Raw genomic sequence first — 70943 nt, 5'->3', positions numbered from 1 at the left:
GATGCGCATGCGCAGGTTTTGTGGGATGCGCATGCGCAGGTTTTTTGGGATGCGCATGCGCAGGTTTTTTGGGATGCGCATGGCTAGTCGAGCAAAAACACGTGCGAGAGGATGCATCCCGCAGGCTAGTCGAGTAAAAACACGTGCGAGGTTTTGTGGGATGCGCATGCGCAGGTTTTGTGGGATGCGCATGCGCAGGTTTTTTGGGATGCGCATGGCTAGTCGAGCAAAAACACGTGCGAGAGGATGCATCCCGCAGGCTAGTCGAGTAAAAACACGTGCGAGAGGATGAATCCCGAAGGCTAGTCGAGTAAAAACACGTGCGAGAGGATGCATCCCGCAGGCTAGTCGAGCAAAAACACGTGCGAGAGGATGCATCCCGCAGGCTGGTCGAGCAAAAACACGTGCGAGAGGATGCATCCCGCAGGCTAGTCGAGTAAAAACACGTGCGAGAGGATGCATCCTGCAGGCTAGTCGAGTAAAAACACGTGCGAGAGGATGCATCCCGCAGGCTAGTCGAGTAAAAACACGTGCGAGAGGATGCATCCCGCAGGCTAGTCGGGTAAAAACACGTGCGAGAGGATGCATCCCGCAGGCTAGTCGAGTAAAAACACGTGCGAGGTTTTGTGGGATGCGCATGCGTAGGTTTTGTGGGATGCGCATGCGCAGGTTTTGTGGGATGCGCATGCGCAGGTTTTTTGGGATGCGCATGGCTAGTCGAGCAAAAACACGTGCGAGAGGATGCATCCCGCAGGCTAGTCGAGTAAAAACACGTGCGAGAGGATGCATCCTGCAGGCTAGACGAGTAAAAACACGTGCGAGGTTTTGTGGGATGCGCATGCGCAGGTTTTGTGGGATGCGCGTGCGCAGGTTTTTTGGGATGCGCATGGCTAGTCGAGCAAAAACACGTGCGAGAGGATGCATCCCGCAGGGTAGTCGAGAAAAACACGTGCGAGAGGATGCATCCCGCAGGCTAGTCGAGCAAAAACACGTGCGAGAGGATGCATCCCGCAGGCAAGTCGAGTAAAAACACGTGCGAGAGGATGCATCCCGCAGGCTAGTCGAGTAAAAACACGTGCGAGGTTTTGTGGGATGCGCATGCGCAGGTTTTGTGGGATGCGCATGCGCAGGTTTTTTGGGATGCGCATGGCTAGTCGAGCAAAAACACGTGCGAGAGGATGCATCCCGCAGGGTAGTCGAGTAAAAACACGTGCGAGAGGATGCATCCCGCAGGCTAGTCGAGCAAAAACACGTGCGAGAGGATGCATCCCGCAGGCTAGTCGAGTAAAAACACGTGCGAGGTTTTGTGGGATGCGCATGCGCAGGTTTTTTGGGATGCGCATGGCTAGTCGAGCAAAAACACGTGCGAGAGGATGCATCCCGCAGGCTAGTCGAGTAAAAACACGTGCGAGAGGATGCATCCTGCAGGCTAGGCGAGTAAAAACACGTGCGAGGTTTTGTGGGATACGCATGCGCAGGTTTTGTGGGATGCGCGTGCGCAGGTTTTTTGGGATGCGCATGGCTAGTCGAGCAAAAACACGTGCGAGAGGATGCATCCCGCAGGGTAGTCGAGTAAGAACACGTGCGAGAGGATGCATCCCGCAGGCTAGTCGAGTAAAAACACGTGCGAGGTTTTGTGGGATGCGCATGCGCAGGTTTTGTGGGATGCGCATGCGCAGGTTTTGTGGGATGCGCATGCGCAGGTTTTTTGGGATGCGCATGGCTAGTCGAGCAAAAACACGTGCGAGAGGATGCATCCCGCAGGGTAGTCGAGTAAAAACACGTGCGAGAGGATGCATCCCGCAGGCTAGTCGAGCAAAAACACGTGCGAGAGGATGCATCCCGCAGGCTAGTCGAGTAAAAACACGTGCGAGAGGATGCATCCCGCAGGCTAGTCGAGTAAAAACACGTGCGAGGTTTTGTGGGATGCGCATGCGCAGGTTTTGTGGGATGCGCATGCGCAGGTTTTTTGGGATGCGCATGGCTAGTCGAGCAAAAACACGTGCGAGAGGATGCATCCCGCAGGGTAGTCGAGTAAAAACACGTGCGAGAGGATGCATCCCGCAGGCTAGTCGAGCAAAAACACGTGCGAGAGGATGCATCCCGCAGGCTAGTCGAGTAAAAACACGTGCGAGAGGATGCATCCCGCAGGCTAGTCGAGCACAAACACGTGCGAGAGGATGCATCCCGCAGGCTAGTCGAGCAAAAACACGTGCGAGAGGATGCATCCCGCAGGGTAGTCGAGTAAAAACACGTGCGAGAGGATGCATCCCGCAGGCTAGTCGAGCAAAAACACGTGCGAGAGGATGCATCCCGCAGGCAAGTCGAGTAAAAACACGTGCGAGAGGATGCATCCCGCAGGCTAGTCGAGTAAAAACACGTGCGAGGTTTTGTGGGATGCGCATGCGCAGGTTTTTTGGGATGCGCATGCGCAGGTTTTGTGGGAGGCGCATGCGCAGGTTTTTTGGGATGCGCATGCGCAGGTTTTTTGGGATGCGCATGGCTAGTCGAGCAAAAACACGTGCGAGAGGATGCATCCCGCAGGCTAGTCGAGTAAAAACACGTGCGAGAGGATGCATCCCGCAGGGTAGTCGAGTAAAAACACGTGCGAGAGGATGCATCCCGCAGGCTAGTCGAGCAAAAACACGTGCGAGAGGATGCATCCCGCAGGCAAGTCGAGTAAAAACACGTGCGAGAGGATGCATCCCGCAGGCTAGTCGAGTAAAAACACGTGCGAGGTTTTGTGGGATGCGCATGCGCAGGTTTTTTGGGATGCGCATGGCTAGTCGAGCAAAAACACGTGCGAGAGGATGCATCCCGCAGGCTAGTCGAGTAAAAACACGTGCGAGAGGATGAATCCCGAAGGCTAGTCGAGTAAAAACACGTGCGAGAGGATGCATCCCGCAGGCTAGTCGAGCAAAAACACGTGCGAGAGGATGCATCCCGCAGGCTGGTCGAGCAAAAACACGTGCGAGAGGATGCATCCCGCAGTCTAGTCGAGTAAAAACACGTGCGAGAGGATGCATCCTGCAGGCTAGTCGAGTAAAAACACGTGCGAGAGGATGCATCCCGCAGGCTAGTCGAGTAAAAACACGTGCGAGAGGATGCATCCCGCAGGCTAGTCGGGTAAAAACACGTGCGAGAGGATGCATCCCGCAGGCTAGTCGAGTAAAAACACGTGCGAGGTTTTGTGGGATGCGCATGCGCAGGTTTTGTGGGATGCGCATGCGCAGGTTTTGTGGGATGCGCATGCGCAGGTTTTTTGGGATGCGCATGGCTAGTCGAGCAAAAACACGTGCGAGAGGATGCATCCCGCAGGCTAGTCGAGTAAAAACACGTGCGAGAGGATGCATCCTGCAGGCTAGACGAGTAAAAACACGTGCGAGGTTTTGTGGGATGCGCATGCGCAGGTTTTGTGGGATGCGCGTGCGCAGGTTTTTTGGGATGCGCATGGCTAGTCGAGCAAAAACACGTGCGAGAGGATGCATCCCGCAGGGTAGTCGAGAAAAACACGTGCGAGAGGATGCATCCCGCAGGCTAGTCGAGCAAAAACACGTGCGAGAGGATGCATCCCGCAGGCAAGTCGAGTAAAAACACGTGCGAGAGGATGCATCCCGCAGGCTAGTCGAGTAAAAACACGTGCGAGGTTTTGTGGGATGCGCATGCGCAGGTTTTGTGGGATGCGCATGCGCAGGTTTTTTGGGATGCGCATGGCTAGTCGAGCAAAAACACGTGCGAGAGGATGCATCCCGCAGGGTAGTCGAGTAAGAACACGTGCGAGAGGATGCACCCCGCAGGCTAGTCGAGCAAAAACACGTGCGAGAGGATGCATCCCGCAGGCTAGTCGAGTAAAAACACGTGCGAGAGGATGCATCCCGCAGGCTAGTCGAGTAAAAACACGTGCGAGAGGATGCATCCCGCAGGCTAGTCGAGTAAAAACACGTGCGAGGTTTTGTGGGATGCGCATGCGCAGGTTTTGTGGGATGCGCATGCGCAGGTTTTGTGGGATGCGCATGCGCAGGTTTTTTCTGATGCGCATGGCTAGTCGAGCAAAAACACGTGCGAGAGGATGCATCCCGCAGGGTAGTCGAGTAAAAACACGTGCGAGAGGATGCATCCCGCAGGCTAGTCGAGCAAAAACACGTGCGAGAGGATGCATCCCGCAGGCTAGTCGAGTAAAAACACGTGCGAGAGGATGCATCCCGCAGGCTAGTCGAGTAAAAACACGTGCGAGGTTTTGTGGGATGCGCATGCACAGGTTTTTTGGGATGCGCATGGCTAGTCGAGCAAAAACACGTGCGAGAGGATGCATCCCGCAGGCTAGTCGAGTAAAAACACGTGCGAGGTTTTGTGGGATGCGCATGCGCAGGTTTTTTGGGATGCGCATGGCTAGTCGAGCAAAAACACGTGCGAGAGGATGCATCCCGCAGGCTAGTCGAGTAAAAACACGTGCGAGAGGATGCATCCTGCAGGCTAGGCGAGTAAAAACACGTGCGAGGTTTTGTGGGATACGCATGCGCAGGTTTTGTGGGATGCGCGTGCGCAGGTTTTTTGGGATGCGCATGGCTAGTCGAGCAAAAACACGTGCGAGAGGATGCATCCCGCAGGGTAGTCGAGTAAGAACACGTGCGAGAGGATGCATCCCGCAGGCTAGTCGAGTAAAAACACGTGCGAGGTTTTGTGGGATGCGCATGCGCAGGTTTTGTGGGATGCGCATGCGCAGGTTTTGTGGGATGCGCATGCGCAGGTTTTTTGGGATGCGCATGGCTAGTCGAGCAAAAACACGTGCGAGAGGATGCATCCCGCAGGGTAGTCGAGTAAAAACACGTGCGAGAGGATGCATCCCGCAGGCTAGTCGAGCAAAAACACGTGCGAGAGGATGCATCCCGCAGGCTAGTCGAGTAAAAACACGTGCGAGAGGATGCATCCCGCAGGCTAGTCGAGTAAAAACACGTGCGAGGTTTTGTGGGATGCGCATGCGCAGGTTTTGTGGGATGCGCATGCGCAGGTTTTTTGGGATGCGCATGGCTAGTCGAGCAAAAACACGTGCGAGAGGATGCATCCCGCAGGGTAGTCGAGTAAAAACACGTGCGAGAGGATGCATCCCGCAGGCTAGTCGAGCAAAAACACGTGCGAGAGGATGCATCCCGCAGGCTAGTCGAGTAAAAACACGTGCGAGAGGATGCATCCCGCAGGCTAGTCGAGCACAAACACGTGCGAGAGGATGCATCCCGCAGGCTAGTCGAGCAAAAACACGTGCGAGAGGATGCATCCCGCAGGGTAGTCGAGTAAAAACACGTGCGAGAGGATGCATCCCGCAGGCTAGTCGAGCAAAAACACGTGCGAGAGGATGCATCCCGCAGGCAAGTCGAGTAAAAACACGTGCGAGAGGATGCATCCCGCAGGCTAGTCGAGTAAAAACACGTGCGAGGTTTTGTGGGATGCGCATGCGCAGGTTTTTTGGGATGCGCATGCGCAGGTTTTGTGGGATGCGCATGCGCAGGTTTTGTGGGATGCGCATGCGCAGGTTTTTTGGGATGCGCATGGCTAGTCGAGCAAAAACACGTGCGAGAGGATGCATCCCGCAGGCTAGTCGAGTAAAAACACGTGCGAGAGGATGCATCCTGCAGGCTAGACGAGTAAAAACACGTGCGAGGTTTTGTGGGATGCGCATGCGCAGGTTTTGTGGGATGCGCGTGCGCAGGTTTTTTGGGATGCGCATGGCTAGTCGAGCAAAAACACGTGCGAGAGGATGCATCCCGCAGGGTAGTCGAGAAAAACACGTGCGAGAGGATGCATCCCGCAGGCTAGTCGAGCAAAAACACGTGCGAGAGGATGCATCCCGCAGGCAAGTCGAGTAAAAACACGTGCGAGAGGATGCATCCCGCAGGCTAGTCGAGTAAAAACACGTGCGAGGTTTTGTGGGATGCGCATGCGCAGGTTTTGTGGGATGCGCATGCGCAGGTTTTTTGGGATGCGCATGGCTAGTCGAGCAAAAACACGTGCGAGAGGATGCATCCCGCAGGGTAGTCGAGTAAGAACACGTGCGAGAGGATGCACCCCGCAGGCTAGTCGAGCAAAAACACGTGCGAGAGGATGCATCCCGCAGGCTAGTCGAGTAAAAACACGTGCGAGAGGATGCATCCCGCAGGCTAGTCGAGTAAAAACACGTGCGAGAGGATGCATCCCGCAGGCTAGTCGAGTAAAAACACGTGCGAGGTTTTGTGGGATGCGCATGCGCAGGTTTTGTGGGATGCGCATGCGCAGGTTTTGTGGGATGCGCATGCGCAGGTTTTTTCTGATGCGCATGGCTAGTCGAGCAAAAACACGTGCGAGAGGATGCATCCCGCAGGGTAGTCGAGTAAAAACACGTGCGAGAGGATGCATCCCGCAGGCTAGTCGAGCAAAAACACGTGCGAGAGGATGCATCCCGCAGGCTAGTCGAGTAAAAACACGTGCGAGAGGATGCATCCCGCAGGCTAGTCGAGTAAAAACACGTGCGAGGTTTTGTGGGATGCGCATGCGCAGGTTTTTTGGGATGCGCATGGCTAGTCGAGCAAAAACACGTGCGAGAGGATGCATCCCGCAGGCTAGTCGAGTAAAAACACGTGCGAGAGGATGCATCCTGCAGGCTAGACGAGTAAAAACACGTGCGAGGTTTTGTGGGATGCGCATGCGCAGGTTTTGTGGGATGCGCGTGCGCAGGTTTTTTGGGATGCGCATGGCTAGTCGAGCAAAAACACGTGCGAGAGGATGCATCCCGCAGGGTAGTCGAGAAAAACACGTGCGAGAGGATGCATCCCGCAGGCTAGTCGAGCAAAAACACGTGCGAGAGGATGCATCCCGCAGGCAAGTCGAGTAAAAACACGTGCGAGAGGATGCATCCCGCAGGCTAGTCGAGTAAAAACACGTGCGAGGTTTTGTGGGATGCGCATGCGCAGGTTTTGTGGGATGCGCATGCGCAGGTTTTTTGGGATGCGCATGGCTAGTCGAGCAAAAACACGTGCGAGAGGATGCATCCCGCAGGGTAGTCGAGTAAGAACACGTGCGAGAGGATGCATCCCGCAGGCTAGTCGAGCAAAAACACGTGCGAGAGGATGCATCCCGCAGGCTAGTCGAGTAAAAACACGTGCGAGAGGATGCATCCCGCAGGCTAGTCGAGTAAAAACACGTGCGAGAGGATGCATCCCGCAGGCTAGTCGAGTAAAAACACGTGCGAGGTTTTGTGGGATGCGCATGCGCAGGTTTTGTGGGATGCGCATGCGCAGGTTTTTTGGGATGCGCATGGCTAGTCGAGCAAAAACACGTGCGAGAGGATGCATCCCGCAGGGTAGTCGAGTAAAAACACGTGCGAGAGGATGCATCCCGCAGGCTAGTCGAGCAAAAACACGTGCGAGAGGATGCATCCCGCAGGCTAGTCGAGTAAAAACACGTGCGAGAGGATGCATCCCGCAGGCTAGTCGAGTAAAAACACGTGCGAGGTTTTGTGGGATGCGCATGCGCAGGTTTTGTGGGATGCGCATGCGCAGGTTTTTTGGGATGCGCATGGCTAGTCGAGCAAAAACACGTGCGAGAGGATGCATCCCGCAGGGTAGTCGAGTAAGAACACGTGCGAGAGGATGCATCCCGCAGGCTAGTCGAGCAAAAACACGTGCGAGAGGATGCATCCCGCAGGCTAGTCGAGTAAAAACACGTGCGAGAGGATGCATCCCGCAGGCTAGTCGAGTAAAAACACGTGCGAGAGGATGCATCCCGCAGGCTAGTCGAGTAAAAACACGTGCGAGGTTTTGTGGGATGCGCATGCGCAGGTTTTGTGGGATGCGCATGCGCAGGTTTTGTGGGATGCGCATGCGCAGGTTTTTTGGGATGCGCATGGCTAGTCGAGCAAAAACACGTGCGAGAGGATGCATCCCGCAGGCTAGTCGAGTAAAAACACGTGCGAGAGGATGCATCCTGCAGGCTAGACGAGTAAAAACACGTGCGAGGTTTTGTGGGATGCGCATGCGCAGGTTTTGTGGGATGCGCGTGCGCAGGTTTTTTGGGATGCGCATGGCTAGTCGAGCAAAAACACGTGCGAGAGGATGCATCCCGCAGGGTAGTCGAGAAAAACACGTGCGAGAGGATGCATCCCGCAGGCTAGTCGAGCAAAAACACGTGCGAGAGGATGCATCCCGCAGGCAAGTCGAGTAAAAACACGTGCTAGAGGATGCATCCCGCAGGCTAGTCGAGTAAAAACACGTGCGAGGTTTTGTGGGATGCGCATGCGCAGGTTTTGTGGGATGCGCATGCGCAGGTTTTTTGGGATGCGCATGGCTAGTCGAGCAAAAACACGTGCGAGAGGATGCATCCCGCAGGGTAGTCGAGTAAGAACACGTGCGAGAGGATGCACCCCGCAGGCTAGTCGAGCAAAAACACGTGCGAGAGGATGCATCCCGCAGGCTAGTCGAGTAAAAACACGTGCGAGAGGATGCATCCCGCAGGCTAGTCGAGTAAAAACACGTGCGAGAGGATGCATCCCGCAGGCTAGTCGAGTAAAAACACGTGCGAGGTTTTGTGGGATGCGCATGCGCAGGTTTTGTGGGATGCGCATGCGCAGGTTTTTTGGGATGCGCATGGCTAGTCGAGCAAAAACACGTGCGAGAGGATGCATCCCGCAGGGTAGTCGAGTAAAAACACGTGCGAGAGGATGCATCCCGCAGGCTAGTCGAGCAAAAACACGTGCGAGAGGATGCATCCCGCAGGCTAGTAGAGTAAAAACACGTGCGAGAGGATGCATCCCGCAGGCTAGTCGAGTAAAAACACGTGCGAGGTTTTGTGGGATGCGCATGCGCAGGTTTTTTGGGATGCGCATGGCTAGTCGAGCAAAAACACGTGCGAGAGGATGCATCCCGCAGGCTAGTCGAGTAAAAACACGTGCGAGAGGATGCATCCTGCAGGCTAGACGAGTAAAAACACGTGCGAGGTTTTGTGGGATGCGCATGCGCAGGTTTTGTGGGATGCGCGTGCGCAGGTTTTTTGGGATGCGCATGGCTAGTCGAGCAAAAACACGTGCGAGAGGATGCATCCCGCAGGGTAGTCGAGAAAAACACGTGCGAGAGGATGCATCCCGCAGGCTAGTCGAGCAAAAACACGTGCGAGAGGATGCATCCCGCAGGCTAGTCGAGTAAAAACACGTGCGAGAGGATGCATCCCGCAGGCTAGTCGAGTAAAAACACGTGCGAGGTTTTGTGGGATGCGCATGCGCAGGTTTTGTGGGATGCGCATGCGCAGGTTTTTTGGGATGCGCATGGCTAGTCGAGCAAAAACACGTGCGAGAGGATGCATCCCGCAGGGTAGTCGAGTAAGAACACGTGCGAGAGGATGCATCCCGCAGGCTAGTCGAGCAAAAACACGTGCGAGAGGATGCATCCCGCAGGCTAGTCGAGTAAAAACACGTGCGAGAGGATGCATCCCGCAGGCTAGTCGAGTAAAAACACGTGCGAGAGGATGCATCCCGCAGGCTAGTCGAGTAAAAACACGTGCGAGGTTTTGTGGGATGCGCATGCGCAGGTTTTGTGGGATGCGCATGCGCAGGTTTTGTGGGATGCGCATGCGCAGGTTTTTTGGGATGCGCATGGCTAGTCGAGCAAAAACACGTGCGAGAGGATGCATCCCGCAGGCTAGTCGAGTAAAAACACGTGCGAGAGGATGCATCCTGCAGGCTAGACGAGTAAAAACACGTGCGAGGTTTTGTGGGATGCGCATGCGCAGGTTTTGTGGGATGCGCGTGCGCAGGTTTTTTGGGATGCGCATGGCTAGTCGAGCAAAAACACGTGCGAGAGGATGCATCCCGCAGGGTAGTCGAGAAAAACACGTGCGAGAGGATGCATCCCGCAGGCTAGTCGAGCAAAAACACGTGCGAGAGGATGCATCCCGCAGGCAAGTCGAGTAAAAACACGTGCTAGAGGATGCATCCCGCAGGCTAGTCGAGTAAAAACACGTGCGAGGTTTTGTGGGATGCGCATGCGCAGGTTTTGTGGGATGCGCATGCGCAGGTTTTTTGGGATGCGCATGGCTAGTCGAGCAAAAACACGTGCGAGAGGATGCATCCCGCAGGGTAGTCGAGTAAGAACACGTGCGAGAGGATGCACCCCGCAGGCTAGTCGAGCAAAAACACGTGCGAGAGGATGCATCCCGCAGGCTAGTCGAGTAAAAACACGTGCGAGAGGATGCATCCCGCAGGCTAGTCGAGTAAAAACACGTGCGAGAGGATGCATCCCGCAGGCTAGTCGAGTAAAAACACGTGCGAGGTTTTGTGGGATGCGCATGCGCAGGTTTTGTGGGATGCGCATGCGCAGGTTTTTTGGGATGCGCATGGCTAGTCGAGCAAAAACACGTGCGAGAGGATGCATCCCGCAGGGTAGTCGAGTAAAAACACGTGCGAGAGGATGCATCCCGCAGGCTAGTCGAGCAAAAACACGTGCGAGAGGATGCATCCCGCAGGCTAGTAGAGTAAAAACACGTGCGAGAGGATGCATCCCGCAGGCTAGTCGAGTAAAAACACGTGCGAGGTTTTGTGGGATGCGCATGCGCAGGTTTTTTGGGATGCGCATGGCTAGTCGAGCAAAAACACGTGCGAGAGGATGCATCCCGCAGGCTAGTCGAGTAAAAACACGTGCGAGAGGATGCATCCTGCAGGCTAGACGAGTAAAAACACGTGCGAGGTTTTGTGGGATGCGCATGCGCAGGTTTTGTGGGATGCGCGTGCGCAGGTTTTTTGGGATGCGCATGGCTAGTCGAGCAAAAACACGTGCGAGAGGATGCATCCCGCAGGGTAGTCGAGAAAAACACGTGCGAGAGGATGCATCCCGCAGGCTAGTCGAGCAAAAACACGTGCGAGAGGATGCATCCCGCAGGCAAGTCGAGTAAAAACACGTGCGAGAGGATGCATCCCGCAGGCTAGTCGAGTAAAAACACGTGCGAGGTTTTGTGGGATGCGCATGCGCAGGTTTTGTGGGACGCGCATGCGCAGGTTTTTTGGGATGCGCATGGCTAGTCGAGCAAAAACACGTGCGAGAGGATGCATCCCGCAGGGTAGTCGAGTAAGAACACGTGCGAGAGGATGCATCCCGCAGGCTAGTCGAGCAAAAACACGTGCGAGAGGATGCATCCCGCAGGCAAGTCGAGTAAAAACACGTGCGAGAGGATGCATCCCGCAGGCTAGTCGAGTAAAAACACGTGCGAGGTTTTGTGGGATGCGCATGCGCAGGTTTTGTGGGATGCGCATGCGCAGGTTTTTTGGGATGCGCATGGCTAGTCGAGCAAAAACACGTGCGAGAGGATGCATCCCGCAGGGTAGTCGAGTAAGAACACGTGCGAGAGGATGCATCCCGCAGGCTAGTCGAGCAAAAACACGTGCGAGAGGATGCATCCCGCAGGCTAGTCGAGTAAAAACACGTGCGAGAGGATGCATCCCGCAGGCTAGTCGAGTAAAAACACGTGCGAGAGGATGCATCCCGCAGGCTAGTCGAGTAAAAACACGTGCGAGGTTTTGTGGGATGCGCATGCGCAGGTTTTGTGGGATGCGCATGCGCAGGTTTTGTGGGATGCGCGTGCGCAGGTTTTTTGGGATGCGCATGGCTAGTCGAGCAAAAACACGTGCGAGAGGATGCATCCCGCAGGGTAGTCGAGTAAAAACACGTGCGAGAGGATGAATCCCGAAGGCTAGTCGAGTAAAAACACGTGCGAGAGGATGCATCCCGCAGGCTAGTCGAGCAAAAACACGTGCGAGAGGATGCATCCCGCAGGCTGGTCGAGCAAAAACACGTGCGAGAGGATGCATCCCGCAGGGTAGTCGAGTAAGAACACGTGCGAGAGGATGCATCCCGCAGGCTAGTCGAGCAAAAACACGTGCGAGAGGATGCATCCCGCAGGCAAGTCGAGTAAAAACACGTGCGAGAGGATGCATCCCGCAGGCTAGTCGAGTAAAAACACGTGCGAGGTTTTGTGGGATGCGCATGCGCAGGTTTTGTGGGATGCGCATGCGCAGGTTTTTTGGGATGCGCATGGCTAGTCGAGCAAAAACACGTGCGAGAGGATGCATCCCGCAGGGTAGTCGAGTAAGAACACGTGCGAGAGGATGCATCCCGCAGGCTAGTCGAGCAAAAACACGTGCGAGAGGATGCATCCCGCAGGCTAGTCGAGTAAAAACACGTGCGAGAGGATGCATCCCGCAGGCTAGTCGAGTAAAAACACGTGCGAGAGGATGCATCCCGCAGGCTAGTCGAGTAAAAACACGTGCGAGGTTTTGTGGGATGCGCATGCGCAGGTTTTGTGGGATGCGCATGCGCAGGTTTTGTGGGATGCGCGTGCGCAGGTTTTTTGGGATGCGCATGGCTAGTCGAGCAAAAACACGTGCGAGAGGATGCATCCCGCAGGGTAGTCGAGTAAAAACACGTGCGAGAGGATGCATCCCGCAGGCTAGTCGAGCAAAAACACGTGCGAGAGGATGCATCCCGCAGGCTAGTCGAGTAAAAACACGTGCGAGGTTTTGTGGGATGCGCATGCGCAGGTTTTGTGGGATGCGCATGCGCAGGTTTTTTGGGATGCGCATGGCTAGTCGAGCAAAAACACGTGCGAGAGGATGCATCCCGCAGGGTAGTCAAGTAAAAACAAGTGCGAGGTTTTGTGGGATGCGCATGCGCAGGTTTTGTGGGATGCGCATGCGCAGGTTTTTTGGGATGCGCATGGCTAGTCGAGCAAAAACACGTGCGAGAGGATGCATCCCGCAGGCTAGTCGAGTAAAAACACGTGCGAGGTTTTGTGGGATGCGCATGCGCAGGTTTTGTGGGATGCGCATGCGCAGGTTTTGTGGGATGCGCATGCGCAGGTTTTTTGGGATGCGCATGCGCAGGTTTTTTGGGATGCGCATGGCTAGTCGAGCAAAAACACGTGCGAGAGGATGCATCCCGCAGGCAAGTCGAGTAAAAACACGTGCGAGAGGATGCATCCCGCAGGCTAGTCGAGTAAAAACACGTGCGAGGTTTTGTGGGATGCGCATGCGCAGGTTTTTTGGGATGCGCATGCGCAGGTTTTTTGGGATGCGCATGGCTAGTCGAGCAAAAACACGTGCGAGAGGATGCATCCCGCAGGCTAGTCGAGTAAAAACACGTGCGAGAGGATGAATCCCGAAGGCTAGTCGAGTAAAAACACGTGCGAGAGGATGCATCCCGCAGGCTAGTCGAGCAAAAACACGTGCGAGAGGATGCATCCCGCAGGCTGGTCGAGCAAAAACACGTGCGAGAGGATGCATCCCGCAGGCTAGTCGAGTAAAAACACGTGCGAGAGGATGCATCCTGCAGGCTAGTCGAGTAAAAACACGTGCGAGAGGATGCATCCCGCAGGCTAGTCGAGTAAAAACACGTGCGAGAGGATGCATCCTGCAGGCTAGACGAGTAAAAACACGTGCGAGGTTTTGTGGGATGCGCATGCGCAGGTTTTGTGGGATGCGCGTGCGCAGGTTTTTTGGGATGCGCATGGCTAGTCGAGCAAAAACACGTGCGAGAGGATGCATCCCGCAGGGTAGTCGAGAAAAACACGTGCGAGAGGATGCATCCCGCAGGCTAGTCGAGCAAAAACACGTGCGAGAGGATGCATCCCGCAGGCAAGTCGAGTAAAAACACGTGCGAGAGGATGCATCCCGCAGGCTAGTCGAGTAAAAACACGTGCGAGGTTTTGTGGGATGCGCATGCGCAGGTTTTGTGGGATGCGCATGCGCAGGTTTTTTGGGATGCGCATGGCTAGTCGAGCAAAAACACGTGCGAGAGGATGCATCCCGCAGGGTAGTCGAGTAAGAACACGTGCGAGAGGATGCATCCCGCAGGCTAGTCGAGCAAAAACACGTGCGAGAGGATGCATCCCGCAGGCTAGTCGAGTAAAAACACGTGCGAGAGGATGCATCCCGCAGGCTAGTCGAGTAAAAACACGTGCGAGAGGATGCATCCCGCATTCTAGTCGAGTAAAAACACGTGCGAGGTTTTGTGGGATGCGCATGCGCAGGTTTTGTGGGATGCGCATGCGCAGGTTTTGTGGGATGCGCATGCGCAGGTTTTTTGGGATGCGCATGGCTAGTCGAGCAAAAACACGTGCGAGAGGATGCATCCCGCAGGGTAGTCGAGTAAAAACACGTGCGAGAGGATGCATCCCGCAGGCTAGTCGAGCAAAAACACGTGCGAGAGGATGCATCCCGCAGGCTAGTCGAGTAAAAACACGTGCGAGGTTTTGTGGGATGCGCATGCGCAGGTTTTTTGGGATGCGCATGGCTAGTCGAGCAAAAACACGTGCGAGAGGATGCATCCCGCAGGCTAGTCGAGTAAAAACACGTGCGAGAGGATGCATCCTGCAGGCTAGACGAGTAAAAACACGTGCGAGGTTTTGTGGGATGCGCATGCGCAGGTTTTGTGGGATGCGCGTGCGCAGGTTTTTTGGGATGCGCATGGCTAGTCGAGCAAAAACACGTGCGAGAGGATGCATCCCGCAGGGTAGTCGAGTAAGAACACGTGCGAGAGGATGCATCCCGCAGGCTAGTCGAGCAAAAACACGTGCGAGAGGATGCATCCCGCAGGCTAGTCGAGTAAAAACACGTGCGAGAGGATGCATCCCGCAGGCTAGTCGAGTAAAAACACGTGCGAGAGGATGCATCCCGCAGGCTAGTCGAGTAAAAACACGTGCGAGGTTTTGTGGGATGCGCATGCGCAGGTTTTGTGGGATGCGCATGCGCAGGTTTTGTGGGATGCGCATGCGCAGGTTTTGTGGGATGCGCATGCGCAGGTTTTTTGGGATGCGCATGGCTAGTCGAGCAAAAACACGTGCGAGAGGATGCATCCCGCAGGGTAGTCGAGTAAAAACACGTGCGAGAGGATGCATCCCGCAGGCTAGTCGAGCAAAAACACGTGCGAGAGGATGCATCCCGCAGGCTAGTCGAGTAAAAACACGTGCGAGAGGATGCATCCCGCAGGCTAGTCGAGTAAAAACACGTGCGAGGTTTTGTGGGATGCGCATGCGCAGGTTTTGTGGGATGCGCATGCGCAGGTTTTTTGGGATGCGCATGGCTAGTCGAGCAAAAACACGTGCGAGAGGATGCATCCCGCAGGGTAGTCGAGTAAAAACACGTGCGAGAGGATGCATCCCGCAGGCTAGTCGAGCAAAAACACGTGCGAGAGGATGCATCCCGCAGGCTAGTCGAGTAAAAACACGTGCGAGAGGATGCATCCCGCAGGCTAGTCGAGTAAAAACACGTGCGAGAGGATGCATCCCGCAGGCTAGTCGAGTAAAAACACGTGCGAGGTTTTGTGGGATGCGCATGCGCAGGTTTTGTGGGATGCGCATGCGCAGGTTTTTTGGGATGCGCATGGCTAGTCGAGCAAAAACACGTGCGAGAGGATGCATCCCGCAGGGTAGTCGAGTAAAAACACGTGCGAGAGGATGCATCCCGCAGGCTAGTCGAGCAAAAACACGTGCGAGAGGATGCATCCCGCAGGCTAGTCGAGTAAAAACACGTGCGAGAGGATGCATCCCGCAGGCTAGTCGAGCACAAACACGTGCGAGAGGATGCATCCCGCAGGCTAGTCGAGCAAAAACACGTGCGAGAGGATGCATCCCGCAGGGTAGTCGAGTAAAAACACGTGCGAGAGGATGCATCCCGCAGGCTAGTCGAGCAAAAACACGTGCGAGAGGATGCATCCCGCAGGCAAGTCGAGTAAAAACACGTGCGAGAGGATGCATCCCGCAGGCTAGTCGAGTAAAAACACGTGCGAGGTTTTGTGGGATGCGCATGCGCAGGTTTTTTGGGATGCGCATGCGCAGGTTTTGTGGGAGGCGCATGCGCAGGTTTTTTGGGATGCGCATGCGCAGGTTTTTTGGGATGCGCATGGCTAGTCGAGCAAAAACTCGTGCGAGAGGATGCATCCCGCAGGCTAGTCGAGTAAAAACACGTGCGAGAGGATGCATCCCGCAGGGTAGTCGAGTAAAAACACGTGCGAGAGGATGCATCCCGCAGGCTAGTCGAGCAAAAACACGTGCGAGAGGATGCATCCCGCAGGCAAGTCGAGTAAAAACACGTGCGAGAGGATGCATCCCGCAGGCTAGTCGAGTAAAAACACGTGCGAGGTTTTGTGGGATGCGCATGCGCAGGTTTTTTGGGATGCGCATGCGCAGGTTTTTTGGGATGCGCATGGCTAGTCGAGCAAAAACACGTGCGAGAGGATGCATCCCGCAGGCTAGTCGAGTAAAAACACGTGCGAGAGGATGCATCCCGCAGGCTAGTCGAGCACAAACACGTGCGAGAGGATGCATCCCGCAGGCTAGTCGAGCAAAAACACGTGCGAGAGGATGCATCCCGCAGGGTAGTCGAGCACAAACACGTGCGAGAGGATGCATCCCGCAGGCTAGTCGAGCAAAAACACGTGCGAGAGGATGCATCCCGCAGGGTAGTCGAGTAAAAACACGTGCGAGAGGATGCATCCCGCAGGCTAGTCGAGTAAAAACACGTGCGAGGTTTTGTGGGATGCGCATGCGCAGGTTTTGTGGGATGCGCATGCGCAGGTTTTTTGGGATGCGCATGGCTAGTCGAGCAAAAACACGTGCGAGAGGATGCATCCCGCAGGGTAGTCGAGTAAGAACACGTGCGAGAGGATGCATCCCGCAGGCTAGTCGAGCAAAAACACGTGCGAGAGGATGCATCCCGCAGGCTAGTCGAGTAAAAACACGTGCGAGAGGATGCATCCCGCAGGCTAGTCGAGTAAAAACACGTGCGAGAGGATGCATCCCGCAGGCTAGTCGAGTAAAAACACGTGCGAGGTTTTGTGGGATGCGCATGCGCAGGTTTTGTGGGATGCGCATGCGCAGGTTTTTTGGGATGCGCATGGCTAGTCGAGCAAAAACACGTGCGAGAGGATGCATCCCGCAGGGTAGTCGAGTAAAAACACGTGCGAGAGGATGCATCCCGCAGGCTAGTCGAGCAAAAACACGTGCGAGAGGATGCATCCCGCAGGCTAGTCGAGTAAAAACACGTGCGAGAGGATGCATCCCGCAGGCTAGTCGAGTAAAAACACGTGCGAGAGGATGCATCCCGCAGGCTAGTCGAGTAAAAACACGTGCGAGGTTTTGTGGGATGCGCATGCGCAGGTTTTGTGGGATGCGCATGCGCAGGTTTTTTGGGATGCGCATGGCTAGTCGAGCAAAAACACGTGCGAGAGGATGCATCCCGCAGGGTAGTCGAGTAAAAACACGTGCGAGAGGATGCATCCCGCAGGCTAGTCGAGCAAAAACACGTGCGAGAGGATGCATCCCGCAGGCTAGTCGAGTAAAAACACGTGCGAGAGGATGCATCCCGCAGGCTAGTCGAGCACAAACACGTGCGAGAGGATGCATCCCGCAGGCTAGTCGAGCAAAAACACGTGCGAGAGGATGCATCCCGCAGGGTAGTCGAGTAAAAACACGTGCGAGAGGATGCATCCCGCAGGCTAGTCGAGCAAAAACACGTGCGAGAGGATGCATCCCGCAGGCAAGTCGAGTAAAAACACGTGCGAGAGGATGCATCCCGCAGGCTAGTCGAGTAAAAACACGTGCGAGGTTTTGTGGGATGCGCATGCGCAGGTTTTTTGGGATGCGCATGCGCAGGTTTTGTGGGAGGCGCATGCGCAGGTTTTTTGGGATGCGCATGCGCAGGTTTTTTGGGATGCGCATGGCTAGTCGAGCAAAAACACGTGCGAGAGGATGCATCCCGCAGGCTAGTCGAGTAAAAACACGTGCGAGAGGATGCATCCCGCAGGGTAGTCGAGTAAAAACACGTGCGAGAGGATGCATCCCGCAGGCTAGTCGAGCAAAAACACGTGCGAGAGGATGCATCCCGCAGGCAAGTCGAGTAAAAACACGTGCGAGAGGATGCATCCCGCAGGCTAGTCGAGTAAAAACACGTGCGAGGTTTTGTGGGATGCGCATGCGCAGGTTTTTTGGGATGCGCATGCGCAGGTTTTTTGGGATGCGCATGGCTAGTCGAGCAAAAACACGTGCGAGAGGATGCATCCCGCAGGCTAGTCGAGTAAAAACACGTGCGAGAGGATGCATCCCGCAGGCTAGTCGAGCACAAACACGTGCGAGAGGATGCATCCCGCAGGCTAGTCGAGCAAAAACACGTGCGAGAGGATGCATCCCGCAGGGTAGTCGAGCACAAACACGTGCGAGAGGATGCATCCCGCAGGCTAGTCGAGTAAAAACACGTGCGAGAGGATGAATCCCGAAGGCTAGTCGAGTAAAAACACGTGCGAGAGGATGCATCCCGCAGGCTAGTCGAGCAAAAACACGTGCGAGAGGATGCATCCCGCAGGCTGGTCGAGCAAAAACACGTGCGAGAGGATGCATCCCGCAGGCTAGTCGAGTAAAAACACGTGCGAGAGGATGCATCCTGCAGGCTAGTCGAGTAAAAACACGTGCGAGAGGATGCATCCCGCAGGCTAGTCGAGTAAAAACACGTGCGAGAGGATGCATCCTGCAGGCTAGACGAGTAAAAACACGTGCGAGGTTTTGTGGGATGCGCATGCGCAGGTTTTGTGGGATGCGCGTGCGCAGGTTTTTTGGGATGCGCATGGCTAGTCGAGCAAAAACACGTGCGAGAGGATGCATCCCGCAGGGTAGTCGAGAAAAACACGTGCGAGAGGATGCATCCCGCAGGCTAGTCGAGCAAAAACACGTGCGAGAGGATGCATCCCGCAGGCAAGTCGAGTAAAAACACGTGCGAGAGGATGCATCCCGCAGGCTAGTCGAGTAAAAACACGTGCGAGGTTTTGTGGGATGCGCATGCGCAGGTTTTGTGGGATGCGCATGCGCAGGTTTTTTGGGATGCGCATGGCTAGTCGAGCAAAAACACGTGCGAGAGGATGCATCCCGCAGGGTAGTCGAGTAAGAACACGTGCGAGAGGATGCATCCCGCAGGCTAGTCGAGCAAAAACACGTGCGAGAGGATGCATCCCGCAGGCTAGTCGAGTAAAAACACGTGCGAGAGGATGCATCCCGCAGGCTAGTCGAGTAAAAACACGTGCGAGAGGATGCATCCCGCAGGCTAGTCGAGTAAAAACACGTGCGAGGTTTTGTGGGATGCGCATGCGCAGGTTTTGTGGGATGCGCATGCGCAGGTTTTGTGGGATGCGCATGCGCAGGTTTTTTGGGATGCGCATGGCTAGTCGAGCAAAAACACGTGCGAGAGGATGCATCCCGCAGGGTAGTCGAGTAAAAACACGTGCGAGAGGATGCATCCCGCAGGCTAGTCGAGCAAAAACACGTGCGAGAGGATGCATCCCGCAGGCTAGTCGAGTAAAAACACGTGCGAGGTTTTGTGGGATGCGCATGCGCAGGTTTTTTGGGATGCGCATGGCTAGTCGAGCAAAAACACGTGCGAGAGGATGCATCCCGCAGGCTAGTCGAGTAAAAACACGTGCGAGAGGATGCATCCTGCAGGCTAGACGAGTAAAAACACGTGCGAGGTTTTGTGGGATGCGCATGCGCAGGTTTTGTGGGATGCGCGTGCGCAGGTTTTTTGGGATGCGCATGGCTAGTCGAGCAAAAACACGTGCGAGAGGATGCATCCCGCAGGGTAGTCGAGTAAGAACACGTGCGAGAGGATGCATCCCGCAGGCTAGTCGAGCAAAAACACGTGCGAGAGGATGCATCCCGCAGGCTAGTCGAGTAAAAACACGCGCGAGAGGATGCATCCCGCAGGCTAGTCGAGTAAAAACACGTGCGAGAGGATGCATCCCGCAGGCTAGTCGAGTAAAAACACGTGCGAGGTTTTGTGGGATGCGCATGCGCAGGTTTTGTGGGATGCGCATGCGCAGGTTTTGTGGGATGCGCATGCGCAGGTTTTGTGGGATGCGCATGCGCAGGTTTTTTGGGATGCGCATGGCTAGTCGAGCAAAAACACGTGCGAGAGGATGCATCCCGCAGGGTAGTCGAGTAAAAACACGTGCGAGAGGATGCATCCCGCAGGCTAGTCGAGCAAAAACACGTGCGAGAGGATGCATCCCGCAGGCTAGTCGAGTAAAAACACGTGCGAGAGGATGCATCCCGCAGGCTAGTCGAGTAAAAACACGTGCGAGGTTTTGTGGGATGCGCATGCGCAGGTTTTGTGGGATGCGCATGCGCAGGTTTTTTGGGATGCGCATGGCTAGTCGAGCAAAAACACGTGCGAGAGGATGCATCCCGCAGGGTAGTCGAGTAAGAACACGTGCGAGAGGATGCATCCCGCAGGCTAGTCGAGCAAAAACACGTGCGAGAGGATGCATCCCGCAGGCTAGTCGAGTAAAAACACGTGCGAGAGGATGCATCCCGCAGGCTAGTCGAGTAAAAACACGTGCGAGAGGATGCATCCCGCAGGCTAGTCGAGTAAAAACACGTGCGAGGTTTTGTGGGATGCGCATGCGCAGGTTTTGTGGGATGCGCATGCGCAGGTTTTTTGGGATGCGCATGGCTAGTCGAGCAAAAACACGTGCGAGAGGATGCATCCCGCAGGGTAGTCGAGTAAAAACACGTGCGAGAGGATGCATCCCGCAGGCTAGTCGAGCAAAAACACGTGCGAGAGGATGCATCCCGCAGGGTAGTCGAGCACAAACACGTGCGAGAGGATGCATCCCGCAGGCTAGTCGAGCAAAAACACGTGCGAGAGGATGCATCCCGCAGGGTAGTCGAGTAAAAACACGTGCGAGAGGATGCATCCCGCAGGCTAGTCGAGTAAAAACACGTGCGAGGTTTTGTGGGATGCGCATGCGCAGGTTTTGTGGGATGCGCATGCGCAGGTTTTTTGGGATGCGCATGGCTAGTCGAGCAAAAACACGTGCGAGAGGATGCATCCCGCAGGGTAGTCGAGTAAGAACACGTGCGAGAGGATGCATCCCGCAGGCTAGTCGAGCAAAAACACGTGCGAGAGGATGCATCCCGCAGGCTAGTCGAGTAAAAACACGTGCGAGAGGATGCATCCCGCAGGCTAGTCGAGTAAAAACACGTGCGAGAGGATGCATCCCGCAGGCTAGTCGAGTAAAAACACGTGCGAGGTTTTGTGGGATGCGCATGCGCAGGTTTTGTGGGATGCGCATGCGCAGGTTTTTTGGGATGCGCATGGCTAGTCGAGCAAAAACACGTGCGAGAGGATGCATCCCGCAGGGTAGTCGAGTAAAAACACGTGCGAGAGGATGCATCCCGCAGGCTAGTCGAGCAAAAACACGTGCGAGAGGATGCATCCCGCAGGCTAGTCGAGTAAAAACACGTGCGAGAGGATGCATCCCGCAGGCTAGTCGAGTAAAAACACGTGCGAGAGGATGCATCCCGCAGGCTAGTCGAGTAAAAACACGTGCGAGGTTTTGTGGGATGCGCATGCGCAGGTTTTGTGGGATGCGCATGCGCAGGTTTTTTGGGATGCGCATGGCTAGTCGAGCAAAAACACGTGCGAGAGGATGCATCCCGCAGGGTAGTCGAGTAAAAACACGTGCGAGAGGATGCATCCCGCAGGCTAGTCGAGCAAAAACACGTGCGAGAGGATGCATCCCGCAGGCTAGTCGAGTAAAAACACGTGCGAGAGGATGCATCCCGCAGGCTAGTCGAGCACAAACACGTGCGAGAGGATGCATCCCGCAGGCTAGTCGAGCAAAAACACGTGCGAGAGGATGCATCCCGCAGGGTAGTCGAGTAAAAACACGTGCGAGAGGATGCATCCCGCAGGCTAGTCGAGCAAAAACACGTGCGAGAGGATGCATCCCGCAGGCAAGTCGAGTAAAAACACGTGCGAGAGGATGCATCCCGCAGGCTAGTCGAGTAAAAACACGTGCGAGGTTTTGTGGGATGCGCATGCGCAGGTTTTTTGGGATGCGCATGCGCAGGTTTTGTGGGAGGCGCATGCGCAGGTTTTTTGGGATGCGCATGCGCAGGTTTTTTGGGATGCGCATGGCTAGTCGAGCAAAAACACGTGCGAGAGGATGCATCCCGCAGGCTAGTCGAGTAAAAACACGTGCGAGAGGATGCATCCCGCAGGGTAGTCGAGTAAAAACACGTGCGAGAGGATGCATCCCGCAGGCTAGTCGAGCAAAAACACGTGCGAGAGGATGCATCCCGCAGGCAAGTCGAGTAAAAACACGTGCGAGAGGATGCATCCCGCAGGCTAGTCGAGTAAAAACACGTGCGAGGTTTTGTGGGATGCGCATGCGCAGGTTTTTTGGGATGCGCATGCGCAGGTTTTTTGGGATGCGCATGGCTAGTCGAGCAAAAACACGTGCGAGAGGATGCATCCCGCAGGCTAGTCGAGTAAAAACACGTGCGAGAGGATGCATCCCGCAGGCTAGTCGAGCACAAACACGTGCGAGAGGATGCATCCCGCAGGCTAGTCGAGCAAAAACACGTGCGAGAGGATGCATCCCGCAGGGTAGTCGAGCACAAACACGTGCGAGAGGATGCATCCCGCAGGCTAGTCGAGTAAAAACACGTGCGAGAGGATGAATCCCGAAGGCTAGTCGAGTAAAAACACGTGCGAGAGGATGCATCCCGCAGGCTAGTCGAGCAAAAACACGTGCGAGAGGATGCATCCCGCAGGCTGGTCGAGCAAAAACACGTGCGAGAGGATGCATCCCGCAGGCTAGTCGAGTAAAAACACGTGCGAGAGGATGCATCCTGCAGGCTAGTCGAGTAAAAACACGTGCGAGAGGATGCATCCCGCAGGCTAGTCGAGTAAAAACACGTGCGAGAGGATGCATCCTGCAGGCTAGACGAGTAAAAACACGTGCGAGGTTTTGTGGGATGCGCATGCGCAGGTTTTGTGGGATGCGCGTGCGCAGGTTTTTTGGGATGCGCATGGCTAGTCGAGCAAAAACACGTGCGAGAGGATGCATCCCGCAGGGTAGTCGAGAAAAACACGTGCGAGAGGATGCATCCCGCAGGCTAGTCGAGCAAAAACACGTGCGAGAGGATGCATCCCGCAGGCAAGTCGAGTAAAAACACGTGCGAGAGGATGCATCCCGCAGGCTAGTCGAGTAAAAACACGTGCGAGGTTTTGTGGGATGCGCATGCGCAGGTTTTGTGGGATGCGCATGCGCAGGTTTTTTGGGATGCGCATGGCTAGTCGAGCAAAAACACGTGCGAGAGGATGCATCCCGCAGGGTAGTCGAGTAAGAACACGTGCGAGAGGATGCATCCCGCAGGCTAGTCGAGCAAAAACACGTGCGAGAGGATGCATCCCGCAGGCTAGTCGAGTAAAAACACGTGCGAGAGGATGCATCCCGCAGGCTAGTCGAGTAAAAACACGTGCGAGAGGATGCATCCCGCAGGCTAGTCGAGTAAAAACACGTGCGAGGTTTTGTGGGATGCGCATGCGCAGGTTTTGTGGGATGCGCATGCGCAGGTTTTGTGGGATGCGCATGCGCAGGTTTTTTGGGATGCGCATGGCTAGTCGAGCAAAAACACGTGCGAGAGGATGCATCCCGCAGGGTAGTCGAGTAAAAACACGTGCGAGAGGATGCATCCCGCAGGCTAGTCGAGCAAAAACACGTGCGAGAGGATGCATCCCGCAGGCTAGTCGAGTAAAAACACGTGCGAGGTTTTGTGGGATGCGCATGCGCAGGTTTTTTGGGATGCGCATGGCTAGTCGAGCAAAAACACGTGCGAGAGGATGCATCCCGCAGGCTAGTCGAGTAAAAACACGTGCGAGAGGATGCATCCTGCAGGCTAGACGAGTAAAAACACGTGCGAGGTTTTGTGGGATGCGCATGCGCACGTTTTGTGGGATGCGCGTGCGCAGGTTTTTTGGGATGCGCATGGCTAGTCGAGCAAAAACACGTGCGAGAGGATGCATCCCGCAGGGTAGTCGAGTAAGAACACGTGCGAGAGGATGCATCCCGCAGGCTAGTCGAGCAAAAACACGTGCGAGAGGATGCATCCCGCAGGCTAGTCGAGTAAAAACACGCGCGAGAGGATGCATCCCGCAGGCTAGTCGAGTAAAAACACGTGCGAGAGGATGCATCCCGCAGGCTAGTCGAGTAAAAACACGTGCGAGGTTTTGTGGGATGCGCATGCGCAGGTTTTGTGGGATGCGCATGCGCAGGTTTTGTGGGATGCGCATGCGCAGGTTTTGTGGGATGCGCATGCGCAGGTTTTTTGGGATGCGCATGGCTAGTCGAGCAAAAACACGTGCGAGAGGATGCATCCCGCAGGGTAGTCGAGTAAAAACACGTGCGAGAGGATGCATCCCGCAGGCTAGTCGAGCAAAAACACGTGCGAGAGGATGCATCCCGCAGGCTAGTCGAGTAAAAACACGTGCGAGAGGATGCATCCCGCAGGCTAGTCGAGTAAAAACACGTGCGAGGTTTTGTGGGATGCGCATGCGCAGGTTTTGTGGGATGCGCATGCGCAGGTTTTTTGGGATGCGCATGGCTAGTCGAGCAAAAACACGTGCGAGAGGATGCATCCCGCAGGGTAGTCGAGTAAGAACACGTGCGAGAGGATGCATCCCGCAGGCTAGTCGAGCAAAAACACGTGCGAGAGGATGCATCCCGCAGGCTAGTCGAGTAAAAACACGTGCGAGAGGATGCATCCCGCAGGCTAGTCGAGTAAAAACACGTGCGAGAGGATGCATCCCGCAGGCTAGTCGAGTAAAAACACGTGCGAGGTTTTGTGGGATGCGCATGCGCAGGTTTTGTGGGATGCGCATGCGCAGGTTTTTTGGGATGCGCATGGCTAGTCGAGCAAAAACACGTGCGAGAGGATGCATCCCGCAGGGTAGTCGAGTAAAAACACGTGCGAGAGGATGCATCCCGCAGGCTAGTCGAGCAAAAACACGTGCGAGAGGATGCATCCCGCAGGCTAGTCGAGTAAAAACACGTGCGAGAGGATGCATCCCGCAGGCTAGTCGAGCACAAACACGTGCGAGAGGATGCATCCCGCAGGCTAGTCGAGCAAAAACACGTGCGAGAGGATGCATCCCGCAGGGTAGTCGAGTAAAAACACGTGCGAGAGGATGCATCCCGCAGGCTAGTCGAGCAAAAACACGTGCGAGAGGATGCATCCCGCAGGCAAGTCGAGTAAAAACACGTGCGAGAGGATGCATCCCGCAGGCTAGTCGAGTAAAAACACGTGCGAGGTTTTGTGGGATGCGCATGCGCAGGTTTTTTGGGATGCGCATGCGCAGGTTTTGTGGGAGGCGCATGCGCAGGTTTTTTGGGATGCGCATGCGCAGGTTTTTTGGGATGCGCATGGCTAGTCGAGCAAAAACACGTGCGAGAGGATGCATCCCGCAGGCTAGTCGAGTAAAAACACGTGCGAGAGGATGCATCCCGCAGGGTAGTCGAGTAAAAACACGTGCGAGAGGATGCATCCCGCAGGCTAGTCGAGCAAAAACACGTGCGAGAGGATGCATCCCGCAGGCAAGTCGAGTAAAAACACGTGCGAGAGGATGCATCCCGCAGGCTAGTCGAGTAAAAACACGTGCGAGGTTTTGTGGGATGCGCATGCGCAGGTTTTTTGGGATGCGCATGCGCAGGTTTTTTGGGATGCGCATGGCTAGTCGAGCAAAAACACGTGCGAGAGGATGCATCCCGCAGGCTAGTCGAGTAAAAACACGTGCGAGAGGATGAATCCCGAAGGCTAGTCGAGTAAAAACACGTGCGAGAGGATGCATCCCGCAGGCTAGTCGAGCAAAAACACGTGCGAGAGGATGCATCCCGCAGGCTGGTCGAGCAAAAACACGTGCGAGAGGATGCATCCCGCAGGCTAGTCGAGTAAAAACACGTGCGAGAGGATGCATCCTGCAGGCTAGTCGAGTAAAAACACGTGCGAGAGGATGCATCCCGCAGGCTAGTCGAGTAAAAACACGCGCGAGAGGATGCATCCCCCAGGCTAGTCGGGTAAAAACACGTGCGAGAGGATGCATCCCGCAGGCTAGTCGAGTAAAAACACGTGCGAGGTTTTGTGGGATGCGCATGCGCAGGTTTTGTGGGATGCGCATGCGCAGGTTTTTTGGGATGCGCATGGCTAGTCGAGCAAAAACACGTGCGAGAGGATGCATCCCGCAGGCTAGTCGAGTAAAAACACGTGCGAGAGGATGCATCCTGCAGGCTAGACGAGTAAAAACACGTGCGAGGTTTTGTGGGATGCGCATGCGCAGGTTTTGTGGGATGCGCGTGCGCAGGTTTTTTGGGATGCGCATGGCTAGTCGAGCAAAAACACGTGCGAGAGGATGCATCCCGCAGGGTAGTCGAGAAAAACACGTGCGAGAGGATGCATCCCGCAGGCTAGTCGAGCAAAAACACGTGCGAGAGGATGCATCCCGCAGGCAAGTCGAGTAAAAACACGTGCGAGAGGATGCATCCCGCAGGCTAGTCGAGTAAAAACACGTGCGAGGTTTTGTGGGATGCGCATGCGCAGGTTTTGTGGGATGCGCATGCGCAGGTTTTTTGGGATGCGCATGGCTAGTCGAGCAAAAACACGTGCGAGAGGATGCATCCCGCAGGCTAGTCGAGTAAAAACACGTGCGAGAGGATGCATCCCGCAGGGTAGTCGAGTAAAAACACGTGCGAGAGGATGCATCCCGCAGGCTAGTCGAGCAAAAACACGTGCGAGAGGATGCATCCCGCAGGCTAGTCGAGTAAAAACACGTGCGAGAGGATGCATCCCGCAGGCTAGTCGAGTAAAAACACGTGCGAGGTTTTGTGGGATGCGCATGCGCAGGTTTTTTGGGATGCGCATGGCTAGTCGAGCAAAAACACGTGCGAGAGGATGCATCCCGCAGGCTAGTCGAGTAAAAACACGTGCGAGAGGATGCATCCTGCAGGCTAGACGAGTAAAAACACGTGCGAGGTTTTGTGGGATGCGCGTGCGCAGGTTTTTTGGGATGCGCATGGCTAGTCGAGCAAAAACACGTGCGAGAGGATGCATCCCGCAGGGTAGTCGAGAAAAACACGTGCGAGAGGATGCATCCCGCAGGCTAGTCGAGCAAAAACACGTGCGAGAGGATGCATCCCGCAGGCAAGTCGAGTAAAAACACGTGCGAGAGGATGCATCCCGCAGGCTAGCCGAGTAAAAACACGTGCGAGGTTTTGTGGGATGCGCATGCGCAGGTTTTGTGGGATGCGCATGCGCAGGTTTTGTGGGATGCGCATGCGCAGGTTTTTTGGGATGCGCATGGCTAGTCGAGCAAAAACACGTGCGAGAGGATGCATCCCGCAGGGTAGTCGAGTAAGAACACGTGCGAGAGGATGCATCCCGCAGGCTAGTCGAGCAAAAACACGTGCGAGAGGATGCATCCCGCAGGGTAGTCGAGTAAGAACACGTGCGAGAGGATGCATCCCGCAGGCTAGTCGAGCAAAAACACGTGCGAGAGGATGCATCCCGCAGGCTAGTCGAGTAAAAACACGTGCGAGAGGATGCATCCCGCAGGCTAGTCGAGTAAAAACACGTGCGAGAGGATGCATCCCGCAGGCTAGTCGAGTAAAAACACGTGCGAGGTTTTGTGGGATGCGCATGCGCAGGTTTTGTGGGATGCGCATGCGCAGGTTTTTTGGGATGCGCATGGCTAGTCGAGCAAAAACACGTGCGAGAGGATGCATCCCGCAGGGTAGTCGAGTAAAAACACGTGCGAGAGGATGCATCCCGCAGGCTAGTCGAGCAAAAACACGTGCGAGAGGATGCATCCCGCAGGCTAGTCGAGTAAAAACACTTGCGAGAGGATGCATCCCGCAGGCTAGTCGAGTAAAAACACGTGCGAGGTTTTGTGGGATGCGCATGCGCTGGTTTTGTGGGATGCGCATGCGCAGGTTTTTTGGGATGCGCATGGCTAGTCGAGCAAAAACACGTGCGAGAGGATGCATCCCGCAGGGTAGTCGAGTAAGAACACGTGCGAGAGGATGCATCCCGCAGGCTAGTCGAGCAAAAACACGTGCGAGAGGATGCATCCCGCAGGCTAGTCGAGTAAAAACACGTGCGAGAGGATGCATCCCGCAGGCTAGTCGAGTAAAAACACGTGCGAGAGGATGCATCCCGCAGGCTAGTCGAGTAAAAACACGTGCGAGGTTTTGTGGATGCGCATGCGCAGGTTTTGTGGGATGCGCATGCGCAGGTTTTGTGGGATGCGCATGCGCAGGTTTTTTGGGATGCGCATGGCTAGTCGAGCAAAAACACGTGCGAGAGGATGCATCCCGCAGGGTAGTCGAGTAAAAACACGTGCGAGAGGATGCATCCCGCAGGCTAGTCGAGCAAAAACACGTGCGAGAGGATGCATCCCGCAGGCTAGTCGAGTAAAAACACGTGCGAGAGGATGCATCCCGCAGGCTAGTCGAGCACAAACACGTGCGAGAGGATGCATCCCGCAGGCTAGTCGAGCAAAAACACGTGCGAGAGGATGCATCCCGCAGGGTAGTCGAGTAAAAACACGTGCGAGAGGATGCATCCCGCAGGCTAGTCGAGCAAAAACACGTGCGAGAGGATGCATCCCGCAGGCAAGTCGAGTAAAAACACGTGCGAGAGGATGCATCCCGCAGGCTAGTCGAGTAAAAACACGTGCGAGGTTTTGTGGGATGCGCATGCGCAGGTTTTTTGGGATGCGCATGGCTAGTCGAGCAAAAACACGTGCGAGAGGATGCATCCCGCAGGGTAGTCGAGTAAAAACAAGTGCGAGGTTTTGTGGGATGCGCATGCGCAGGTTTTGTGGGATGCGCATGCGCAGGTTTTTTGGGATGCGCATGCGCAGGTTTTTTGGGATGCGCATGGCTAGTCGAGCAAAAACACGTGCGAGAGGATGCATCCCGCAGGCTAGTCGAGTAAAAACACGTGCGAGGTTTTGTGGGATGCGCATGCGCAGGTTTTGTGGGATGCGCATGCGCAGGTTTTGTGGGATGCGCATGCGCAGGTTTTTTGGGATGCGCATGGCTAGTCGAGCAAAAACACGTGCGAGAGGATGCATCCCGCAGGCTAGTCGAGTAAAAACACGTGCGAGAGGATGCATCCCGCAGGGTAGTCGAGTAAAAACACGTGCGAGAGGATGCATCCCGCAGGCTAGTCGAGCAAAAACACGTGCGAGAGGATGCATCCCGCAGGCAAGTCGAGTAAAAACACGTGCGAGAGGATGCATCCCGCAGGCTAGTCGAGTAAAAACACGTGCGAGGTTTTGTGGGATGCGCATGCGCAGGTTTTGTGGGATGCGCATGCGCAGGTTTTTTGGGATGCGCATGCGCAGGTTTTTTGGGATGCGCATGGCTAATCGAGCAAAAACACGTGCGAGAGGATGCATCCCGCAGGCTAGTCGAGTAAAAACACGTGCGAGAGGATGAATCCCGAAGGCTAGTCGAGTAAAAACACGTGCGAGAGGATGCATCCCGCAGGCTAGTCGAGCAAAAACACGTGCGAGAGGATGCATCCCGCAGGCTGGTCGAGCAAAAACACGTGCGAGAGGATGCATCCCGCAGGCTAGTCGAGTAAAAACACGTGCGAGAGGATGCATCCTGCAGGCTAGTCGAGTAAAAACACGTGCGAGAGGATGCATCCCGCAGGCTAGTCGAGTAAAAACACGTGCGAGAGGATGCATCCCGCAGGCTAGTCGGGTAAAAACATGTGCGAGAGGATGCATCCCGCAGGCTAGTCGAGTAAAAACACGTGCGAGGTTTTGTGGGATGCGCATGCGCAGGTTTTGTGGGATGCGCATGCGCAGGTTTTTTGGGATGCGCATGGCTAGTCGAGCAAAAACACGTGCGAGAGGATGCATCCCGCAGGCTAGTCGAGTAAAAACACGTGCGAGAGGATGCATCCTGCAGGCTAGACGAGTAAAAACACGTGCGAGGTTTTGTGGGATGCGCATGCGCAGGTTTTGTGGGATGCGCGTGCGCAGGTTTTTTGGGATGCGCATGGCTAGTCGAGCAAAAACACGTGCGAGAGGATGCATCCCGCAGGGTAGTCGAGAAAAACACGTGCGAGAGGATGCATCCCGCAGGCTGGTCGAGCAAAAACACGTGCGAGAGGATGCATCCCGCAGGCTAGTCGAGTAAAAACACGTGCGAGAGGATGCATCCTGCAGGCTAGTCGAGTAAAAACACGTGCGAGAGGATGCATCCCGCAGGCTAGTCGAGTAAAAACACGTGCGAGAGGATGCATCCTGCAGGCTAGACGAGTAAAAACACGTGCGAGGTTTTGTGGGATGCGCATGCGCAGGTTTTGTGGGATGCGCGTGCGCAGGTTTTTTGGAATGCGCATGGCTAGTCGAGCAAAAACACGTGCGAGAGGATGCATCCCGCAGGGTAGTCGAGTAAAAACACGTGCGAGAGGATGCATCCCGCAGGCTAGTCGAGCAAAAACACGTGCGAGAGGATGCATCCCGCAGGCAAGTCGAGTAAAAACACGTGCGAGAGGATGCATCCCGCAGGCTAGTCGAGTAAAAACACGTGCGAGGTTTTGTGGGATGCGCATGCGCAGGTTTTGTGGGATGCGCATGCGCAGCTTTTTTGGGATGCGCATGGCTAGTCGAGCAAAAACACGTGCGAGAGGATGCATCCCGCAGGGTAGTCGAGTAAAAACAAGTGCGAGGTTTTGTGTGATGCGCATGCGCAGGTTTTGTGGGATGCGCATGCGCAGGTTTTTTGGGATGCGCATGCGCAGGTTTTTTGGGATGCGCATGGCTAGTCGAGCAAAAACACGTGCGAGAGGATGCATCCCGCAGGCTAGTCGAGTAAAAACACGTGCGAGGTTTTGTGGGATGCGCATGCGCAGGTTTTGTGGGATGCGCATGCGCAGGTTTTTTGGGATGCGCATGGCTAGTCGAGCAAAAACACGTGCGAGAGGATGCATCCCGCAGGGTAGTCGAGTAAAAACACGTGCGAGAGGATGCATCCCGCAGGCTAGTCGAGCAAAAACACGTGCGAGAGGATGCATCCCGCAGGCTAGTCGAGTAAAAACACGTGCGAGAGGATGCATCCCGCAGGCTAGTCGAGTAAAAACACGTGCGAGGTTTTGTGGGATGCGCATGCGCAGGTTTTGTGGGATGCGCTTGCGCAGGTTTTTTGGGATGCGCATGGCTAGTCGAGCAAAAACACGTGCGAGAGGATGCATCCCGCAGGGTAGTCGAGTAAGAACACGTGCGAGAGGATGCATCCCGCAGGCTAGTCGAGCAAAAACACGTGCGAGAGGATGCATCCCGCAGGCTAGTCGAGTAAAAACACGTGCGAGAGGATGCATCCCGCAGGGTAGTCGAGTAAAAACACGTGCGAGAGGATGCATCCCGCAGGCTAGTCGAGCAAAAACACGTGCGAGAGGATGCATCCCGCAGGCTAGTCGAGTAAAAACACGTGCGAGAGGATGCATCCCGCAGGCTAGTCGAGCACAAACACGTGCGAGAGGATGCATCCCGCAGGCTAGTCGAGCAAAAACACGTGCGAGAGGATGCATCCCGCAGGGTAGTCGAGTAAAAACACGTGCGAGAGGATGCATCCCGCAGGCTAGTCGAGCAAAAACAAGTGCGAGGTTTTGTGGGATGCGCATGCGCAGGTTTTGTGGGATGCGCATGCGCAGGTTTTGTGGGATGCGCATGCGCAGGTTTTTTGGGATGCGCATGCGCAGGTTTTTTGGGATGCGCATGGCTAGTCGAGCAAAAACACGTGCGAGAGGATGCATCCCGCAGGGTAGTCGAGTAAAAACAAGTGCGAGGTTTTGTGGGATGCGCATGCGCAGGTTTTGTGGGATGCGCATGCGCAGGTTTTGTGGGATGCGCATGCGCAGGTTTTTTGGGATGCGCATGCGCAGGTTTTTTGGGATGCGCATGGCTAGTCGAGCAAAAACACGTGCGAGAGGATGCATCCCGCAGGCTAGTCGAGTAAAAACACGTGCGAGGTTTTGTGGGATGCGCATGCGCAGGTTTTGTGGGATGCGCATGCGCAGGTTTTTTGGGATGCGCATGCGCAGGTTTTTTGGGATGCGCATGGCTAGTCGAGCAAAAACACGTGCGAGAGGATGCATCCCGCAGGCTAGTCGAGTAAAAACACGTGCGAGAGGATGCATCCCGCAGGGTAGTCGAGTAAAAACACGTGCGAGAGGATGCATCCTGCAGGCTAGACGAGTAAAAACACGTGCGAGGTTTTGTGGGATGCGCATGCGCAGGTTTTGTGGGATGCGCGTGCGCAGGTTTTTTGGGATGCGCATGGCTAGTCGAGCAAAAACACGTGCGAGAGGATGCATCCCGCAGGGTAGTCGAGAAAAACACGTGCGAGAGGATGCATCACGCAGGCTGGTCGAGCAAAAACACGTGCGAGAGGATGCATCCCGCAGGCTAGTCGAGTAAAAACACGTGCGAGAGGATGCATCCTGCAGGCTAGTCGAGTAAAAACACGTGCGAGAGGATGCATCCCGCAGGCTAGTCGAGTAAAAACACGTGCGAGAGGATGCATCCTGCAGGCTAGACGAGTAAAAACACGTGCGAGGTTTTGTGGGATGCGCATGCGCAGGTTTTGTGGGATGCGCGTGCGCAGGTTTTTTGGGATGCGCATGGCTAGTCGAGCAAAAACACGTGCGAGAGGATGCATCCCGCAGGGTAGTCGAGTAAAAACACGTGCGAGAGGATGCATCCCGCAGGCTAGTCGAGCAAAAACACGTGCGAGAGGATGCATCCCGCAGGCAAGTCGAGTAAAAACACGTGCGAGAGGATGCATCCCGCAGGCTAGTCGAGTAAAAACACGTGCGAGGTTTTGTGGGATGCGCATGCGCAGGTTTTGTGGGATGCGCATGCGCAGCTTTTTTGGGATGCGCATGGCTAGTCGAGCAAAAACACGTGCGAGAGGATGCATCCCGCAGGGTAGTCGAGTAAAAACAAGTGCGAGGTTTTGTGGGATGCGCATGCGCAGGTTTTGTGGGATGCGCATGCGCAGGTTTTTTGGGATGCGCATGCGCAGGTTTTTTGGGATGCGCATGGCTAGTCGAGCAAAAACACGTGCGAGAGGATGCATCCCGCAGGCTAGTCGAGTAAAAACACGTGCGAGGTTTTGTGGGATGCGCATGCGCAGGTTTTGTGGGATGCGCATGGGCAGGTTTTGTGGGATGCGCATGCGCAGGTTTTTTGGGATGCGCATGCGCAGGTTTTTTGGGATGCGCATGGCTAGTCGAGCAAAAACACGTGCGAGAGGATGCATCCCGCAGGCTAGTCGAGTAAAAACACGTGCGAGAGGATGCATCCCGCAGGGTAGTCGAGTAAAAACACGTGCGAGAGGATGCATCCCGCAGGCTAGTCGAGCAAAAACACGTGCGAGAGGATGCATCCCGCAGGCAAGTCGAGTAAAAACACGTGCGAGAGGATGCATCCCGCAGGCTAGTCGAGTAAAAACACGTGCGAGGTTTTGTGGGATGCGCATGCGCAGGTTTTGTGGGATGCGCATGCGCAGGTTTTTTGGGATGCGCATGCGCAGGTTTTTTGGGATGCGCATGGCTAGTCGAGCAAAAACACGTGCGAGAGGTTGCATCCCGCAGGCTAGTCGAGTAAAAACACGTGCGAGAGGATGAATCCCGAAGGCTAGTCGAGTAAAAACACGTGCGAGAGGATGCATCCCGCAGGCTAGTCGAGCAAAAACACGTGCGAGAGGATGCATCCCGCAGGCTGGTCGAGCAAAAACACGTGCGAGAGGATGCATCCCGCAGGCTAGTCGAGTAAAAACACGTGCGAGAGGATGCATCCCGCAGGCAAGTCGAGTAAAAACACGTGCGAGAGGATGCATCCCGCAGGCTAGTCGAGTAAAAACACGTGCGAGGTATTGTGGGATGCGCATGCGCAGGTTTTGTGGGATGCGCATGCGCAGGTTTTTTGGGATGCGCATGGCTAGTCGAGCAAAAACACGTGCGAGAGGATCCATCCCGCAGGGTAGTCGAGTAAAAACACGTGCGAGAGGATGCATCCCGCAGGCTAGTCGAGCAAAAACACGTGCGAGAGGATGCATCCCGCAGGCTAGTCGAGTAAAAACACGTGCGAGAGGATGCATCCCGCAGGCTAGTCGAGCACAAACACGTGCGAGAGGATGCATCCCGCAGGCTAGTCGAGCAAAAACACGTGCGAGAGGATGCATCCCGCAGGGTAGTCGAGTAAAAACACGTGCGAGAGGATGCATCCCGCAGGCTAGTCGAGCAAAAACACGTGCGAGAGGATGCATCCCGCAGGCTAGTCGAGTAAAAACACGTGCGAGAGGATGCATCCCGCAGGGTAGTCGAGTAAAAACACGTGCGAGAGGATGCATCCTGCAGGCTAGACGAGTAAAAACACGTGCGAGGTTTTGTGGGATGCGCATGCGCAGGTTTTGTGGGATGCGCGTGCGCAGGTTTTTTGGGATGCGCATGGCTAGTCGAGCAAAAACACGTGCGAGAGGATGCATCCCGCAGGGTAGTCGAGAAAAACACGTGCGAGAGGATGCATCACGCAGGCTGGTCGAGCAAAAACACGTGCGAGAGGATGCATCCCGCAGGCTAGTCGAGTAAAAACACGTGCGAGAGGATGCATCCTGCAGGCTAGTCGAGTAAAAACACGTGCGAGAGGATGCATCCCGCAGGCTAGTCGAGTAAAAACACGTGCGAGAGGATGCATCCTGCAGGCTAGACGAGTAAAAACACGTGCGAGGTTTTGTGGGATGCGCATGCGCAGGTTTTGTGGGATGCGCGTGCGCAGGTTTTTTGGGATGCGCATGGCTAGTCGAGCAAAAACACGTGCGAGAGGATGCATCCCGCAGGGTAGTCGAGTAAAAACACGTGCGAGAGGATGCATCCCGCAGGCTAGTCGAGCAAAAACACGTGCGAGAGGATGCATCCCGCAGGCAAGTCGAGTAAAAACACGTGCGAGAGGATGCATCCCGCAGGCTAGTCGAGTAAAAACACGTGCGAGGTTTTGTGGGATGCGCATGCGCAGGTTTTGTGGGATGCGCATGCGCAGCTTTTTTGGGATGCGCATGGCTAGTCGAGCAAAAACACGTGCGAGAGGATGCATCCCGCAGGGTAGTCGAGTAAAAACAAGTGCGAGGTTTTGTGGGATGCGCATGCGCAGGTTTTGTGGGATGCGCATGCGCAGGTTTTTTGGGATGCGCATGCGCAGGTTTTTTGGGATGCGCATGGCTAGTCGAGCAAAAACACGTGCGAGAGGATGCATCCCGCAGGCTAGTCGAGTAAAAACACGTGCGAGGTTTTGTGGGATGCGCATGCGCAGGTTTTGTGGGATGCGCATGCGCAGGTTTTGTGGGATGCGCATGCGCAGGTTTTTTGGGATGCGCATGCGCAGGTTTTTTGGGATGCGCATGGCTAGTCGAGCAAAAACACGTGCGAGAGGATGCATCCCGCAGGCTAGTCGAGTAAAAACACGTGCGAGAGGATGCATCCCGCAGGGTAGTCGAGTAAAAACACGTGCGAGAGGATGCATCCCGCAGGCTAGTCGAGCAAAAACACGTGCGAGAGGATGCATCCCGCAGGCAAGTCGAGTAAAAACACGTGCGAGAGGATGCATCCCGCAGGCTAGTCGAGTAAAAACACGTGCGAGGTTTTGTGGGATGCGCATGCGCAGGTTTTGTGGGATGCGCATGCGCAGGTTTTTTGGGATGCGCATGCGCAGGTTTTTTGGGATGCGCATGGCTAGTCGAGCAAAAACACGTGCGAGAGGTTGCATCCCGCAGGCTAGTCGAGTAAAAACACGTGCGAGAGGATGAATCCCGAAGGCTAGTCGAGTAAAAACACGTGCGAGAGGATGCATCCCGCAGGCTAGTCGAGCAAAAACACGTGCGAGAGGATGCATCCCGCAGGCTGGTCGAGCAAAAACACGTGCGAGAGGATGCATCCCGCAGGCTAGTCGAGTAAAAACACGTGCGAGAGGATGCATCCCGCAGGCAAGTCGAGTAAAAACACGTGCGAGAGGATGCATCCCGCAGGCTAGTCGAGTAAAAACACGTGCGAGGTATTGTGGGATGCGCATGCGCAGGTTTTGTGGGATGCGCATGCGCAGGTTTTTTGGGATGCGCATGGCTAGTCGAGCAAAAACACGTGCGAGAGGATCCATCCCGCAGGGTAGTCGAGTAAAAACACGTGCGAGAGGATGCATCCCGCAGGCTAGTCGAGCAAAAACACGTGCGAGAGGATGCATCCCGCAGGCTAGTCGAGTAAAAACACGTGCGAGAGGATGCATCCCGCAGGCTAGTCGAGCACAAACACGTGCGAGAGGATGCATCCCGCAGGCTAGTCGAGCAAAAACACGTGCGAGAGGATGCATCCCGCAGGGTAGTCGAGTAAAAACACGTGCGAGAGGATGCATCCCGCAGGCTAGTCGAGTAAAAACACGTGCGAGAGGATGCATCCCGCAGGGTAGTCGAGTAAAAACACGTGCGAGAGGATGCATCCCGCAGGCTAGTCGAGCAAAAACACGTGCGAGAGGATGCATCCCGCAGGCAAGTCGAGTAAAAACACGTGCGAGAGGATGCATCCCGCAGGCTAGTCGAGTAAAAACACGTGCGAGGTTTTGTGGGATGCGCATGCGCAGGTTTTTTGGATGCGCATGCGCAGGTTTTTTGGGATGCGCATGGCTAGTCGAGCAAAAACACGTGCGAGAGGATGCATCCCGCAGGCTAGTCGAGTAAAAACACGTGCGAGAGGATGAATCCCGAAGGCTAGTCGAGTAAAAACACGTGCGAGAGGATGCATCCCGCAGGCTAGTCGAGCAAAAACACGTGCGAGAGGATGCATCCCGCAGGCTGGTCGAGCAAAAACACGTGCGAGAGGATGCATCCCGCAGGCTAGTCGAGTAAAAACACGTGCGAGAGGATGCATCCTGCAGGCTAGTCGAGTAAAAACACGTGCGAGAGGATGCATCCCGCAGGCTAGTCGAGTAAAAACACGCGCGAGAGGATGCATCCCGCAGGCTAGTCGGGTAAAAACACGTGCGAGAGGATGCATCCCGCAGGCTAGTCGAGTAAAAACACGTGCGAGGTTTTGTGGGATGCGCATGCGCAGGTTTTGTGGGATGCGCATGCGCAGGTTTTTTGGGATGCGCATGGCTAGTCGAGCAAAAACACGTGCGAGAGGATGCATCCCGCAGGCTAGTCGAGTAAAAACACGTGCGAGAGGATGCATCCTGCAGGCTAGACGAGTAAAAACACGTGCGAGGTTTTGTGGGATGCGCATGCGCAGGTTTTGTGGGATGCGCGTGCGCAGGTTTTTTGGGATGCGCATGGCTAGTCGAGCAAAAACACGTGCGAGAGGATGCATCCCGCAGGGTAGTCGAGAAAAACACGTGCGAGAGGATGCATCCCGCAGGCTAGTCGAGCAAAAACACGTGCGAGAGGATGCATCCCGCAGGCAAGTCGAGTAAAAACACGTGCGAGAGGATGCATCCCGCAGGCTAGTCGAGTAAAAACACGTGCGAGGTTTTGTGGGATGCGCATGCGCAGGTTTTGTGGGATGCGCATGCGCAGGTTTTTTGGGATGCGCATGGCTAGTCGAGCAAAAACACGTGCGAGAGGATGCATCCCGCAGGCTAGTCGAGTAAAAACACGTGCGAGAGGATGCATCCCGCAGGCTAGTCGAGTAAAAACACGTGCGAGAGGATGCATCCCGCAGGCTAGTCGAGTAAAAACACGTGCGAGGTTTTGTGGGATGCGCATGCGCAGGTTTTGTGGGATGCGCATGCGCAGGTTTTTTGGGATGCGCATGGCTAGTCGAGCAAAAACACGTGCGAGAGGATGCATCCCGCAGGGTAGTCGAGTAAAAACACGTGCGAGAGGATGCATCCCGCAGGCTAGTCGAGCAAAAACACGTGCGAGAGGATGCATCCCGCAGGCTAGTCGAGTAAAAACACGTGCGAGAGGATGCATCCCGCAGGCTAGTCGAGTAAAAACACGTGCGAGGTTTTGTGGGATGCGCATGCGCAGGTTTTTTGGGATGCGCATGGCTAGTCGAGCAAAAACACGTGCGAGAGGATGCATCCCGCAGGCTAGTCGAGTAAAAACACGTGCGAGAGGATGCATCCTGCAGGCTAGACGAGTAAAAACACGTGCGAGGTTTTGTGGGGTGCGCGTGCGCAGGTTTTTTGGGATGCGCATGGCTAGTCGAGCAAAAACACGTGCGAGAGGATGCATCCCGCAGGGTAGTCGAGAAAAACACGTGCGAGAGGATGCATCCCGCAGGCTAGTCGAGCAAAAACACGTGCGAGAGGATGCATCCCGCAGGCAAGTCGAGTAAAAACACGTGCGAGAGGATGCATCCCGCAGGCTAGCCGAGTAAAAACACGTGCGAGGTTTTGTGGGATGCGCATGCGCAGGTTTTGTGGGATGCGCATGCGCAGGTTTTGTGGGATGCGCATGCGCAGGTTTTTTGGGATGCGCATGGCTAGTCGAGCAAAAACACGTGCGAGAGGATGCATCCCGCAGGGTAGTCGAGTAAGAACACGTGCGAGAGGATGCATCCCGCAGGCTAGTCGAGCAAAAACACGTGCGAGAGGATGCATCCCGCAGGGTAGTCGAGTAAGAACACGTGCGAGAGGATGCATCCCGCAGGCTAGTCGAGCAAAAACACGTGCGAGAGGATGCATCCCGCAGGCTAGTCGAGTAAAAACACGTGCGAGAGGATGCATCCCGCAGGCTAGTCGAGTAAAAACACGTGCGAGAGGATGCATCCCGCAGGCTAGTCGAGTAAAAACACGTGCGAGGTTTTGTGGGATGCGCATGCGCAGGTTTTGTGGGATGCGCATGCGCAGGTTTTTTGGGATGCGCATGGCTAGTCGAGCAAAAACACGTGCGAGAGGATGCATCCCGCAGGGTAGTCGAGTAAAAACACGTGCGAGAGGATGCATCCCGCAGGCTAGTCGAGCAAAAACACGTGCGAGAGGATGCATCCCGCAGGCTAGTCGAGTAAAAACACGTGCGAGAGGATGCATCCCGCAGGCTAGTCGAGTAAAAACACGTGCGAGGTTTTGTGGGATGCGCATGCGCAGGTTTTGTGGGATGCGCATGCGCAGGTTTTTTGGGATGCGCATGGCTAGTCGAGCAAAAACACGTGCGAGAGGATGCATCCCGCAGGGTAGTCGAGTAAGAACACGTGCGAGAGGATGCATCCCGCAGGCTAGTCGAGCAAAAACACGTGCGAGAGGATGCATCCCGCAGGCTAGTCGAGTAAAAACACGTGCGAGAGGATGCATCCCGCAGGCTAGTCGAGTAAAAACACGTGCGAGAGGATGCATCCCGCAGGCTAGTCGAGTAAAAACACGTGCGAGGTTTTGTGGGATGCGCATGCGCAGGTTTTGTGGGATGCGCATGCGCAGGTTTTGTGGGATGCGCATGCGCAGGTTTTTTGGGATGCGCATGGCTAGTCGAGCAAAAACACGTGCGAGAGGATGCATCCCGCAGGGTAGTCGAGTAAAAACACGTGCGAGAGGATGCATCCCGCAGGCTAGTCGAGCAAAAACACGTGCGAGAGGATGCATCCCGCAGGCTAGTCGAGTAAAAACACGTGCGAGAGGATGCATCCCGCAGGCTAGTCGAGCACAAACACGTGCGAGAGGATGCATCCCGCAGGCTAGTCGAGCAAAAACACGTGCGAGAGGATGCATCCCGCAGGGTAGTCGAGTAAAAACAAGTGCGAGGTTTTGTGGGATGCGCATGCGCAGGTTTTGTGGGATGCGCATGCGCAGGTTTTGTGGGATGCGCATGCGCAGGTTTTTTGGGATGCGCATGCGCAGGTTTTTTGGGATGCGCATGGCTAGTCGAGCAAAAACACGTGCGAGAGGATGCATCCCGCAGGCTAGTCGAGTAAAAACACGTGCGAGGTTTTGTGGGATGCGCATGCGCAGGTTTTGTGGGATGCGCATGCGCAGGTTTTGTGGGATGCGCATGCGCAGGTTTTTTGGGATGCGCATGCGCAGGTTTTTTGGGATGCGCATGGCTAGTCGAGCAAAAACACGTGCGAGAGGATGCATCCCGCAGGCTAGTCGAGTAAAAACACGTGCGAGAGGATGCATCCCGCAGGGTAGTCGAGTAAAAACACGTGCGAGAGGATGCATCCCGCAGGCTAGTCGAGCAAAAACACGTGCGAGAGGATGCATCCCGCAGGCAAGTCGAGTAAAAACACGTGCGAGAGGATGCATCCCGCAGGCTAGTCGAGTAAAAACACGTGCGAGGTTTTGTGGGATGCGCATGCGCAGGTTTTGTGGGATGCGCATGCGCAGGTTTTTTGGGATGCGCATGGCTAATCGAGCAAAAACACGTGCGAGAGGATGCATCCCGCAGGCTAGTCGAGTAAAAACACGTGCGAGAGGATGCATCCCGCAGGCTAGTCGAGCACAAACACGTGCGAGAGGATGCATCCCGCAGGCTAGTCGAGCAAAAACACGTGCGAGAGGATGCATCCCGCAGGGTAGTCGAGTAAAAACACGTGCGAGAGGATGCATCCCGCAGGCTAGTCGAGCAAAAACACGTGCGAGAGGATGCATCCCGCAGGCAAGTCGAGTAAAAACACGTGCGAGAGGATGCATCCCGCAGGCTAGTCGAGTAAAAACACGTGCGAGGTTTTGTGGGATGCGCATGCGCAGGTTTTTTGGCATGCGCATGGCTAGTCGAGCAAAAACACGTGCGAGAGGATGCATCCCGCAGGGTAGTCGAGTAAAAACAAGTGCGAGGTTTTGTGGGATGCGCATGCGCAGGTTTTGTGGGATGCGCATGCGCAGGTTTTGTGGGATGCGCATGCGCAGGTTTTTTGGGATGCGCATGCGCAGGTTTTTTGGGATGCGCATGGCTAGTCGAGCAAAAACACGTGCGAGAGGATGCATCCCGCAGGCTAGTCGAGTAAAAACACGTGCGAGGTTTTGTGGGATGCGCATGCGCAGGTTTTGTGGGATGCGCATGCGCAGGTTTTGTGGGATGCGCATGCGCAGGTTTTTTGGGATGCGCATGCGCAGGTTTTTTGGGATGCGCATGGCTAGTCGAGCAAAAACACGTGCGAGAGGATGCATCCCGCAGGCTAGTCGAGTAAAAACACGTGCGAGAGGATGCATCCCGCAGGGTAGTCGAGTAAAAACACGTGCGAGAGGATGCATCCCGCAGGCTAGTCGAGCAAAAACACGTGCGAGAGGATGCATCCCGCAGGCAAGTCGAGTAAAAACACGTGCGAGAGGATGCATCCCGCAGGCTAGTCGAGTAAAAACACGTGCGAGGTTTTGTGGGATGCGCATGCGCAGGTTTTGTGGGATGCGCATGCGCAGGTTTTTTGGGATGCGCATGGCTAATCGAGCAAAAACACGTGCGAGAGGATGCATCCCGCAGGCTAGTCGAGTAAAAACACGTGCGAGAGGATGAATCCCGAAGGCTAGTCGAGTAAAAACACGTGCGAGAGGATGCATCCCGCAGGCTAGTCGAGCAAAAACACGTGCGAGAGGATGCATCCCGCAGGCTGGTCGAGCAAAAACACGTGCGAGAGGATGCATCCCGCAGGCTAGTCGAGTAAAAACACGTGCGAGAGGATGCATCCTGCAGGCTAGTCGAGTAAAAACACGTGCGAGAGGATGCATCCCGCAGGCTAGTCGAGTAAAAACACGTGCGAGAGGATGCATCCCGCAGGCTAGTCGGGTAAAAACATGTGCGAGAGGATGCATCCCGCAGGCTAGTCGAGTAAAAACACGTGCGAGGTTTTGTGGGATGCGCATGCGCAGGTTTTTTGGGATGCGCATGGCTAGTCGAGCAAAAACACGTGCGAGAGGATGCATCCCGCAGGCTAGTCGAGTAAAAACACGTGCGAGAGGATGCATCCTGCAGGCTAGACGAGTAAAAACACGTGCGAGGTTTTGTGGGATGCGCATGCGCAGGTTTTGTGGGATGCGCGTGCGCAGGTTTTTTGGGATGCGCATGGCTAGTCGAGCAAAAACACGTGCGAGAGGATGCATCCCGCAGGGTAGTCGAGTAAAAACACGTGCGAGAGGATGCATCCCGCAGGCTAGTCGAGCAAAAACACGTGCGAGAGGATGCATCCCGCAGGCAAGTCGAGTAAAAACACGTGCGAGAGGATGCATCCCGCAGGCTAGTCGAGTAAAAACACGTGCGAGGTTTTGTGGGATGCGCATGCGCAGGTTTTGTGGGATGCGCATGCGCAGGTTTTGTGGGATGCGCATGCGCAGGTTTTTTGGGATGCGCATGGCTAGTCGAGCAAAAACACGTGCGAGAGGATGCATCCCGCAGGGTAGTCGAGTAAAAACACGTGGGAGAGGATGCATCCCGCAGGCTAGTCGAGCAAAAACACGTGCGAGAGGATGCATCCCGCAGGCTAGTCGAGTAAAAACACGTGCGAGAGGATGCATCCCGCAGGCTAGTCGAGCACAAACACGTGCGAGAGGATGCATCCCGCAGGCTAGTCGAGCAAAAACACGTGCGAGAGGATGCATCCCGCAGGGTAGTCGAGTAAAAACACGTGCGAGAGGATGCATCCCGCAGGCTAGTCGAGCAAAAACACGTGCGAGAGGATGCATCCCGCAGGCAAGTCGAGTAAAAACACGTGCGAGAGGATGCATCCCGCAGGCTAGTCGAGTAAAAACACGTGCGAGGTTTTGTGGGATGCGCATGCGCAGGTTTTTTGGCATGCGCATGGCTAGTCGAGCAAAAACACGTGCGAGAGGATGCATCCCGCAGGGTAGTCGAGTAAAAACAAGTGCGAGGTTTTGTGGGATGCGCATGCGCAGGTTTTGTGGGATGCGCATGCGCAGGTTTTGTGGGATGCGCATGCGCAGGTTTTTTGGGATGCGCATGCGCAGGTTTTTTGGGATGCGCATGGCTAGTCGAGCAAAAACACGTGCGAGAGGATGCATCCCGCAGGCTAGTCGAGTAAAAACACGTGCGAGGTTTTGTGGGATGCGCATGCGCAGGTTTTGTGGGATGCGCATGCGCAGGTTTTTTGGGATGCGCATGCGCAGGTTTTTTGGGATGCGCATGGCTAGTCGAGCAAAAACACGTGCGAGAGGATGCATCCCGCAGGCTAGTCGAGTAAAAACACGTGCGAGAGGATGCATCCCGCAGGGTAGTCGAGTAAAAACACGTGCGAGAGGATGCATCCCGCAGGCTAGTCGAGCAAAAACACGTGCGAGAGGATGCATCCCGCAGGCAAGTCGAGTAAAAACACGTGCGAGAGGATGCATCCCGCAGGCTAGTCGAGTAAAAACACGTGCGAGGTTTTGTGGGATGCGCATGCGCAGGTTTTGTGGGATGCGCATGCGCAGGTTTTTTGGGATGCGCATGGCTAATCGAGCAAAAACACGTGCGAGAGGATGCATCCCGCAGGCTAGTCGAGTAAAAACACGTGCGAGAGGATGCATCCCGCAGGCTAGTCGAGCACAAACACGTGCGAGAGGATGCATCCCGCAGGCTAGTCGAGCAAAAACACGTGCGAGAGGATGCATCCCGCAGGGTAGTCGAGTAAAAACACGTGCGAGAGGATGCATCCCGCAGGCTAGTCGAGCAAAAACACGTGCGAGAGGATGCATCCCGCAGGCAAGTCGAGTAAAAACACGTGCGAGAGGATGCATCCCGCAGGCTAGTCGAGTAAAAACACGTGCGAGGTTTTGTGGGATGCGCATGCGCAGGTTTTTTGGCATGCGCATGGCTAGTCGAGCAAAAACACGTGCGAGAGGATGCATCCCGCAGGGTAGTCGAGTAAAAACAAGTGCGAGGTTTTGTGGGATGCGCATGCGCAGGTTTTGTGGGATGCGCATGCGCAGGTTTTGTGGGATGCGCATGCGCAGGTTTTTTGGGATGCGCATGCGCAGGTTTTTTGGGATGCGCATGGCTAGTCGAGCAAAAACACGTGCGAGAGGATGCATCCCGCAGGCTAGTCGAGTAAAAACACGTGCGAGAGGATGCATCCCGCAGGGTAGTCGAGTAAAAACACGTGCGAGAGGATGCATCCCGCAGGCTAGTCGAGCAAAAACACGTGCGAGAGGATGCATCCCGCAGGCAAGTCGAGTAAAAACACGTGCGAGAGGATGCATCCCGCAGGCTAGTCGAGTAAAAACACGTGCGAGGTTTTGTGGGATGCGCATGCGCAGGTTTTGTGGGATGCGCATGCGCAGGTTTTTTGGGATGCGCATGGCTAATCGAGCAAAAACACGTGCGAGAGGATGCATCCCGCAGGCTAGTCGAGTAAAAACACGTGCGAGAGGATGAATCCCGAAGGCTAGTCGAGTAAAAACACGTGCGAGAGGATGCATCCCGCAGGCTAGTCGAGCAAAAACACGTGCGAGAGGATGCATCCCGCAGGCTGGTCGAGCAAAAACACGTGCGAGAGGATGCATCCCGCAGGCTAGTCGAGTAAAAACACGTGCGAGAGGATGCATCCTGCAGGCTAGTCGAGTAAAAACACGTGCGAGAGGATGCATCCCGCAGGCTAGTCGAGTAAAAACACGTGCGAGAGGATGCATCCCGCAGGCTAGTCGGGTAAAAACATGTGCGAGAGGATGCATCCCGCAGGCTAGTCGAGTAAAAACACGTGCGAGGTTTTGTGGGATGCGCATGCGCAGGTTTTGTGGGATGCGCATGCGCAGGTTTTTTGGGATGCGCATGGCTAGTCGAGCAAAAACACGTGCGAGAGGATGCATCCCGCAGGCTAGTCGAGTAAAAACACGTGCGAGAGGATGCATCCTGCAGGCTAGACGAGTAAAAACACGTGCGAGGTTTTGTGGGATGCGCATGCGCAGGTTTTGTGGGATGCGCGTGCGCAGGTTTTTTGGGATGCGCATGGCTAGTCGAGCAAAAACACGTGCGAGAGGATGCATCCCGCAGGGTAGTCGAGTAAAAACACGTGCGAGAGGATGCATCCCGCAGGCTAGTCGAGCAAAAACACGTGCGAGAGGATGCATCCCGCAGGCAAGTCGAGTAAAAACACGTGCGAGAGGATGCATCCCGCAGGCTAGTCGAGTAAAAACACGTGCGAGGTTTTGTGGGATGCGCATGCGCAGGTTTTGTGGGATGCGCATGCGCAGCTTTTTTGGGATGCGCATGGCTAGTCGAGCAAAAACACGTGCGAGAGGATGCATCCCGCAGGGTAGTCGAGTAAAAACAAGTGCGAGGTTTTGTGGGATGCGCATGCGCAGGTTTTGTGGGATGCGCATGCGCAGGTTTTTTGGGATGCGCATGCGCAGGTTTTTTGGGATGCGCATGGCTAGTCGAGCAAAAACACGTGCGAGAGGATGCATCCCGCAGGCTAGTCGAGTAAAAACACGTGCGAGGTTTTGTGGGATGCGCATGCGCAGGTTTTGTGGGATGCGCATGCGCAGGTTTTTTGGGATGCGCATGGCTAGTCGAGCAAAAACACGTGCGAGAGGATGCATCCCGCAGGGTAGTCGAGTAAAAACACGTGCGAGAGGATGCATCCCGCAGGCTAGTCGAGCAAAAACACGTGCGAGAGGATGCATCCCGCAGGCTAGTCGAGTAAAAACACGTGCGAGAGGATGCATCCCGCAGGCTAGTCGAGTAAAAACACGTGCGAGGTTTTGTGGGATGCGCATGCGCAGGTTTTGTGGGATGCGCATGCGCAGGTTTTTTGGGATGCGCATGGCTAGTCGAGCAAAAACACGTGCGAGAGGATGCATCCCGCAGGGTAGTCGAGTAAGAACACGTGCGAGAGGATGCATCCCGCAGGCTAGTCGAGCAAAAACACGTGCGAGAGGATGCATCCCGCAGGCTAGTCGAGTAAAAACACGTGCGAGAGGATGCATCCCGCAGGCTAGTCGAGTAAAAACACGTGCGAGAGGATGCATCCCGCAGGCTAGTCGAGTAAAAACACGTGCGAGGTTTTGTGGGATGCGCATGCGCAGGTTTTGTGGGATGCGCATGCGCAGGTTTTTTGGGATGCGCATGGCTAGTCGAGCAAAAACACGTGCGAGAGGATGCATCCCGCAGGGTAGTCGAGTAAAAACACGTGCGAGAGGATGCATCCCGCAGGCTAGTCGAGCAAAAACACGTGCGAGAGGATGCATCCCGCAGGCTAGTCGAGTAAAAACACGTGCGAGAGGATGCATCCCGCAGGCTAGTCGAGCACAAACACGTGCGAGAGGATGCATCCCGCAGGCTAGTCGAGCAAAAACACGTGCGAGAGGATGCATCCCGCAGGGTAGTCGAGTAAAAACACGTGCGAGAGGATGCATCCCGCAGGCTAGTCGAGCAAAAACACGTGCGAGAGGATGCATCCCGCAGGCAAGTCGAGTAAAAACACGTGCGAGAGGATGCATCCCGCAGGCTAGTCGAGTAAAAACACGTGCGAGGTTTTGTGGGATGCGCATGCGCAGGTTTTTTGGGATGCGCATGGCTAGTCGAGCAAAAACACGTGCGAGAGGATGCATCCCGCAGGGTAGTCGAGTAAAAACAAGTGCGAGGTTTTGTGGGATGCGCATGCGCAGGTTTTGTGGGATGCGCATGCGCAGGTTTTGTGGGATGCGCATGCGCAGGTTTTTTGGGATGCGCATGCGCAGGTTTTTTGGGATGCGCATGGCTAGTCGAGCAAAAACACGTGCGAGAGGATGCATCCCGCAGGCTAGTCGAGTAAAAACACGTGCGAGGTTTTGTGGGATGCGCATGCGCAGGTTTTGTGGGATGCGCATGCGCAGGTTTTGTGGGATGCGCATGCGCAGGTTTTTTGGGATGCGCATGCGCAGGTTTTTTGGGATGCGCATGGCTAGTCGAGCAAAAACACGTGCGAGAGGATGCATCCCGCAGGCTATTCGAGTAAAAACACGTGCGAGAGGATGCATCCCGCAGGGTAGTCGAGTAAAAACACGTGCGAGAGGATGCATCCCGCAGGCTAGTCGAGCAAAAACACGTGCGAGAGGATGCATCCCGCAGGCAAGTCGAGTAAAAACACGTGCGAGAGGATGCATCCCGCAGGCTAGTCGAGTAAAAACACGTGCGAGGTTTTGTGGGATGCGCATGCGCAGGTTTTGTGGGATGCGCATGCGCAGGTTTTTTGGGATGCGCATGCGCAGGTTTTTTGGGATGCGCATGGCTAATCGAGCAAAAACACGTGCGAGAGGATGCATCCCGCAGGCTAGTCGAGTAAAAACACGTGCGAGAGGATGAATCCCGAAGGCTAGTCGAGTAAAAACACGTGCGAGAGGATGCATCCCGCAGGCTAGTCGAGCAAAAACACGTGCGAGAGGATGCATCCCGCAGGCTGGTCGAGCAAAAACACGTGCGAGAGGATGCATCCCGCAGGCTAGTCGAGTAAAAACACGTGCGAGAGGATGCATCCTGCAGGCTAGTCGAGTAAAAACACGTGCGAGAGGATGCATCCCGCAGGCTAGTCGAGTAAAAACACGTGCGAGAGGATGCATCCCGCAGGCTAGTCGGGTAAAAACATGTGCGAGAGGATGCATCCCGCAGGCTAGTCGAGTAAAAACACGTGCGAGGTTTTGTGGGATGCGCATGCGCAGGTTTTGTGGGATGCGCATGCGCAGGTTTTTTGGGATGCGCATGGCTAGTCGAGCAAAAACACGTGCGAGAGGATGCATCCCGCAGGCTAGTCGAGTAAAAACACGTGCGAGAGGATGCATCCTGCAGGCTAGACGAGTAAAAACACGTGCGAGGTTTTGTGGGATGCGCATGCGCAGGTTTTGTGGGATGCGCGTGCGCAGGTTTTTTGGGATGCGCATGGCTAGTCGAGCAAAAACACGTGCGAGAGGATGCATCCCGCAGGGTAGTCGAGAAAAACACGTGCGAGAGGATGCATCCCGCAGGCTGGTCGAGCAAAAACACGTGCGAGAGGATGCATCCCGCAGGCTAGTCGAGTAAAAACACGTGCGAGAGGATGCATCCTGCAGGCTAGTCGAGTAAAAACACGTGCGAGAGGATGCATCCCGCAGGCTAGTCGAGTAAAAACACGTGCGAGAGGATGCATCCTGCAGGCTAGACGAGTAAAAACACGTGCGAGGTTTTGTGGGATGCGCATGCGCAGGTTTTGTGGGATGCGCGTGCGCAGGTTTTTTGGGATGCGCATGGCTAGTCGAGCAAAAACACGTGCGAGAGGATGCATCCCGCAGGGTAGTCGAGTAAAAACACGTGCGAGAGGATGCATCCCGCAGGCTAGTCGAGCAAAAACACGTGCGAGAGGATGCATCCCGCAGGCAAGTCGAGTAAAAACACGTGCGAGAGGATGCATCCCGCAGGCTAGTCGAGTAAAAACACGTGCGAGGTTTTGTGGGATGCGCATGCGCAGGTTTTGTGGGATGCGCATGCGCAGCTTTTTTGGGATGCGCATGGCTAGTCGAGCAAAAACACGTGCGAGAGGATGCATCCCGCAGGGTAGTCGAGTAAAAACAAGTGCGAGGTTTTGTGGGATGCGCATGCGCAGGTTTTGTGGGATGCGCATGCGCAGGTTTTTTGGGATGCGCATGCGCAGGTTTTTTGGGATGCGCATGGCTAGTCGAGCAAAAACACGTGCGAGAGGATGCATCCCGCAGGCTAGTCGAGTAAAAACACGTGCGAGGTTTTGTGGGATGCGCATGCGCAGGTTTTGTGGGATGCGCATGCGCAGGTTTTGTGGGATGCGCATGCGCAGGTTTTTTGGGATGCGCATGCGCAGGTTTTTTGGGATGCGCATGGCTAGTCGAGCAAAAACACGTGCGAGAGGATGCATCCCGCAGGCTAGTCGAGTAAAAACACGTGCGAGAGGATGCATCCCGCAGGGTAGTCGAGTAAAAACACGTGCGAGAGGATGCATCCCGCAGGCTAGTCGAGCAAAAACACGTGCGAGAGGATGCATCCCGCAGGCAAGTCGAGTAAAAACACGTGCGAGAGGATGCATCCCGCAGGCTAGTCGAGTAAAAACACGTGCGAGGTTTTGTGGGATGCGCATGCGCAGGTTTTGTGGGATGCGCATGCGCAGGTTTTTTGGGATGCGCATGCGCAGGTTTTTTGGGATGCGCATGGCTAGTCGAGCAAAAACACGTGCGAGAGGTTGCATCCCGCAGGCTAGTCGAGTAAAAACACGTGCGAGAGGATGAATCCCGAAGGCTAGTCGAGTAAAAACACGTGCGAGAGGATGCATCCCGCAGGCTAGTCGAGCAAAAACACGTGCGAGAGGATGCATCCCGCAGGGTGGTCGAGCAAAAACACGTGCGAGAGGATGCATCCCGCAGGCTAGTCGAGTAAAAACACGTGCGAGAGGATGCATCCCGCAGGCAAGTCGAGTAAAAACACGTGCGAGAGGATGCATCCCGCAGGCTAGTCGAGTAAAAACACGTGCGAGGTATTGTGGGATGCGCATGCGCAGGTTTTGTGGGATGCGCATGCGCAGGTTTTTTGGGATGCGCATGGCTAGTCGAGCAAAAACACGTGCGAGAGGATGCATCCCGCAGGGTAGTCGAGTAAAAACACGTGCGAGAGGATGCATCCCGCAGGCTAGTCGAGCAAAAACACGTGCGAGAGGATGCATCCCGCAGGCTAGTCGAGTAAAAACACGTGCGAGAGGATGCATCCCGCAGGCTAGTCGAGCACAAACACGTGCGAGAGGATGCATCCCGCAGGCTAGTCGAGCAAAAACACGTGCGAGAGGATGCATCCCGCAGGGTAGTCGAGTAAAAACACGTGCGAGAGGATGCATCCCGCAGGCTAGTCGAGCAAAAACACGTGCGAGAGGATGCATCCCGCAGGCAAGTCGAGTAAAAACACGTGCGAGAGGATGCATCCCGCAGGCTAGTCGAGTAAAAACACGTGCGAGGTTTTGTGGGATGCGCATGCGCAGGTTTTTTGGGATGCGCATGGCTAGTCGAGCAAAAACACGTGCGAGAGGATGCATCCCGCAGGGTAGTCGAGTAAAAACAAGTGCGAGGTTTTGTGGGATGCGCATGCGCAGGTTTTGTGGGATGCGCATGCGCAGGTTTTGTGGGATGCGCATGCGCAGGTTTTTTGGGATGCGCATGCGCAGGTTTTTTGGGATGCGCATGCGCAGGTTTTTTGGGATGCGCATGGCTAGTCGAGCAAAAACACGTGCGAGAGGATGCATCCCGCAGGCTAGTCGAGTAAAAACACGTGCGAGGTTTTGTGGGATGCGCATGCGCAGGTTTTGTGGGATGCGCATGCGCAGGTTTTGTGGGATGCGCATGGCTAGTCGAGCAAAAACACGTGCGAGAGGATGCATCCCGCAGGGTAGTCGAGAAAAACACGTGCGAGAGGATGCATCCCGCAGGCTGGTCGAGCAAAAACACGTGCGAGAGGATGCATCCCGCAGGCTAGTCGAGTAAAAACACGTGCGAGAGGATGCATCCTGCAGGCTAGTCGAGTAAAAACACGTGCGAGAGGATGCATCCCGCAGGCTAGTCGAGTAAAAACACGTGCGAGAGGATGCATCCTGCAGGCTAGACGAGTAAAAACACGTGCGAGGTTTTGTGGGATGCGCATGCGCAGGTTTTGTGGGATGCGCGTGCGCAGGTTTTTTGGGATGCGCATGGCTAGTCGAGCAAAAACACGTGCGAGAGGATGCATCCCGCAGGGTAGTCGAGTAAAAACACGTGCGAGAGGATGCATCCCGCAGGCTAGTCGAGCAAAAACACGTGCGAGAGGATGCATCCCGCAGGCAAGTCGAGTAAAAACACGTGCGAGAGGATGCATCCCGCAGGCTAGTCGAGTAAAAACACGTGCGAGGTTTTGTGGGATGCGCATGCGCAGGTTTTGTGGGATGCGCATGCGCAGGTTTTGTGGGATGCGCATGCGCAGCTTTTTTGGGATGCGCATGGCTAGTCGAGCAAAAACACGTGCGAGAGGATGCATCCCGCAGGGTAGTCGAGTAAAAACAAGTGCGAGGTTTTGTGGGATGCGCATGCGCAGGTTTTGTGGGATGCGCATGCGCAGGTTTTTTGGGATGCGCATGCGCAGGTTTTTTGGGATGCGCATGGCTAGTCGAGCAAAAACACGTGCGAGAGGATGCATCCCGCAGGCTAGTCGAGTAAAAACACGTGCGAGGTTTTGTGGGATGCGCATGCGCAGGTTTTGTGGGATGCGCATGCGCAGGTTTTGTGGGATGCGCATGCGCAGGTTTTTGGGATGCGCATGGCTAGTCGAGCAAAAACACGTGCGAGAGGATGCATCCCGCAGGCTAGTCGAGTAAAAACACGTGCGAGAGGATGCATCCCGCAGGGTAGTCGAGTAAAAACACGTGCGAGAGGATGCATCCCGCAGGCTAGTCGAGCAAAAACACGTGCGAGAGGATGCATCCCGCAGGCAAGTCGAGTAAAAACACGTGCGAGAGGATGCATCCCGCAGGCTAGTCGAGTAAAAACACGTGCGAGGTTTTGTGGGATGCGCATGCGCAGGTTTTGTGGGATGCGCATGCGCAGGTTTTTTGGGATGCGCATGCGCAGGTTTTTTGGGATGCGCATGGCTAGTCGAGCAAAAACACGTGCGAGAGGTTGCATCCCGCAGGCTAGTCGAGTAAAAACACGTGCGAGAGGATGAATCCCGAAGGCTAGTCGAGTAAAAACACGTGCGAGAGGATGCATCCCGCAGGCTAGTCGAGCAAAAACACGTGCGAGAGGATGCATCCCGCAGGCTGGTCGAGCAAAAACACGTGCGAGAGGATGCATCCCGCAGGCTAGTCGAGTAAAAACACGTGCGAGAGGATGCATCCCGCAGGCAAGTCGAGTAAAAACACGTGCGAGAGGATGCATCCCGCAGGCTAGTCGAGTAAAAACACGTGCGAGGTATTGTGGGATGCGCATGCGCAGGTTTTGTGGGATGCGCATGCGCAGGTTTTTTGGGATGCGCATGGCTAGTCGAGCAAAAACACGTGCGAGAGGATGCATCCCGCAGGGTAGTCGAGTAAAAACAAGTGCGAGGTTTTGTGGGATGCGCATGCGCAGGTTTTGTGGGATGCGCATGCGCAGGTTTTGTGGGATGCGCATGCGAAGGTTTTTTGGGATGCGCATGCGCAGGTTTTTTGGGATGCGCATGGCTAGTCGAGCAAAAACACGTGCGAGAGGATGCATCCCGCAGGCTAGTCGAGTAAAAACACGTGCGAGGTTTTGTGGGATGCGCATGCGCAGGTTTTGTGGGATGCGCATGCGCAGGTTTTTTGGGATGCGCATGGCTAGTCGAGCAAAAACACGTGCGAGAGGGTGCATCCCGCAGGGTAGTCGAGTAAAAACACGTGCGAGAGGATGCATCCCGCAGGCTAGTCGAGCAAAAACACGTGCGAGAGGATGCATCCCGCAGGCTAGTCGAGTAAAAACACGTGCGAGAGGATGCATCCCGCAGGCTAGTCGAGCACAAACACGTGCGAGAGGATGCATCCCGCAGGCTAGTCGAGCAAAAACACGTGCGAGAGGATGCATCCCGCAGGGTAGTCGAGTAAAAACACGTGCGAGAGGATGCATCCCGCAGGCTAGTCGAGCAAAAACACGTGCGAGAGGATGCATCCCGCAGGCAAGTCGAGTAAAAACACGTGCGAGAGGATGCATCCCGCAGGCTAGTCGAGTAAAAACACGTGCGAGGTTTTGTGGGATGCGCATGCGCAGGTTTTTTGGGATGCGCATGGCTAGTCGAGCAAAAACACGTGCGAGAGGATGCATCCCGCAGGGTAGTCGAGTAAAAACAAGTGCGAGGTTTTGTGGGATGCGCATGCGCAGGTTTTGTGGGATGCGCATGCGCAGGTTTTGTGGGATGCGCATGCGCAGGTTTTTTGGGATGCGCATGCGCAGGTTTTTTGGGATGCGCATGGCTAGTCGAGCAAAAACACGTGCGAGAGGATGCATCCCGCAGGCTAGTCGAGTAAAAACACGTGCGAGGTTTTGTGGGATGCGCATGCGCAGGTTTTGTGGGATGCGCATGCGCAGGTTTTGTGGGATGCGCATGCGCAGGTTTTTTGGGATGCGCATGCGCAGGTTTTTTGGGATGCGCATGGCTAGTCGAGCAAAAACACGTGCGAGAGGATGCATCCCGCAGGCTAGTCGAGTAAAAACACGTGCGAGAGGATGCATCCCGCAGGGTAGTCGAGTAAAAACACGTGCGAGAGGATGCATCCCGCAGGCTAGTCGAGCAAAAACACGTGCGAGAGGATGCATCCCGCAGGCAAGTCGAGTAAAAACACGTGCGAGAGGATGCATCCCGCAGGCTAGTCGAGTAAAAACACGTGCGAGGTTTTGTGGGATGCGCATGCGCAGGTTTTGTGGGATGCGCATGCGCAGGTTTTTTGGGATGCGCATGCGCAGGTTTTTTGGGATGCGCATGGCTAATCGAGCAAAAACACGTGCGAGAGGATGCATCCCGCAGGCTAGTCGAGTAAAAACACGTGCGAGAGGATGAATCCCGAAGGCTAGTCGAGTAAAAACACGTGCGAGAGGATGCATCCCGCAGGCTAGTCGAGCAAAAACACGTGCGAGAGGATGCATCCCGCAGGCTGGTCGAGCAAAAACACGTGCGAGAGGATGCATCCCGCAGGCTAGTCGAGTAAAAACACGTGCGAGAGGATGCATCCTGCAGGCTAGTCGAGTAAAAACACGTGCGAGAGGATGCATCCCGCAGGCTAGTCGAGTAAAAACACGTGCGAGAGGATGCATCCCGCAGGCTAGTCGGGTAAAAACATGTGCGAGAGGATGCATCCCGCAGGCTAGTCGAGTAAAAACACGTGCGAGGTTTTGTGGGATGCGCATGCGCAGGTTTTGTGGGATGCGCATGCGCAGGTTTTTTGGGATGCGCATGGCTAGTCGAGCAAAAACACGTGCGAGAGGATGCATCCCGCAGGCTAGTCGAGTAAAAACACGTGCGAGAGGATGCATCCTGCAGGCTAGACGAGTAAAAACACGTGCGAGGTTTTGTGGGATGCGCATGCGCAGGTTTTGTGGGATGCGCATGGCTAGTCGAGCAAAAACACGTGCGAGAGGATGCATCCCGCAGGGTAGTCGAGAAAAACACGTGCGAGAGGATGCATCCCGCAGGCTGGTCGAGCAAAAACACGTGCGAGAGGATGCATCCCGCAGGCTAGTCGAGTAAAAACACGTGCGAGAGGATGCATCCTGCAGGCTAGTCGAGTAAAAACACGTGCGAGAGGATGCATCCCGCAGGCTAGTCGAGTAAAAACACGTGCGAGAGGATGCATCCTGCAGGCTAGACGAGTAAAAACACGTGCGAGGTTTTGTGGGATGCGCATGCGCAGGTTTTGTGGGATGCGCGTGCGCAGGTTTTTTGGGATGCGCATGGCTAGTCGAGCAAAAACACGTGCGAGAGGATGCATCCCGCAGGGTAGTCGAGTAAAAACACGTGCGAGAGGATGCATCCCGCAGGCTAGTCGAGCAAAAACACGTGCGAGAGGATGCATCCCGCAGGCAAGTCGAGTAAAAACACGTGCGAGAGGATGCATCCCGCAGGCTAGTCGAGTAAAAACACGTGCGAGGTTTTGTGGGATGCGCATGCGCAGGTTTTGTGGGATGCGCATGCGCAGCTTTTTTGGGATGCGCATGGCTAGTCGAGCAAAAACACGTGCGAGAGGATGCATCCCGCAGGGTAGTCGAGTAAAAACAAGTGCGAGGTTTTGTGGGATGCGCATGCGCAGGTTTTGTGGGATGCGCATGCGCAGGTTTTTTGGGATGCGCATGCGCAGGTTTTTTGGGATGCGCATGGCTAGTCGAGCAAAAACACGTGCGAGAGGATGCATCCCGCAGGCTAGTCGAGTAAAAACACGTGCGAGGTTTTGTGGGATGCGCATGCGCAGGTTTTGTGGGATGCGCATGCGCAGGTTTTTTGGGATGCGCATGCGCAGGTTTTTTGGGATGCGCATGGCTAGTCGAGCAAAAACACGTGCGAGAGGATGCATCCCGCAGGCTAGTCGAGTAAAAACACGTGCGAGAGGATGCATCCCGCAGGGTAGTCGAGTAAAAACACGTGCGAGAGGATGCATCCCGCAGGCTAGTCGAGCAAAAACACGTGCGAGAGGATGCATCCCGCAGGCAAGTCGAGTAAAAACACGTGCGAGAGGATGCATCCCGCAGGCTAGTCGAGTAAAAACACGTGCGAGGTTTTGTGGGATGCGCATGCGCAGGTTTTGTGGGATGCGCATGCGCAGGTTTTTTGGGATGCGCATGCGCAGGTTTTTTGGGATGCGCATGGCTAGTCGAGCAAAAACACGTGCGAGAGGTTGCATCCCGCAGGCTAGTCGAGTAAAAACACGTGCGAGAGGATGAATCCCGAAGGCTAGTCGAGTAAAAACACGTGCGAGAGGATGCATCCCGCAGGCTAGTCGAGCAAAAACACGTGCGAGAGGATGCATCCCGCAGGCTGGTCGAGCAAAAACACGTGCGAGAGGATGCATCCCGCAGGCTAGTCGAGTAAAAACACGTGCGAGAGGATGCATCCCGCAGGCAAGTCGAGTAAAAACACGTGCGAGAGGATGCATCCCGCAGGCTAGTCGAGTAAAAACACGTGCGAGGTATTGTGGGATGCGCATGCGCAGGTTTTGTGGGATGCGCATGCGCAGGTTTTTTGGGATGCGCATGGCTAGTCGAGCAAAAACACGTGCGAGAGGATGCATCCCGCAGGGTAGTCGAGTAAAAACACGTGCGAGAGGATGCATCCCGCAGGCTAGTCGAGCAAAAACACGTGCGAGAGGATGCATCCCGCAGGCTAGTCGAGTAAAAACACGTGCGAGAGGATGCATCCCGCAGGCTAGTCGAGCACAAACACGTGCGAGAGGATGCATCCCGCAGGCTAGTCGAGCAAAAACACGTGCGAGAGGATGCATCCCGCAGGGTAGTCGAGTAAAAACACGTGCGAGAGGATGCATCCCGCAGGCTAGTCGAGCAAAAACACGTGCGAGAGGATGCATCCCGCAGGCAAGTCGAGTAAAAACACGTGCGAGAGGATGCATCCCGCAGGCTAGTCGAGTAAAAACACGTGCGAGGTTTTGTGGGATGCGCATGCGCAGGTTTTGTGGGATGCGCATGCGCAGCTTTTTTGGGATGCGCATGGCTAGTCGAGCAAAAACACGTGCGAGAGGATGCATCCCGCAGGGTAGTCGAGTAAAAACAAGTGCGAGGTTTTGTGGGATGCGCATGCGCAGGTTTTGTGGGATGCGCATGCGCAGGTTTTTTGGGATGCGCATGCGCAGGTTTTTTGGGATGCGCATGGCTAGTCGAGCAAAAACACGTGCGAGAGGATGCATCCCGCAGGCTAGTCGAGTAAAAACACGTGCGAGGTTTTGTGGGATGCGCATGCGCAGGTTTTGTGGGATGCGCATGCGCAGGTTTTTTGGGATGCGCATGCGCAGGTTTTTTGGGATGCGCATGGCTAGTCGAGCAAAAACACGTGCGAGAGGATGCATCCCGCAGGCTAGTCGAGTAAAAACACGTGCGAGAGGATGCATCCCGCAGGGTAGTCGAGTAAAAACACGTGCGAGAGGATGCATCCCGCAGGCTAGTCGAGCAAAAACACGTGCGAGAGGATGCATCCCGCAGGCAAGTCGAGTAAAAACACGTGCGAGAGGATGCATCCCGCAGGCTAGTCGAGTAAAAACACGTGCGAGGTTTTGTGGGATGCGCATGCGCAGGTTTTGTGGGATGCGCATGCGCAGGTTTTTTGGGATGCGCATGCGCAGGTTTTTTGGGATGCGCATGGCTAGTCGAGCAAAAACACGTGCGAGAGGTAGCATCCCGCAGGCTAGTCGAGTAAAAACACGTGCGAGAGGATGAATCCCGAAGGCTAGTCGAGTAAAAACACGTGCGAGAGGATGCATCCCGCAGGCTAGTCGAGCAAAAACACGTGCGAGAGGATGCATCCCGCAGGCTGGTCGAGCAAAAACACGTGCGAGAGGATGCATCCCGCAGGCTAGTCGAGTAAAAACACGTGCGAGAGGATGCATCCCGCAGGCAAGTCGAGTAAAAACACGTGCGAGAGGATGCATCCCGCAGGCTAGTCGAGCAAAAACACGTGCGAGAGGATGCATCCCGCAGGCTAGTCGAGTAAAAACACGTGCGAGAGGATGCATCCCGCAGGCTAGTCGAGTAAAAAAACGTGCGAGAGGATGCATCCCGCAGGCTAGTCGAGTAAAAACACGTGCGAGGTTTTGTGGGATGCGCATGCGCAGGTTTTGTGGGATGCGCATGCGCAGGTTTTGTGGGATGCGCATGCGAAGGTTTTTTGGGATGCGCATGCGCAGGTTTTTTGGGATGCGCATGGCTAGTCGAGCAAAAACACGTGCGAGAGGATGCATCCCGCAGGCTAGTCGAGTAAAAACACGTGCGAGGTTTTGTGGGATGCGCATGCGCAGGTTTTGTGGGATGCGCATGCGCAGGTTTTTTGGGATGCGCATGGCTAGTCGAGCAAAAACACGTGCGAGAGGATGCATCCCGCAGGCTAGTCGGGTAAAAACACGTGCGAGAGGATGCATCCCGCAGGCTAGTCGACTAAAAACACGTGCGAGAGGATGCATCCCGCAGGCAAGTCGAGTAAAAACACGTGCGAGAGGATGCATCCCGCAGGCTAGTCGAGTAAAAACACGTGCGAGGTTTTGTGGGATGCGCATGCGCAGGTTTTGTGGGATGCGCATGCGCAGGTTTTTTGGGATGCGCATGGCTAGTCGAGCAAAAACACGTGCGAGAGGATGCATCCCGCAGGGTAGTCGAGTAAAAACAAGTGCGAGGTTTTGTGGGATGCGCATGCGCAGGTTTTGTGGGATGCGCATGCGCAGGTTTTGTGGGATGCGCATGCGCAGGTTTTGTGGGATGCGCATGCGCAGGTTTTTTGGGATGCGCATGCGCAGGTTTTTTGGGATGCGCATGGCTAGTCGAGCAAAAACACGTGCGAGAGGATGCATCCCGCAGGCTAGTCGAGTAAAAACACGTGCGAGAGGATGCATCCCGCAGGGTAGTCGAGTAAAAACACGTGCGAGAGAATGCATCCCGCAGGCTAGTCGAGCAAAAACACGTGCGAGAGGATGCATCCCGCAGGCAAGTCGAGTAAAAACACGTGCGAGAGGATGCATCCCGCAGGCTAGTCGAGTAAAAACACGTGCGAGGTTTTGTGGGATGCGCATGCGCAGGTTTTGTGGGATGCGCATGCGCAGGTTTTTTGGGATGCGCATGGCTAGTCGAGCAAAAACACGTGCGAGAGGATGCATCCCGCAGGGTAGTCGAGTAAAAACAAGTGCGAGGTTTTGTGGGATGCGCATGCGCAGGTTTTGTGGGATGCGCATGCGCAGGTTTTGTGGGATGCGCATGCGCAGGTTTTGTGGGATGCGCATGCGCAGGTTTTTTGGGATGCGCATGCGCAGGTTTTTTGGGATGCGCATGGCTAGTCGAGCAAAAACACGTGCGAGAGGATGCATCCCGCAGGCTAGTCGAGTAAAAACACGTGCGAGAGGATGCATCCCGCAGGGTAGTCGAGTAAAAACACGTGCGAGAGAATGCATCCCGCAGGCTAGTCGAGCAAAAACACGTGCGAGAGGATGCATCCCGCAGGCAAGTCGAGTAAAAACACGTGCGAGAGGATGCATCCCGCAGGCTAGTCGAGTAAAAACACGTGCGAGGTTTTGTGGGATGCGCATGCGCAGGTTTTGTGGGATGCGCATGCGCAGGTTTTTTGGGATGCGCATGGCTAGTCGAGCAAAAACACGTGCGAGAGGATGCATCCCGCAGGCTAGTCGAGTAAAAACACGTGCGAGAGGATGCATCCCGCAGGCTAGTCGAGTAAAAACACGTGCGAGAGGATGCATCCCGCAGGCTAGTCGAGTAAAAACACGTGCGAGGTTTTGTGGGATGCGCATGCGCAGGTTTTGTGGGATGCGCATGCGCAGGTTTTTTGGGATGCGCATGGCTAGTCGAGCAAAAACACGTGCGAGAGGATGCATCCCGCAGGGTAGTCGAGTAAAAACACGTGCGAGAGGATGCATCCCGCAGGCTAGTCGAGCAAAAACACGTGCGAGAGGATGCATCCCGCAGGCTAGTCGAGTAAAAACACGTGCGAGGTTTTGTGGGATGCGCATGCGCAGGTTTTTTGGGATGCGCATGGCTAGTCGAGCAAAAACACGTGCGAGAGGATGCATCCCGCAGGCTAGTCGAGTAAAAACACGTGCGAGAGGATGCATCCTGCAGGCTAGACGAGTAAAAACACGTGCGAGGTTTTGTGGGATGCGCATGCGCAGGTTTTGTGGGATGCGCGTGCGCAGGTTTTTTGGGATGCGCATGGCTAGTCGAGCAAAAACACGTGCGAGAGAATGCATCCCGCAGGGTAGTCGAGTAAGAACACGTGCGAGAGGATGCATCCCGCAGGCTAGTCGAGCAAAAACACGTGCGAGAGGATGCATCCCGCAGGCTAGTCGAGTAAAAACACGTGCGAGAGGATGCATCCCGCAGGCTAGTCGAGTAAAAACACGTGCGAGAGGATGCATCCCGCAGGCTAGTCGAGTAAAAACACGTGCGAGGTTTTGTGGGATGCGCATGCGCAGGTTTTGTGGGATGCGCATGCGCAGGTTTTGTGGGATGCGCATGCGCAGGTTTTTTGGGATGCGCATGGCTAGTCGAGCAAAAACACGTGCGAGAGGATGCATCCCGCAGGCTAGTCGAGTAAAAACACGTGCGAGAGGATGCATCCCGCAGGCTAGTCGAGTAAAAACACGTGCGAGGTTTTGTGGGATGCGCATGCGCAGGTTTTGTGGGATGCGCATGCGCAGGTTTTTTGGGATGCGCATGGCTAGTCGAGCAAAAACACGTGCGAGAGGATGCATCCCGCAGGGTAGTCGAGTAAGAACACGTGCGAGAGGATGCATCCCGCAGGCTAGTCGAGCAAAAACACGTGCGAGAGGATGCATCCCGCAGGCTAGTCGAGTAAAAACACGTGCGAGAGGATGCATCCCGCAGGCTAGTCGAGTAAAAACACGTGCGAGAGGATGCATCCCGCAGGCTAGTCGAGTAAAAACACGTGCGAGGTTTTGTGGGATGCGCATGCGCAGGTTTTGTGGGATGCGCATGCGCAGGTTTTGTGGGATGCGCATGCGCAGGTTTTTTGGGATGCGCATGGCTAGTCGAGCAAAAACACGTGCGAGAGGATGCATCCCGCAGGGTAGTCGAGTAAAAACACGTGCGAGAGGATGCATCCCGCAGGCTAGTCGAGCAAAAACACGTGCGAGAGGATGCATCCCGCAGGCTAGTCGAGTAAAAACACGTGCGAGAGGATGCATCCCGCAGGCTAGTCGAGCACAAACACGTGCGAGAGGATGCATCCCGCAGGCTAGTCGAGCAAAAACACGTGCGAGAGGATGCATCCCGCAGGGTAGTCGAGTAAAAACACGTGCGAGAGGATGCATCCCGCAGGCTAGTCGAGCAAAAACACGTGCGAGAGGATGCATCCCGCAGGCAAGTCGAGTAAAAACACGTGCGAGAGGATGCATCCCGCAGGCTAGTCGAGTAAAAACACGTGCGAGGTTTTGTGGGATGCGCATGCGCAGGTTTTTTGGGATGCGCATGCGCAGGTTTTGTGGGAGGCGCATGCGCAGGTTTTTTGGGATGCGCATGGCTAGTCGAGCAAAAACACGTGCGAGAGGATGCATCCCGCAGGCTAGTCGAGTAAAAACACGTGCGAGAGGATGCATCCCGCAGGGTAGTCGAGTAAAAACACGTGCGAGAGGATGCATCCCGCAGGCAAGTCGAGTAAAAACACGTGCGAGAGGATGCATCCCGCAGGCTAGTCGAGTAAAAACACGTGCGAGAGGATGCATCCCGCAGGCTAGTCGAGTAAAAACACGTGCGAGAGGATGCATCCCGCAGGCTAGTCGGGTAAAAACACGTGCGAGAGGATGCATCCCGCAGGCTAGTCGAGTAAAAACACGTGCGAGGTTTTGTGGGATGCGCATGCGCAGGTTTTGTGGGATGCGCATGCGCAGGTTTTGTGGGATGCGCATGCGCAGGTTTTGTGGGATGCGCATGCGCAGGTTTTTTGGGATGCGCATGGCTAGTCGAGCAAAAACACGTGCGAGAGGATGCATCCCGCAGGCTAGTCGAGTAAAAACACGTGCGAGAGGATGCATCCTGCAGGCTAGACGAGTAAAAACACGTGCGAGGTTTTGTGGGATGCGCATGCGCAGGTTTTGTGGGATGCGCGTGCGCAGGTTTTTTGGGATGCGCATGGCTAGTCGAGCAAAAACACGTGCGAGAGGATGCATCCCGCAGGGTAGTCGAGAAAAACACGTGCGAGAGGATGCATCCCGCAGGCTGGTCGAGCAAAAACACGTGCGAGAGGATGCATCCCGCAGGCTAGTCGAGTAAAAACACGTGCGAGAGGATGCATCCTGCAGGCTAGTCGAGTAAAAACACGTGCGAGAGGATGCATCCCGCAGGCTAGTCGAGTAAAAACACGTGCGAGAGGATGCATCCTGCAGGCTAGACGAGTAAAAACACGTGCGAGGTTTTGTGGGATGCGCATGCGCAGGTTTTGTGGGATGCGCGTGCGCAGGTTTTTTGGGATGCGCATGGCTAGTCGAGCAAAAACACGTGCGAGAGGATGCATCCCGCAGGGTAGTCGAGTAAAAACACGTGCGAGAGGATGCATCCCGCAGGCTAGTCGAGCAAAAACACGTGCGAGAGGATGCATCCCGCAGGCAAGTCGAGTAAAAACACGTGCGAGAGGATGCATCCCGCAGGCTAGTCGAGTAAAAACACGTGCGAGGTTTTGTGGGATGCGCATGCGCAGGTTTTGTGGGATGCGCATGCGCAGGTTTTTTGGGATGCGCATGGCTAGTCGAGCAAAAACACGTGCGAGAGGATGCATCCCGCAGGGTAGTCGAGTAAAAACAAGTGCGAGGTTTTGTGGGATGCGCATGCGCAGGTTTTTTGGGATGCGCATGGCTAGTCGAGCAAAAACACGTGCGAGAGGATGCATCCCGCAGGCTAGTCGAGTAAAAACACGTGCGAGGTTTTGTGGGATGCGCATGCGCAGGTTTTGTGGGATGCGCATGCGCAGGTTTTGTGGGATGCGCATGCGCAGGTTTTTTGGGATGCGCATGCGCAGGTTTTTTGGGATGCGCATGGCTAGTCGAGCAAAAACACGTGCGAGAGGATGCATCCCGCAGGCTAGTCGAGTAAAAACACGTGCGAGAGGATGCATCCCGCAGGGTAGTCGAGTAAAAACACGTGCGAGAGGATGCATCCCGCAGGCTAGTCGAGCAAAAACACGTGCGAGAGGATGCATCCCGCAGGCAAGTCGAGTAAAAACACGTGCGAGAGGATGCATCCCGCAGGCTAGTCGAGTAAAAACACGTGCGAGGTTTTGTGGGATGCGCATGCGCAGGTTTTGTGGGATGCGCATGCGCAGGTTTTTTGGGATGCGCATGCGCAGGTTTTTTGGGATGCGCATGGCTAGTCGAGCAAAAACACGTGCGAGAGGATGCATCCCGCAGGCTAGTCGAGTAAAAACACGTGCGAGAGGATGCATCCCGCAGGCTAGTCGAGTAAAAACACGTGCGAGGTTTTGTGGGATGCGCATGCGCAGGTTTTGTGGGATGCGCATGCGCAGGTTTTTTGGGATGCGCATGGCTAGTCGAGCAAAAACACGTGCGAGAGGATGCATCCCGCAGGGTAGTCGAGTAAGAACACGTGCGAGAGGATGCATCCCGCAGGCTAGTCGAGCAAAAACACGTGCGAGAGGATGCATCCCGCAGGCTAGTCGAGTAAAAACACGTGCGAGAGGATGCATCCCGCAGGCTAGTCGAGTAAAAACACGTGCGAGAGGATGCATCCCGCAGGCTAGTCGAGTAAAAACACGTGCGAGGTTTTGTGGGATGCGCATGCGCAGGTTTTGTGGGATGCGCATGCGCAGGTTTTGTGGGATGCGCATGCGCAGGTTTTTTGGGATGCGCATGGCTAGTCGAGCAAAAACACGTGCGAGAGGATGCATCCCGCAGGGTAGTCGAGTAAAAACACGTGCGAGAGGATGCATCCCGCAGGCTAGTCGAGCAAAAACACGTGCGAGAGGATGCATCCCGCAGGCTAGTCGAGTAAAAACACGTGCGAGAGGATGCATCCCGCAGGCTAGTCGAGCACAAACACGTGCGAGAGGATGCATCCCGCAGGCTAGTCGAGCAAAAACACGTGCGAGAGGATGCATCCCGCAGGGTAGTCGAGTAAAAACACGTGCGAGAGGATGCATCCCGCAGGCTAGTCGAGCAAAAACACGTGCGAGAGGATGCATCCCGCAGGCAAGTCGAGTAAAAACACGTGCGAGAGGATGCATCCCGCAGGCTAGTCGAGTAAAAACACGTGCGAGGTTTTGTGGGATGCGCATGCGCAGGTTTTTTGGGATGCGCATGCGCAGGTTTTGTGGGAGGCGCATGCGCAGGTTTTTTGGGATGCGCATGGCTAGTCGAGCAAAAACACGTGCGAGAGGATGCATCCCGCAGGCTAGTCGAGTAAAAACACGTGCGAGAGGATGCATCCCGCAGGGTAGTCGAGTAAAAACACGTGCGAGAGGATGCATCCCGCAGGCAAGTCGAGTAAAAACACGTGCGAGAGGATGCATCCCGCAGGCTAGTCGAGTAAAAACACGTGCGAGAGGATGCATCCCGCAGGCTAGTCGAGTAAAAACACGTGCGAGAGGATGCATCCCGCAGGCTAGTCGGGTAAAAACACGTGCGAGAGGATGCATCCCGCAGGCTAGTCGAGTAAAAACACGTGCGAGGTTTTGTGGGATGCGCATGCGCAGGTTTTGTGGGATGCGCATGCGCAGGTTTTGTGGGATGCGCATGCGCAGGTTTTGTGGGATGCGCATGCGCAGGTTTTTTGGGATGCGCATGGCTAGTCGAGCAAAAACACGTGCGAGAGGATGCATCCCGCAGGCTAGTCGAGTAAAAACACGTGCGAGAGGATGCATCCTGCAGGCTAGACGAGTAAAAACACGTGCGAGGTTTTGTGGGATGCGCATGCGCAGGTTTTGTGGGATGCGCGTGCGCAGGTTTTTTGGGATGCGCATGGCTAGTCGAGCAAAAACACGTGCGAGAGGATGCATCCCGCAGGGTAGTCGAGAAAAACACGTGCGAGAGGATGCATCCCGCAGGCTGGTCGAGCAAAAACACGTGCGAGAGGATGCATCCCGCAGGCTAGTCGAGTAAAAACACGTGCGAGAGGATGCATCCTGCAGGCTAGTCGAGTAAAAACACGTGCGAGAGGATGCATCCCGCAGGCTAGTCGAGTAAAAACACGTGCGAGAGGATGCATCCTGCAGGCTAGACGAGTAAAAACACGTGCGAGGTTTTGTGGGATGCGCATGCGCAGGTTTTGTGGGATGCGCGTGCGCAGGTTTTTTGGGATGCGCATGGCTAGTCGAGCAAAAACACGTGCGAGAGGATGCATCCCGCAGGGTAGTCGAGTAAAAACACGTGCGAGAGGATGCATCCCGCAGGCTAGTCGAGCAAAAACACGTGCGAGAGGATGCATCCCGCAGGCAAGTCGAGTAAAAACACGTGCGAGAGGATGCATCCCGCAGGCTAGTCGAGTAAAAACACGTGCGAGGTTTTGTGGGATGCGCATGCGCAGGTTTTGTGGGATGCGCATGCGCAGGTTTTTTGGGATGCGCATGGCTAGTCGAGCAAAAACACGTGCGAGAGGATGCATCCCGCAGGGTAGTCGAGTAAAAACAAGTGCGAGGTTTTGTGGGATGCGCATGCGCAGGTTTTTTGGGATGCGCATGGCTAGTCGAGCAAAAACACGTGCGAGAGGATGCATCCCGCAGGCTAGTCGAGTAAAAACACGTGCGAGGTTTTGTGGGATGCGCATGCGCAGGTTTTGTGGGATGCGCATGCGCAGGTTTTGTGGGATGCGCATGCGCAGGTTTTTTGGGATGCGCATGCGCAGGTTTTTTGGGATGCGCATGGCTAGTCGAGCAAAAACACGTGCGAGAGGATGCATCCCGCAGGCTAGTCGAGTAAAAACACGTGCGAGAGGATGCATCCCGCAGGGTAGTCGAGTAAAAACACGTGCGAGAGGATGCATCCCGCAGGCTAGTCGAGCAAAAACACGTGCGAGAGGATGCATCCCGCAGGCAAGTCGAGTAAAAACACGTGCGAGAGGATGCATCCCGCAGGCTAGTCGAGTAAAAACACGTGCGAGGTTTTGTGGGATGCGCATGCGCAGGTTTTGTGGGATGCGCATGCGCAGGTTTTTTGGGATGCGCATGCGCAGGTTTTTTGGGATGCGCATGGCTAGTCGAGCAAAAACACGTGCGAGAGGATGCATCCCGCAGGCTAGTCGAGTAAAAACACGTGCGAGAGGATGAATCCCGAAGGCTAGTCGAGTAAAAACACGTGCGAGAGGATGCATCAAGCAGGCTAGTCGAGCAAAAACACGTGCGAGAGGATGCATCCCGCAGGCTGGTCGAGCAAAAACACGTGCGAGAGGATGCATCCCGCAGGCTAGTCGAGTAAAAACACGTGCGAGAGGATGCATCCCGCAGGCAAGTCGAGTAAAAACACGTGCGAGAGGATGCATCCCGCAGGCTAGTCGAGTAAAAACACGTGCGAGGTTTTGTGGGATGCGCATGCGCAGGTTTTGTGGGATGCGCATGCGCAGGTTTTTTGGGATGCGCATGGCTAGTCGAGCAAAAACACGTGCGAGAGGATGCATCCCGCAGGCAAGTCGAGTAAAAACACGTGCGAGAGGATGCATCCCGCAGGCTAGTCGAGTAAAAACACGTGCGAGGTTTTGTGGGATGCGCATGCGCAGGTTTTGTGGGATGCGCATGCGCAGGTTTTTTGGGATGCGCATGGCTAGTCGAGCAAAAACACGTGCGAGAGGATGCATCCCGCAGGCTAGTCGAGTAAAAACACGTGCGAGAGGATGAATCCCGAAGGCTAGTCGAGTAAAAACACGTGCGAGAGGATGCATCCCGCAGGCTAGTCGAGCAAAAACACGTGCGAGAGGATGCATCCCGCAGGCTGGTCGAGCAAAAACACGTGCGAGAGGATGCATCCCGCAGGCTAGTCGAGTAAAAACACGTGCGAGAGGATGCATCCTGCAGGCTAGTCGAGTAAAAACACGTGCGAGAGGATGCATCCCGCAGGCTAGTCGAGTAAAAACACGTGCGAGAGGATGCATCCCGCAGGCTAGTCGGGTAAAAACACGTGCGAGAGGATGCATCCCACAGGCTAGTCGAGTAAAAACACGTGCGAGGTTTTGTGGGATGCGCATGCGCAGGTTTTGTGGGATGCGCATGCGCAGGTTTTGTGGGATGCGCATGCGCAGGTTTTTTGGGATGCGCATGCGCAGGTTTTTTGGGATGCGCATGGCTAGTCGAGCAAAAACACGTGCGAGAGGATGCATCCCGCAGGCTAGTCGAGTAAAAACACGTGCGAGAGGATGCATCCTGCAGGCTAGACGAGTAAAAACACGTGCGAGGTTTTGTGGGATGCGCATGCGCAGGTTTTGTGGGATGCGCGTGCGCAGGTTTTTTGGGATGCGCATGGCTAGTCCAGCAAAAACACGTGCGAGAGGATGCATCCCGCAGGGTAGTCGAGTAAAAACACGTGCGAGAGGATGCATCCCGCAGGCTAGTCGAGCAAAAACACGTGCGAGAGGATGCATCCCGCAGGCAAGTCGAGTAAAAACACGTGCGAGAGGATGCATCCCGCAGGCTAGTCGAGTAAAAACACGTGCGAGGTTTTGTGGGATGCGCATGCGCAGGTTTTGTGGGATGCGCATGCGCAGGTTTTTTGGGATGCGCATGGCTAGTCGAGCAAAAACACGTGCGAGAGGATGCATCCCGCAGGGTAGTCGAGTAAAAACAAGTGCGAGGTTTTGTGGGATGCGCATGCGCAGGTTTTGTGGGATGCGCATGCGCAGGTTTTTTGGGATGCGCATGCGCAGGTTTTTTGGGATGCGCATGGCTAGTCGAGTAAAAACACGTGCGAGAGGATGCATCCCGCAGGCTATTCGAGCAAAAACACGTGCGAGAGGATGCATCCCGCAGGCAAGTCGAGTAAAAACACGTGCGAGAGGATGCATCCCGCAGGCTAGTCGAGTAAAAACACGTGCGAGGTTTTGTGGGATGCGCATGCGCAGGTTTTGTGGGATGCGCATGCGCAGGTTTTGTGGGATGCGCATGCGCAGGTTTTTTGGGATGCGCATGCGCAGGTTTTTTGGGATGCGCATGGCTAGTCGAGCAAAAACACGTGCGAGAGGATGCATCCCGCAGGCTAGTCGAGTAAAAACATGTGCGAGAGGATGCATCCCGCAGGGTAGTCGAGTAAAAACACGTGCGAGAGGATGCATCCCGCAGGCTAGTCGAGCAAAAACACGTGCGAGAGGATGCATCCCGCAGGCAAGTCGAGTAAAAACACGTGCGAGAGGATGCATCCCGCAGGCTAGTCGAGTAAAAACACGTGCGAGGTTTTGTGGGATGCGCATGCGCAGGTTTTGTGGGATGCGCATGCGCAGGTTTTTTGGGATGCGCATGCGCAGGTTTTTTGGGATGCGCATGGCTAGTCGAGCAAAAACACGTGCGAGAGGATGCATCCCGCAGGCTAGTCGAGTAAAAACACGTGCGAGAGGATGCATCCTGCAGGCTAGTCGAGTAAAAACACGTGCGAGAGGATGCATCCCGCTGGCTAGTAGAGTAAAAACACGTGCGAGAGGATGCATCCCGCAGGCTAGTCGGGTAAAAACACGTGCGAGAGGATGCATCCCGCAGGCTAGTCGAGTAAAAACACGTGCGAGGTTTTGTGGGATGCGCATGCGCAGGTTTTGTGGGATGCGCATGCGCAGGTTTTGTGGGATGCGCATGCGCAGGTTTTTTGGGATGCGCATGGCTAGTCGAGCAAAAACACGTGCGAGAGGATGCATCCCGCAGGCTGGTCGAGCAAAAACACGTGCGAGAGGATGCATCCCGCAGGCTAGTCGAGTAAAAACACGTGCGAGAGGATGCATCCTGCAGGCTAGTCGAGTAAAAACACGTGCGAGAGGATGCATCCCGCAGGCTAGTCGAGTAAAAACACGTGCGAGAGGATGCATCCCGCAGGCTAGTCGGGTAAAAACACGTGCGAGAGGATGCATCCCGCAGGCTAGTCGAGTAAAAACACGTGCGAGAGGATGCATCCCGCAGGCTAGTCGAGTAAAAACACGTGCGAGAGGATGCATCCCGCATGCTAGTCGAGTAAAAACCCGTGCGAGGTTTTGTGGGATGCGCATGCGCAGGTTTTGTGGGATGCGCATGCGCAGGTTTTGTGGGATGCGCATGCGCAGGTTTTTTGGGATGCGCATGGCTAGTCGAGCAAAAACACGTGCGAGAGGATGCATCCCGCAGGGTAGTCGAATAAAAACACGTGCGAGAGGATGCATCCCGCAGGCTAGTCGAGCAAAAACACGTGCGAGAGGATGCATCCCGCAGGCTAGTCGAGTAAAAACACGTGCGAGAGGATGCATCCCGCAGGCTAGTCGAGTAAAAACACGTGCGAGGTTTTGTGGGATGCGCATGCGCAGGTTTTGTGGGATGCGCATGCGCAGGTTTTTTGGGATGCGCATGGCTAGTCGAGCAAAAACACGTGCGAGAGGATGCATCCCGCAGGGTAGTCGAGTAAAAACACGTGCGAGAGGATGCATCCCGCAGGCTAGTCGAGCAAAAACACGTGCGAGAGGATGCATCCCGCAGGCAAGTCGAGTAAAAACACGTGCGAGAGGATGCATCCCGCAGGCTAGTCGAGTAAAAACACGTGCGAGGTTTTGTGGGATGCGCATGCGCAGGTTTTGTGGGATGCGCATGCGCAGGTTTTGTGGGATGCGCATGCGCAGGTTTTTTGGGATGCGCATGGCTAGTCGAGCAAAAACACGTGCGAGAGGATGCATCCCGCAGGCTAGTCGAGTAAAAACACGTGCGAGAGGATGCATCCCGCAGGCTAGTCGAGCAAAAACACGTGCGAGAGGATGCATCCCGCAGGCTGGTCGAGCAAAAACACGTGCGAGAGGATGCATCCCGCAGGCTAGTCGAGTAAAAACACGTGCGAGAGGATGCATCCTGCAGGCTAGTCGAGTAAAAACACGTGCGAGAGGATGCATCCCGCAGGCTAGTCGAGTAAAAACACGTGCGAGAGGATGCATCCCGCAGGCTAGTCGGGTAAAAACACGTGCGAGAGGATGCATCCCGCAGGCTAGTCGAGTAAAAACACGTGCGAGAGGATGCATCCCGCAGGCTAGTCGAGTAAAAACACGTGCGAGGTTTTGTGGGATGCGCATGCGCAGGTTTTGTGGGATGCGCATGCGCAGGTTTTTTGGGATGCGCATGGCTAGTCGAGCAAAAACACGTGCGAGAGGATGCATCCCGCAGGCTAGTCGAGTAAAAACACGTGCGAGAGGATGCATCCTGCAGGCTAGACGAGTAAAAACACGTGCGAGGTTTTGTGGGATGCGCATGCGCAGGTTTTGTGGGATGCGCGTGCGCAGGTTTTTTGGGATGCGCATGGCTAGTCGAGCAAAAACACGTGCGAGAGGATGCATCCCGCAGGGTAGTCGAGAAAAACACGTGCGAGAGGATGCATCCCGCAGGCTAGTCGAGCAAAAACACGTGCGAGAGGATGCATCCCGCAGGCAAGTCGAGTAAAAACACGTGCGAGAGGATGCATCCCGCAGGCTAGTCGAGTAAAAACACGTGCGAGGTTTTGTGGGATGCGCATGCGCAGGTTTTGTGGGATGCGCATGCGCAGGTTTTTTGGGATGCGCATGGCTAGTCGAGCAAAAACACGTGCGAGAGGATGCATCCCGCAGGGTAGTCGAGTAAGAACACGTGCGAGAGGATGCATCCCGCAGGCTAGTCGAGCAAAAACACGTGCGAGAGGATGCATCCCGCAGGCTAGTCGAGTAAAAACACGTGCGAGAGGATGCATCCCGCAGGCTAGTCGAGTAAAAACACGTGCGAGAGGATGCATCCCGCAGGCTAGTCGAGTAAAAACACGTGCGAGGTTTTGTGGGATGCGCATGCGCAGGTTTTGTGGGATGTGCATGCGCAGGTTTTGTGGGATGCGCATGCGCAGGTTTTTTGGGATGCGCATGGCTAGTCGAGCAAAAACACGTGCGAGAGGATGCATCCCGCAGGGTAGTCGAATAAAAACACGTGCGAGAGGATGCATCCCGCAGGCTAGTCGAGCAAAAACACGTGCGAGAGGATGCATCCCGCAGGCTAGTCGAGTAAAAACACGTGCGAGAGGATGCATCCCGCAGGCTAGTCGAGTAAAAACACGTGCGAGGTTTTGTGGGATGCGCATGCGCAGGTTTTGTGGGATGCGCATGCGCAGGTTTTGTGGTATGCGCATGCGCAGGTTTTTTGGGATGCGCATGGCTAGTCGAGCAAAAACACGTGCGAGAGGATGCATCCCGCAGGCTAGTCGAGTAAAAACACGTGCGAGAGGATGCATCATGCAGGCTAGACGAGTAAAAACAAGTGCGAGGTTTTGTGGGATGCGCATGCGCAGGTTTTTTGGGATGCGCATGGCTAGTCGAGCAAAAACACGTGCGAGAGGATGCATCCCGCAGGCTAGTCGAGTAAAAACACGTGCGAGGTTTTGTGGGATGCGCATGCGCAGGTTTTGTGGGATGCGCATGCGCAGGTTTTTTGGGATGCGCATGGCTAGTCGAGCAAAAACACGTGCGAGAGGATGCATCCCGCAGGCTAGTCGAGTAAAAACACGTGCGAGAGGATGCATCCCGCAGGGTAGTCGAGTAAAAACACGTGCGAGAGGATGCATCCCGCAGGCTAGTCGAGCAAAAACACGTGCGAGAGGATGCATCCCGCAGGCAAGTCGAGTAAAAACACGTGCGAGAGGATGCATCCCGCAGGCTAGTCGAGTAAAAACACGTGCGAGGTTTTGTGGGATGCGCATGCGCAGGTTTTTTGGGATGCGCATGGCTAGTCGAGCAAAAACACGTGCGAGAGGATGCATCCCGCAGGCTAGTCGAGTAAAAACACGTGCGAGAGGATGAA

This window comes from Lasioglossum baleicum, unplaced genomic scaffold, assembly GCF_051020765.1.
Source record: "Lasioglossum baleicum unplaced genomic scaffold, iyLasBale1 scaffold0026, whole genome shotgun sequence".
In the NCBI taxonomy this organism is placed as follows: domain Eukaryota; kingdom Metazoa; phylum Arthropoda; class Insecta; order Hymenoptera; family Halictidae; genus Lasioglossum; species Lasioglossum baleicum.
The sequence above is the reverse complement of the archived record's forward strand: the minus strand, read 5'-3'. Positions refer to the sequence as shown.